Source organism: Ambystoma mexicanum, chromosome 8, assembly GCF_040938575.1.
Source record: "Ambystoma mexicanum isolate Mex_15411 chromosome 8, UKY_AmexF1_1, whole genome shotgun sequence".
Taxonomy (NCBI): Eukaryota; Metazoa; Chordata; class Amphibia; order Caudata; family Ambystomatidae; genus Ambystoma; species Ambystoma mexicanum.
In genome coordinates this window covers 1,680,551,016-1,680,622,903 of record NC_090929.1, presented here as the reverse complement: position 1 = coordinate 1,680,622,903, position 71,888 = coordinate 1,680,551,016, and the positions used below count along the sequence as shown (strand labels likewise).

General features: G+C 50.7%; 1 protein-coding gene across 1 annotated transcript; it reads right to left on the bottom strand.

Annotated features, from left to right (window-relative positions):
* Positions 1-15,265: 15,265 nt before the first annotated feature.
* LOC138473314 (prostate stem cell antigen-like) lies at positions 15,266-57,729 on the bottom strand. Its single transcript, XM_069611978.1, has 3 exons — positions 57,577-57,729; positions 47,792-47,908; positions 15,266-17,170 (listed from the first exon to the last, which is right to left on the bottom strand). The coding sequence occupies exons 1-3, from the start codon at positions 57,626-57,628 to the stop codon at positions 16,959-16,961; spliced, it is 381 nt and encodes a 126-aa protein (XP_069468079.1). The 5' UTR covers positions 57,629-57,729; the 3' UTR covers positions 15,266-16,958.
* Between the last annotated feature and the right edge of the window lie 14,159 nt (positions 57,730-71,888).

Below are 71,888 nucleotides of genomic sequence, written 5' to 3'. Positions count from 1 at the left end.
CCGGCTGCAGTGGTAGGCCCCGTGAGGGACGGATTACGGGCCCAGCTGCAGTAGTAGGCCCAGTTAAGGACGGATGATGGGCCCCGCTGCAGTGGTAGGCCCAGTGAGGGACGGATTATGGGCCCCGCTGCCATAATAGGCCCAGTGAGGGACGGATTATGGGCCCCGCTGCCATGATAGGCCCAGTGAGGGACGTATTACGGGCCTCGCTGCCATGGTAGGCCCAGTGAGGGACAGATTACTGGCCTGCTGCCATGGTAGGCCCAGTGAGGGATGGATTACGGGTCCCGCTGCCATGGTAGGCCCAGTGAGGGACGGATTACGGGCCCCGCTGCCATGGTAGGCCCAGTGAGTGACGGATTACGGGCCCCACTGCCATGGTAGGCCCAGTGAGGGACGGATTATGGGCCCAGTAACAGTCGTAGGCCCAGTGAGGGATGGATTACGGGGATTACGGGCCCCGCTGCCGTGGTAGGCCCAGTGAGGGACGTATTATGGGCCCTGCTGCCATGGTAGAGCCAGTGAGGGACGGATTACGGGCCAGGCTGCCATGGTAGGCCCAGTGAGGGATGGATTACGGGCCCCGCTGCCATGGTAGGCCCAGTGAGGGACAGATTACGGGCCCAGTGGCAGTCGTAGGCCAAGTGAGGGATAGATTACGGGGATTACGGGCCCCGCTGCCATGGTAGGCCCAGTGAGGGACAGATTATGGGCCCTGCTGCCATGGTAGACGCAGTGAGGGACGGATTTTTGGCCCTGCTGCCATGATAGGCCCAGTGAGGGACGGATTACGGGCCCCGCTGCCCTGGTAGGCCCAGTGAAGGACGGATTACGGGCCCGTTGCCATGGTAGACCAAGTGAGGGACGGATTATGGGTCCTGCTGCTGTGGTAGGCCCAGTGAGGGATGGATTACGGGCCCCATTGCTGTGATAGGCCCAGTGAGGGATGGATTACGGGCCCAGCTGCCTTGGTAGGCCTAGTGAGGGATGGATTACGGGTCCAGCTGCCATGGTAGGCGAAGTGAGGGACGGATTACGGGCCCAGCTGCCATGGTAGGCCCAGTGAGGGACGGATTACGGGCCCGCTGCCATGGTAGGCCCAGCGAGGGACCGATTATGGGCCCCGCAGCAGTCGTAGGCCCAGTAAGGGACGGATTACGGGCAGCGCTGCAATGGTAGGCCCAGTGAGGGACGGATTACGGGTTGCGCTGCAGTGGTAGGCCCAGTGAGGGACGGATTATGGGCCACGCTGCTGTGATAGGCCCAGTGAGGGACGGATTACGGGCCCCGCTGCCATGGTAGGCCCAGTGATGGATGGATTATGAGCCCCGCTGCCATGGTAAACCCAGTGAGGGACGGATTACAGGCCCCGCTGCTGTGGCAGGCCCAGTGAGGGAAGGATTACGGGCCCTGCTTCATTGGTAGCCCAGTGAGGGACAGATTACGGGCTCCGCTGCAGTGGTAGGCCCAGTGAGGGACGGATTACAGGCCCAGCTGCCATGGTAGGCCCAGTGAGGGAAAGATTACGGGCCCCGCTGCCATGGTAGGCCCAGTGGGGGATGGATTATGGGCCCTGCTGCTGTGGTAGGCCCAGTGAGGGACAGATTACGGGCCCCGCTGCTGTGGTAGGCTGAGTGATCGACGGGTTATGGGCACTGCTGCCGTGATAAACCCAGTGAGGGACGGATTACGGGCCCTGCTGCCATGATAGGCCCAGTGAGGGACGGATTACAGGCCCAGCTGCCATGGTAGGCCCAGTGAGGGATGGATTATGGGCCCCCGCTGCCATGGCAGGCCAGTGAGGGACGGATTATGGACCCTGCTGCTGTGGTAGGCCCAGTGAGGGACAGATTACCGGCCCCGCTGCTGTGGTAGGCTGAGTGAGGGACGGGTTACGGGCCCTGCTGCCGTGATAGGCCCAGTGAGGGACGGATTACGGGCCCCGCTGCAGTGGTATGCCCAGTGAGGGACAGATTACGGTCCCCGCTGCTGTGATAGGCCCAGTGAGGGACAGATTATGGGCACTGCTGCCATGATAGGCCCAGTGAGGGACGGATTACGGGCCCTGCTGCCATGGTAGGCCCAGTGATGGACGGATTATGAGCCCCGCTGCCGTGGTAAACCCAGTGAGGGACGGATTAAAGGCCCCGCTGGCGTGGCAGGCCCAGCGAGGGACGGATTACGGGCCCTGCTTCAGTGGTAGGCCCAGTGAGGGATGGATTACGGGCCACTCTGCCATGGTAGGCCCAGTGAGGGACGGATTATGGGCCTTGCTGCGGTGGTAGGCCCAGTGAGGGACGGATTACGGGCCCCGCTGCCGTGATAGGCCCAGTGACGGACGGATTACAGGCCCTGCTGCCATGGTAGGCCCAGTGAGGGATGGATTACGGGCCTCGCTGCCATGGCAGGCCCAGTGAGGGACAGATTAGAGGCCCTGCTTCCGTGGTAGGCCCTGTGAGGGACGGATTATGGGCCCTGCTGCCTTGGTAGGCCCAGTGAGGGATGGATTACGGGCCCAGCTGCCATGGTAGGCCCAGTGAGGGACGGATTACGTGCCCCGCTGCAATGGTAGGCCCAGTGAGGGATGGATTACGGGCCCTGCTGCTGTGGTAGGGCCAGTGAGGGACGGATTACTGGCTACGCTGCCATGGTATGCCCAGTGAGGGACGGATTATGGGCCTTGCTGCTGTGGTAGGCCCAGTGAGGGACGGTTTATGGGCCCTGCTGCCGTGATAGGCCCAGTGAGGGATGGATTACGGGCCCCGCTGCCATGGCAGGCCTAGTGAGGGACAGATTACGGGCCCCACTGCCGTGTTAGGCCCAGTTAGGAACGGATTACGGGCCCAGCTGCCATGGTAGGCCCAGTGAGGGACGGATTACATGCCCCACTGCCAGGGTAGGCCCATTGAGGGACTGATTAGAGGCCCCGCTTCCGTGGTAGGCCCTGTGAGGGACGGATTATGGGCCCTGCTGCCTTCGTAGGCCCAGTGAGGGATGGATTACGGGCCCAGCTGCCATGGTAGGCCCAGTGAGGGACGGATTACGTGCCCCGCTGCCATGGTAGGCCCAGTGAGGGACGGATTACGGGCCCTGCTGCTGTGGTAGGCCCAATGAGGGACGGATTACGGGCCCCACTGCCGTGATAGGCCCAGTGAGGGGCCGATTACGGGCCTGCTCCCATGGTAGGCCCAGTGACGGACAGATTATGGGCCCCGCTGCAGTGGTAGGCCCAGTGAGGGACGGGGTAGGGGCCCCGCTGCCATGGTAGGCTCGTGAGGGACGGATTACAGACCCAACTGCCGAGGTAGGCCCAGTGAGGGGCATTTTACAGGCCCCGCTGCCGTGATAGGCCCAGTGAGGGACGGATTACGGGCCCCGCTGCCATGGTAGGCCCAGTGAGGGACGGATTACAGGCCCCGTTGCTGTGGCAGGCCCCGTGAGGGACGGATTACGGGCCCCGCTTCAGTGGTAGGCCCAGTGAGAGATGGATTACGGGCCCCGCTGCCGTGATGGGCCCAGTGAGGGAATGATTACAGGCCCTGCTGCCATGGTAGGCCCAGTGAGGCATGGATTATGTGCCCCGCTGCAGTGGTAGGCCCAGTGAGGGGCGGATTACGGGCCCAGCTGTCATGGTAGGCCCAGTGAGGGACGGATTAAGGGCCCCGCTGCCATGATAGGCCCAGTGAGGGATGGATTACGGGCCCTGCTGCCATGGTAGGCCCAGTGAGTAACGGATTATGGGCCCTGCTGCTGTGGTAGGCCGACTGAGGGACGGATTGCGGGCCCCACTGCCATGATAGGCCCAGTTAGGGACGGATTATGGGCCCCGCTGCCATGGTAGGCCCAGTGAGGGATGGATTACGGGCCCCGCTGCCGTGTGTTCGGGAGAATTCTCATTTTATGGCTAATTTCCCTTACCTATAGAGTCCCCCAGCAGCTTTGCTGGATTTGAAAGGTTTTTTTTTTCTCCTGTTAAGAATGAGACTCTTTTTCCCACTCTTAGGCATTTTTGCTATGTGTGTTCTAGGCTGTTTTTGTGTTTAATTTCTATGGGGTTTTTCTCACCTCCATAAGAACCATCTTTGTTCACATGTGTTACACACCACCCTCCGTGCAGTGACACAGGGGTGTCGTAGCGACCCCCCAACATAGACTCCATACCCTGGGACTAACTACTGTCTCCCAGGGCATGTAAAGTCCCCATTGACTTTACTAGTCAATTTTTATGAACTAACCCAGTACAACCCATCTTACTATGGAGGTACTAGGAAGGGTTCATAGTTTTTTCCTTATGTTCATTTTTGGGAGGGTACAGTCCCTCTCTCCACAGTTTCTGGCTGGTGGCAGTGGTTACTACTGTAAATATTCGACCGTGAATATTTCCCTATGGGATTTTCCCATTGTTCGAGGCTACCACATTTTCTGACAGCCTCTAACATACCACCGGTTTATTTTAATATTAACTTTACTCCGGTAGGTTTTATTTGCCATAACTTTAATATAAATTCTTTTCTCGTGTCTTTCTCTAAACTCCTAAACCAGGTCGGGGATCCTGTGTTCGTCCTTTTGGCGGGCTTCTGCCAAGAAGCCCTCCTTTCGGCTCCATTGAGTCTGGGGTGGGTCCATTGTGTGGGAGGGGGAGTAGGACCCCTGGACAGGGTTGCCTCAGCAGCCCATGACGCACTCTATCCTGATAGGCCGGAGGGTCTCCCGCCAAGGTGACCACTCCACTGTGTGAGTGACAGCTAGGCTTTATGAATGGGGATCTTTTTGCATAAAAGCCGGGTCCTGAGGACTGGAAGAGCAAGACGTCACCACTGGAACTAAGAAGCGGAAGAGGAGAGAAGCCAAAGACATCTGCAACGACTGAATCACCGGTGAAGCCCTGCTGCAGCGTCTCACCACTTTTCTCCACACAACGAGAGAAGACCTTCATCTACAAGAGCCTTCTTCCCTGGAGCTGGTGGGGCCAACCAGTTTGCCAATCGCCTTCCCGGACCTGCCTTGGTCGAATCGACTGTATCCTGTACTCGGAGACTGGATAGTCAGGCACCAGTCCACCCGGACCGCGATTTAAAGGAGCGTACCTTTCATTCGTCGGGCAGCACCGCGCTGGTTTCATCCCTGGGTAGTACAGTAACTCGAACCTTCCTCCACGACGAGAGCCTCTCTTCCTCTGCTGGATCCCCCGAACTGCAGGAACTACCAGGAACAACCGCCACTGCAGGAGCCACTTCTTCATTTATAAGGTATAGTGTTCCGCCAGGACGCCCTTTCTGCGTGGTAGTGCTAAAGGTGTTTTAAATCCTTTACCTACCTGTTGGGTTGGCCACCCCTCTCTGTTAACATTGTCTTTCACCTTCTGCATCCACCTTTTCAAATCGTTAACCAAAGACTTGACTGCAGCTACAAGAACATTTTGCTCCTGGGTCCTTTGCCCTGTACCACTGACCCTTGCACAGGCCTATTGACTCTGGCTAAATGTGTTAGAACTGCCTTCTCTAGATTGCTTCTCAACTAGAACTGTGTTTGTGCACCTACTTCTTATAACCACCTTTTCCTTCCCACTTTTATAACTTGTGAAGTGCCATTTTGCTCAGTTTTCATTTCAGTATTCTTTATGCTAAAGTACTGCCTTGCCTAAACGGGTTCACAAACTTATGGGAAGTGTTGCTAGGGTGTGTAAGAAGATGTTTCTATCTAACTTGTGTTTTCCCTCCCTTGTGAGAAATTGTTAGAGTGCCATTTGTGTTTGGTTTTCACTGTGCCGTTTTGCTCAGTTTTCGCTCTTGCGCAAACTTGTCTACAATTTAACTAGGGAGTTGTGTATACTTTCTTTGACTGAATTTAACTTGCTTAATACTTGTGATAAATGTATTTAATTAGAAGTGTGTAAAATAAATATATATTCTTTTTTAATACAAAGCTTTGGTCAGTGTTTCCTTGTGCCATAGTACTAAAGGCCTATTGTATAAACCCTGAATACTGGTCATCTCCCTCTTGAGATAAGTCTAACTGCTCAGCCACAGCTACCAACTAAATCTTTGTGGTACGGACTGATACCAAAGGGGATTTATTGCTCTCACCTGTAGTCCTAATCTTCTATAGTGCTCCCTAAGGGAACTGTACAGGATTCTGCCTAACAACGTGGTAGGCCCAGTGAGGGACGGATTACGGGCCCGCTTCCATGGTGAGCTCTGTGACGGATGGATTATGGGCCCCGCTGCCGTGGTAGGCCCAGTGAGGGACGGATTACGGGCCCTGCTGCCGTGGTAGGCTCAGTGAGGGATGGATTATGGGCCCCGCTGCCGTGGTAGGCCCATTGAGGGACGGATTACGGGCCCCGCTGCCCTGGTAGGCCCAGTGAGGGATGGATTACGGGCCCCGCTTCCATGGTAGGCCCAGTGAGGGACGGATTACGGGCCCCGCTGCCTTGGTAGGCCCAGTGAGGGACGGATTACGGGCCCCGCTGCCGTGGTAGGCCCAGTGACGGATGGATTATGGGCCTGCTGCCGTGGTAGGCTCAGTGAGGGGTGGATTACGGGCCCCACTGCCATGATAGGCCCAGTGAGGGATGGATTATGGGCCCCGCTGCCGTGGTAGGCCCAGTGAGGGACGGATTACGGGCCCGCTTCCATGGTAGGCTCTGTGACGGATGGATTATGGGCCCCGCTGCCATGGTAGGCCCAGTGAGGGACGGATTATGGGCCCCGCTGCCGTGGTAGACTCAGTGAGGGGTGGATTACGGGCCCCACTGCCATGATAGGCTCTGTGACGGATGGATTATGGGCCCCGCTGCCATGGTAGGCCCAGTGAGGGACGGATTATGGGCCCCGCTGCCGTGGTAGGCCCAGTGAGGGATGGATTACAGGCCCCGCTGCCGTGGTAGGCCCAGTGAGGGATGGATTACGGGCCCAGCTGCCATGGTAGGCCCAGTGAGGGACGGATTACGGGCCCCGCTGCCGTGGTAGGCCCAGTGAGGGATGGATTACAGGCCCCGCTTCCATGGTAGGCCCAGTGAGGGATGGATTATGGGCCCCACTGCCATGGTAGGCCCAGTGAGGGATGGATTACGGGCCCCGCTGCATTGGTAGGCCCAGTGAGGGACGGATTACGGGCCCCGCTGCCGTGGTAGGCCCAGTGAGGGATGCCGTTTTGAAGTGGATCACCTTTTTTTCCATCTGTGCCAGTGAAGTGTGCAGAGTGCTGGGTTTGTGTGTGTGTATCTTCTTAGCAATCTGGCTGCCCCTTATTGAGGTGTTGGTAGTCTGGTAAGCAGGTATTCTGGAACTCCAAGGGAGCGGCCATTGCTGATAACCGACGTGATCCTGTGCACGAAGGTCGGGTAGGGCATGACACCTCCGATGGCGCGGAGTGAGAAAAAGCATGTGGTTCTAGTGTGAGATTGCTGGTTATTGTGATTCCAAAGCCCTGCACTGTTGAAGTGGGCAGTGGGAAAGAGCCTATTACATCGAGAGGATAGGTTTGGGTTTTGGTGGATTAGCGCCTCAGATCATAGCCTGTGTTTTGGCTGGGCTGAGTTTAAGTCTGTTTGAAGTTATCCAGTAGCCTACATGAGCCAGGCATGTGCTGAGGTCTGGTGTGTTTGTAAATGATTTTCATGTTATCTGGGCAGGTGAACCTTACGAGGCCTGAGTTGTTAGTAAGATCCAGAAGCCGAGTCCTGTATATATTGAAGAGGCGAGAGGCTGGCTCTTTGACATACTCCACCTGTTAGTTTGCGCGTACATGACCTGGAAGGGGACACAGGGAGGTTCCTCGTTGGGTCAGGTGGATCCTCATGGCACTCGTGGGGAATGGCGGTAAGGTGCTGTTTCATGATGTAAGGTAGAATCATTGATGACCCCTGCAGGGAGACGCGTCTGGGAGTTGGTCTTTTTCGATGTGCAGGTCTAGCGGTTGAGGATGAGGTTATTTGAAGGCTGACAAGCTTTCGTGTAGTACTTCTCCCTTCGTTGGGTTTCTGGTTTGAGGCAATATATGATCGTTCTGTACCAGTTCATGAAGTTTTCTTTCCAGGTTTCTGAAGTTAAAGACCCCTGTCCAGGGTTTTTTGGGCAAGGTGATAGGGCCACCTCCAATGTCTCACATCGAATGACTTGTGGCCATTTTGAAAGTGGACTTGCTTGCATTTCTGCTTCTCCCGTCTGCTCAACTTCTGCTCTAATCATGTGTTCAAGGCCCCAACTCACCAAATAGTAGTCGGCGACCTGCCAGACACACCTCTTAGGACAGGCATGCATTATACATGAAGTACAAGACTCTCCACGTAACATTTATTTCTCACATGTACGTGTATTGTATCCTATGATCCAATGATGTCTTTGGGGGAGAAACGTGTTTAAAGTTCTGGCAACTCTAGTCAAGTTCTGTTTGTTTCGTACCATGGCCAACAGCCCCCTGGCATCAAAGCAATTCAATGGTAAAACACTTTCCAATGGGCCGCTGAAGAAATGGCACTCTTGTTCAGAAGGGAATTGCCATAGCATTTCGGTGCTGGACAGCCCATGTGGGCGGGACAAAGACTGCTATGCAAACGGTTATTTCCCATCTGTGAAATGTTCAGGGAGCAAAAGCGATGGCTGCAGACTCTCATAGGGGGCTAAAACCACAGAACAGGTTATCATGCCATGTTCTTTTTGGAGAGAGGCGCCTGCTACCATTTTTGAAAAATGTTTTGCAAGGAACTTGGGGTTGGTCACCCAGAGTTACCTGGGGGAACCCAGACGTGGACCCCCTGCTCACTGTGCTCAGAGAGGCACAGCTCCACCTCACTTGTGAGGCCCAACAAGGCTGAAACATGTGTATGGAGTTGCTGTTGATACTCTTGTTCAGAGCCGAATTGCCATAGCATTTCGGTGCTGGACTGCCCAGGTGGCGGGACAAAGACTGATATGCAAATGGATATTTCCCACTGTGAAAGGTACAGTGATCTAAAGTGTGGCTGCTGACTCTCATAGTGGGAAATAACCCCAGAACAGGTTATCATGCCATGTTCTTTCTGGAGAGGGGCGCCTGCTACCTTTTTTGAAAAACTGTCTTGATTGGTTCACTGTCTCAGCTGTTTCTATTTCACTATTGCGGGTCTCCTGGACTGACTGTAAAGGGCCAGTTTGCCATTCTCCCTGCCTCCACCTACCCTCACTCTACTCCCTCCATTCCCTTTGATTCCCCCCTCCCTCACCTTGCCAGCCCCTTTTGTGCTCCTCCATATCCTTTGGCACCACAGACCATTAATGAACTGCCCCGGACCCCCCTTACATGCACCTACCACCCTCTGTCTTGCGGGACATGCCCAGTCACCTCTAAAGTAGCTGCTATCAAATCCCTCTTGAGAAAACCTAGAGCGGCACCCATCAACTCTGCCAAGCGCTGACCTGCAGTTGCGGTCTGCAGTTAGCCATGGCAAAATCCTAGAGTGTGTGGTGTTCAACCACATCACAACCTACCTGGAAACCCGTGGACTCCGCAACCATCTTCAGTTAGGATTCAGCAGCGCCCTTGCAACGGAAACAGTGCTTACTGTGCCTTTAACCTTTTCAGTGCTGCTGCACACTTTCACCTAGCCACGTGACTAAGCATCTCCCTGCTGACTCACATGCTCACCTTGGCTTCCAGGGCACTGCCCTTCCCTGACTGCCTCCTGTGCAGCTGGCCTGTCCTTCTCTAGCTCATGCAATGCTGGGACTTCCTTGGTCAGGTGTCTACTGGTCAGTGCTCCTCACGGGTCTGTCCCTGGCCATCTTCTCGTTACTCCCTATTGCTCATGCCTTGGTAACCTCTTCTCCTCTCTGGGTACTTGTCTCACCTTTTTAAAGAATTCTCTGTCTCCTTTATGTATTGCTGTCTGCCTGGCCACCACATGCCTCTGGGTGGCGCTACACAGCTTGGTACTTGACTCCTTTAGAACTGAACTTACCTACCACTTACCTTCTAGTGACCACCCCCTTCTTCCCCTCTTCTCTGCCCTTTCCCATTGACACCCTCACCTCACTCCCCCTGACACACCCTCGGGAGGGGGTCTTTTATAGAGCGATCTGAAACTGGAGCAGTTCATCACCTCCACCGCTACGGCTGCCGCGACCAACCTCCTGCACATCAGTACAATCGCCACCTATCTCACCGTGCTCTGCTAAGACCCCCATCTCCACTCGTGCCATCAGTGGGCTGGATTACTGCTCTAGCCGCCACGTGGGCCTGCACTAGCTGGTGCTTCATCTAGTAGGGTGAGCAGCAGAAGGCAGGGATAGGGATCGGCGGGCAGAAGCTGGTGTGCCCTCATGGACGTAGCCAGTATGATGGGGCTTACCCCATTTGACAAAGTACTTACCTTTGCCATCCACACACTCCTTAACCTTCCTCGATCCTCACCCACCTCTGTGCATCACGGTCAAGTGGAGTGGAAGCCTAGGCTCCATCGCTTCCTCTTTTCGCTTCCAGTTTATAAACCCATCCATAGGCTGCCCCCCTCCTCCCCCGTCCTGGCTCACTCCATTTCTCACTATGCTATCACTCGCACTCTGTGATCACAAGCCCTCCTCAATCTCTCGCTTTCACTCTTCTACGCTACTCGCTCCTCACCATGGAAGCTCCTTCCCCTTGACATCAAGTCCACCCACACTGTGCCAGGCTTGAAGACTACCCTGACGCAGCACCCGAGCTGTGTGCTGGCATTATCCTGCCATCGCCTCCTCTAGATGCATGTAAATACTGCAAGTTCATGTTACTGCAGTGCACCCACATATATGGTCATCGGTAACCGCCCTCATTGCTGCCCCGTTCCTGTCCTGATGCCTTCCTCCTGCATCTGCTGAATGCATCTGACCTTGCATCTCATTTACTGCCATCAGACACCCACCCAATCTTGAGATTGTCCAACCAAGCCATACATGCTTCTGTATGTTCCTTGTCAGAGTTCTCTGTCTGTCCTAATGATTATAAACACAACACAATACAATGTAGACTCTTCAGGCCACTAATGGCGTCTATTCCTTTTACCTCTGGGTTCGGCTACACGTCTAGGGAGGAGACCAGAGATTGCTAATTGGTTGAAGCAGAATAGTGTGGTCCACTAATACTTCATAGTGCTTGGGTCAAGTGTGAAAATCAAATCACAAGCGTAACCACGAAGGCGGGTTGAGCCTGTCACCCATTCAAAGACCCAGGTTGGCCCTGTTTGTGATGAGGTTGGGTGTGGCTGTGCTGGTAGTGTTGTCGGTGCACATATTGTAGGCTCAGAGTGTTGGGTGTTGGTGTGTAGGGTCTAGGGTTTTAAACATGAACTCTAGCCAATCCCCCAGGAAGAAACTATTGAACCCTTGGGAGTAGTGGAATGGGACTACTGTCACGGAGAAGTCCTCGCTAAGTCTGCCTCTGACCTCCAAGTCCTGAAAGGATTGATGGGCAGAGAGGAAGGTCGGGCCATCGGATAGACTCAGGGCGGATAAGGGCAACTCTTCAGCCCAGTTCGTAACCTAAGGTTTCGTGGTGGGCCATGTAGCCCTCTAGAAGTAGTAAGTAACGGAGATGGTGGAGTAATCAGTGATCCGAGATTGTTATTAAGGACCGCCCTTTCACTAAACCTGCCTTTTTGTTATTTATGGCTGTTTACTCATTGGGCAACCACGTGATACTTGGCTAGCGGGGTGCGAATGGGACCTGCTAGTACTGGCAGGGGGTAGCCCCCTCGGGGCATTAGTGGGGAGGACACGAGCTAGTGAACTCATTAGTTGTTTTGCTAGAGGATAAGACAGATAAATTGGGGTTGCCAGAAGCCAGCAGGAGTAGGCAGGAAGGTGAGGTGTGCAGTGCTCAAAGTGCAGGTGGACCACTTCTCCCAGGGGTTGTCTTCCTAAGGAGTCTGATATGATATGATATGATAATTTATTTATATCGCGCTCATACACAAGTGTTTCAGAGCGCGACATGGGACATGACTGCTCAACACCCTTAACTCATTTACCGTTCTTTTGCTGCAAAGGCTCAGAGTGAACATCCCCTAAGTGAGGGTCCCCCAAGCAATGATGAGTTGTTCTGCTCCTTGGATAGGATTGGCAGTGTTCATTGAGCAAACCTTCATGGGCGCTTTTCTCCAGGAGCGATGAGGATCAGTATGAATAAGGCGGGAACAGAGAAGGTGCTCTTTCAATCCCTTCCTGGCCTGGGGAATCGTGGGGTCCCAGGTAGGAAGCCCCCCCCCCCCCGAGACAGGCTTGATGTCAAATGTGTGTAGGGTAGCAGCAGGATGGAGGAGCTGAGGACCAAGCGGGCTGTGGCGACCTACTTAATGGGACCCAAAGAACCATTTGAGGAGCAGGAATTCAAAGCAGCTTCTGGGTATCCGGCATTTAAGTATGAGCTGCCGCTGGGCAACGAGGAGGAGCTACAGGCAACTGTTTGTCAATTATACACAGACATACAGCGTGCTTTACATTTCTTCTCGATTTATCCTCCTGCTTCTTTACACACATTCCCAAACACACTGAGCTAATGTCACATAAGTATGTGCTTATGGCACTAGATAAAGTAGCTCATGGCAGCTGTTGGTGTCAGGCTAAGCAGGCGCTACACTGCTAAATACCGCAGCGGAATTGCTCCCTCTGGAGGAGAGGAAAAAAGGTAAAAGGTTTCCTTGGGATCTCCTTCAAGGGTCATGTGATCCAAGAAGAGGCTTTCAACTTGTTACATGCAAAAAGCGCGTCGCCGTGCTAGTCCAGATTTTAAAAAACGAATATAAAATGTTTGAGATTTGATCATTTGTATTTGATGAACTGTAAACATTGTGATGCGATTGAATAATGTGATATCTTTCAAAGTCACAAAGATCTTGGTCGGATGGGGAAAAGTAAAGTGAGGGGAAGGAACACTAAAGCAGGTTTCACATGCAAGGCTGGCAGTGCAAGGAATGCAGTGCTGTAGCCATCTTATCTAACAGCTGTACATCTACATAACAAAACCAAGGAAAATTGCACTCCTTAAAAGACGCTTGCATTTACATTGTTAAAACAGTCCAGTCTTTTGTGCCTTTGCAAACGCGAGAAGTGCTTTCTAAGGCAGTGCCCGGTGAATTTGAAGATACGTGATAAGTGAGCGAGCATTCCTCTCACGGGTGGGTGACGAGGGGCAGTGGCATGGATTGGGTTCAGTCGGGACAGGGCGCCCCGGATTACACTGAGGTTGGCAGACAGACGCTTGTCACATCGGTCCGAAGGCCTGCATCAGCTACCATGATATTGGCTTTCTATGATGCAGGACATAGGACATGAACACACTCTGTGACTTACTCTCAGATGGGGGGCGGGGGTAAAGAGGATCTCTCAACATTTAGAATGTGTGCTCAAGACCCGTGAACAGCCATAAAGCTAGGTGATGCCCTTTTCCAATCACCCGTTTCAGGGCCACCCAGGTGAGGCCGTCCTATTTCAGTTGACATGGGTGACCGCCAACCAGTCCAGGACTGCCTTTCTTAAGGACAGGGGTAGTTCGCTCCACAGTCCAAAGCCACGTGTATTGGGTGAAGTTGGGGTGGGGGGGGGATGCACCAATGGTGGGGAGCTAGATCAGGGAACATGGGATCAAGCTCAGCGAAGCCATGCAGGGGTTGTGATTGGAGCGTGTGGATGTGGATATAGAGTGGATATCGGCTGGGAAGGGTAGGGGTGAGACAGTGGGCCAGCCAACACCCCTCACCATAGGGGGTGCTAGCTGGGGATCCCAGGAGCTTGTACCAGGGGCTGATGAGGAAGCTGAGAACTCTGCTGGGGGGGGGGGGGTGATTACCAAAGGACAGGAGGGCAGAGCTAGGAGTAGACCTTTAGCCGAGCACCAGCGCATTGGTTTGTGCTGCGGCTGCAAAGATGGTGGCGTCACGGTGGACCTTGAGGGAGCCCAGTAGTTGATAACAAATGCAGGTGGCGGCTGAGGTCACACAGGTGGAAAGGTTTTAAATGTATCTTTGTTACTTTTTAAATTGCAGAATACCTAAATAGTACCTGGACGCGGGAACCTTCCCTTCAACTAAGAAGTGCAAGTCACCCAATGGGTGCACCTTCATGCCCCCCCCACGCACTCCCCACCTGTATGGACATTGCTGAGCCCACCTTGCACGTACAGGTGAAGAGCTCGAAAATGGCTACTTGAAAAGGAGGGCATGCAGCATGGAGTAGCGGCAGGGGTCGATTAAAGGGCAGTTGTTTGCCTCATAGTTTTCCTGAGCATGAGGCAGTGTGTAGTCATACCTCGATGGAAGGCGACACACATGTGTGTGTTGTTTACATACATGTGACAGAGTCCAGCCGTACCCCCATAGGAAAGGAGGCACAGGACTGTGTGAGTGCCAAGGCACAGTGAACAAGTGTCCTGAGAGACTGGAGGAGATCCAGAAGGCAGCAGTGCCAGAGGCACCAGGCGTGGGTGGCATAGGCTGGAGGCCTCTACGTGATAATGCCAGCCTGTGACTAGCCATGGCAATACATGCTGGCCGTGGCGTTCACTTTGCATTAATGTTGTCTTTCCCAGTGGAATACCAGCCTCGGTTACACTTACGTCTCCCACCTCCACCATCATACCTCATTTGCCTCGCATAGGGAGGTGAAAGAGAGTGCTGGCGCTAGGGTTTTAATAGCGGCCTTCGCCTGGCATCACAGTAACTTCACATGGGGCAAGAGTTTAGGATAGCCAAATGGCCCCTGGTCACCTCACCATGGGTCAGCTGACTGCTCCCGGCGGCGGTGCCTCGCGCGCTCCCCGGCCCCTGCCTCCTCCTACTCCGGGTGCTCTACTAGCTCCTGTGGTTCCCGCCATGCCACAGGCCTCCGCCAATGCCCGCCTGCTTACCCCTGCGTCACTTCCTGGCTAGCACATGTCCTGTCTCCTTGGAGGGGTCAACATTGGCTCCTGGGTCAATCTCCGTGTCTCTTGGTCAAGGGACGCTCCTTGATCAAGAATCATAGCGCTCTGCAAGAGGCGGAAGGGTTAATAGGGGTCAGGATGTATGGCTGGAAGTGAATGTGTACAGATGTGATGACGTTTTGTTTTTGAAAATGGGGAGTAAATCTCATCCAAAGGATTTTTCAATAAAGTGTCATTGATTGTGTGTTCAACCGATAAAAAGAAATGATTTTCTTTCTAAGGTGCCTAAGAAATAACCACAAAGTAGCCTTAAAAAAAAGTCCATTAACCCCTTCCTGAAATGTCCCCCACCTTCACTGTGCCCCTCCACACAACACGATCCTTACAAATGTGCTGTTATTTGTGAAGTTTCTTTAATGTGTACAATTGGAATTACAACATCACAAAATAAATTAACCAATCTGCTCTAAACATCTGCCGTTTCCAGAATCTCTCAACGGTGAACTCTTTAATATTTAGCTTCCCTATTGGAAAAGCATGCCATACATTGTGCCACGTGGTGACACCCAAGAGAAAAATGCCAAACCCTAGAGTGGCTCACACAGCCGGATGCAAAGGGCGCCATGAGGACCCCTTTGATGGACCTTCTTGCCTGAGGCGCTGCTCGTGGGGGGACAGATCACATCCGGGCTCTTGGCTCTCAGGGCGTCGAAGCAAAATCCTGTACTTTTTCTGAACAGTTGGCAATGGATACAGTGACCTTACCTGTATTAAAGTGATTTATTCTAGACAAACACTGAAAAAGACGTGTACAGTTCAAGAACACTTTAAACTTTTATTTTCATTTTCCCAGAACAAAATGCAAGATCTAGTTTCACGCCATGAAATGAATTATGTCACTCAAGGTCGTTAATTGGAGCTAAAGCCTAAACCGTGAACATATACAGTTCTACTGCTACCTGCGTGTGTTTACAAAGCATTGGCCCAAATGCAAACGAAAATACAATGTAAAGAGCAGGAGCATAAAACGAACCAGAGACTAAATAATACATTAGACAACAGTCTATGTATGGATCGACCTTGAATTCGTGGGTTCCCCGCGGGGTCCGCCTAACTGACTGGGGCCTTGTGCAGCAAAGGAGGGGGCTTGACTGTCAGGCGACCTCTCTAGGGTTATTCTCTGAATGGTCAGAGCAGGTTTCTTTCAGGGTTTCAAGCTCTGACATGCACATACTCTCGCCTGGTTGAAGACAGATCTGCAGCCATCTTTCTTCTGAAACCTCCAGTCCTGTTTCTTCTTCCCACTTGATCACGCGGGCTAGTTTAGTTTCAGCCGCCTCCAGTAGGAAGGCCTTGTAGATCCAGGATTTCTGAAAGCTTTGACAGGGTGAAGCGACACACTCTGCCGCAGCCGTGAAAGCTCTGAGGTTCACACACTAACCATGACATCCAGATAAGGGGCGTGTCTGGTCATGAAAGCGGATGTCGTCTACCATTCGAACCCATGTCTTCATCAATCTACTGTTTCACAGTGGACTTCTTACCGTGCATTTTCAATTTTATGTTAATTTTGTTGTAGATTTTTTTTTTTTTTAAACTGGGGGTGCACCCCATTATCCTCTATTTCCTCTGCAGACTAGCTTCCTCACCCCCTTGACCTAGCTTTTTCTTTTTTGTTTATTTTAAGTAACTTCGTTGAATGTGCACAGCATGAAAGGCCACTGAAAGGGTCCCACCAATGAAAAGGCGTCTCACTGATCAGCAAATTTCTTTTCAGTCAATTAGGAGCCATTGTACTCTACAAAAGGGGAAACTACCACCCGCTGAAGTTGGCGGACCCCCTCAGGGAAGAAAAAGGAAAAGGTTGGGATCATTTGTGGTTATATCACATGAGCGCAGTTACCCCCCCCCCACCCCTCTTTTTGGATTGATAGACCTGCCATGTGTGCATTGTATGTGTTCATGGTCCATGCAGCCCTACGGCTGCTGACCGGGCCTAGAGTTGGCATGTGCTCCTACACCGGTCCATAAACTGCTGGAAACTAGGAGCTGCCCAGACTGGTGAGGAAGACGATGGCTTTTTATCTTCAGATGTTCAGCCGGTAGAGCAGGAGGGCCAGAACCAGGGCAGAGGACAGGAACACTGCAAGGTTGGCGGTGACGTGGTGGCTGCTGCCCACACTTTGGGCGTTGCAGTTGTTGGAGAAACAGCAGCGGACGCTGACGCCGGGGACTTTGGATCCGTCCGCTGCCGCCCGGTCACAGAAGGACTTGAAGGAGCATGACTTCATGACGCCATCTGCAAGAGAGGGAGCCCAGGAAAGTGTTACCATTTAGAACAGACTGTCCCCACGCTGCTTTATCCAGGGATCCACCACAGCATTTGCACGATGGGGACAGGCTAAAGACTGCTGTACACCTTAGACTTACAGAATTCACACTTTGCGTTAAACAAAATTCAATTATGTACATTTTCATAACCCTCTACTTACATTTTTACCATAACCCACTGCCCACAGCGCATCATTTTCCAAATCCTGTAGTGCAAACAGAGGTCATAAAAGCAGGTGTAAATGTGTGATGGATGGGGGATGGGATGGAATATAAATGTACTCCGTCCATTCCTGCTACGTGTGAAGAAACGGCCTGGTTTCATTCCAGCATGACCTACACATCCTGGTTTAAAACCAATGGATTCCTACAGAATCCGCCTGTCTTTGCACTTGCTAAAAGCAGGCGGATTCCATAGGAATCCATGGTACATTCTGTCTGGCATGAGTAAGCAAGGCAAAAAAGGTGTAAACACGAATTCGCCTGTTGGAATAATGTTTGCACCATATCTTACAAATGTGGACACTTCCACGGCAGGGACGCAAGTGTACGTAAGGGCAATCCTACACATCTTGGTTTAAAACCAATAGATTCCTACAGAATCCGCCTGTCTTTGCACTTGCTAAAATCAGGCGGATTCCGTAGGAATCCATTGTAAATTCTGTCTGGCATGAGTAATCAAGGCAAAAAAGGGTTAAACATGATTTCGCCTGTTGTAACATTTTTTGCACTATATCTTACAAATGGAGACACTTCCACGACAGCGACGCAGGTGTACGTAAGGGCAATCGATGGTAGGCCCCTCCAGAGCATTGCCACTATTTGGAAAAGTATCCCATCATAGACCTTTTCCACCAGATATTTTGGTGTTAGACACATTTTACACAGTGGGGCTCATTTGCCTTAAAGTGTGCATTGCAGGGACGGGGTTGACAACGTGTGCATTTACTTGCACTACATTTCCTCCTGTGAACATTTTCGAGGTTTGCAATATGAAGAGCAAAACATGCATATAAATCCGGGTGGACGCCTGTTCACATGAATTTCCTATACTTTGCAGTGTAAATGCCTCCGGTCGTGCATGTGCATGGCAGGAAGAATTAAACACGGATTCTTATGGAATCCTCCAGCTATTAAAAGGTGTACTGTGCCCCGGTGGTGTTTTGTGGAGAAGTGTGCCCTAGCCTCCCTTTCTCTCCTGTCTTCCCCTGCTCCTCCCGGGGTTTGGCTTAGACTCTGCGCTGTCTCCTCTCGGACCCTCCTTCCTGTTGCCTGCATAGCCATGCCCTCTCGTTCCTCCGCGCACCTGTTCGCTCTCCCTTGATTCAACGTGGTCCTCCCTGGTCTCTCCTTCCCCATCTTCTCTTTGAGGGTCCAAGTCTCTCCATCTCTCTAGGCTTTCAACCCTTCCATTTCTCTGTCTATGTTACTTTTTTCCATCTGCCAACTCTATTACAACTTCCTGTTAGCCTCTTTCCCCACCTCACAACAACCCTCCTTGCTTTTAATATCTTGACGTGTCTTCCCTCAGATGGTGCTCTCATCTCAGAACCCTCCTCTACGTTCTCGTGTACGTCTCACCTCTCTATCGGCTGCCAACACCTCCTCTTTAACACTATCACTCTCCTCTCTTTCTTTGTGATTTTCCCTTTGTACTACTGTTGTCTCTTCCACTCGCCAGGTGACTCCCCTCATCTCTCTCACTGTCTCTCTAGCTCTGGCTCTCTCTTCCTCACATGTGGTATCCCTCTGTCGTTGCACTCAGCCCCCCCTATATATCTCTCTCTCTCTCTCTCTCTCTCTCTCTCTCTCTTTTGATTCTAACTCCTCAGTGTCCCCCTTCCAAACCGGTATCTAGTATATCCATCAAATGCCTTTCCATCGAATTCCTTTGCATCGAGGGGTTTGCAACGAGAATATATGCATCAAATGCGTATTTTTGAGGGGTAAAGGGTACATTTGTTTAGATGAGTTTTAAAGGGTATAAAGCGCGTGGTTCGGGGGGCCCAATTAAAAAACAAAAAAATGCATTTGATGCAAATTTTATCGCCGCAAAAAATTCAATGGAAATGTCCCTCGATGCAAAAAATTCGATGGAAAGACCATAAACCTTCCAAACCAGATCTATTCCTTCCGGCTTACAACGTTTCCCCTCAAACTCAAATGCACTTCCCCTGAAAGCTACCAACGTATTCCACACTTCTCAACCTTCCCAACTCATCAGAACATTTTTCAAGGGCTGCTTCATTGGCCCCTCCTCATGCAAAGCCTTCCTGCTTGGGGTCTCCCAGGATCTGCAGCCTTCCTGCCTGGGGTCTCCCAGGATCTGAGCCTTCCTGCTTGGGGACTCCCAGGATCTGCAGCCTTCCTGCCTGGGGTCTCCCAGGATCTGCAGCCTTCCTGCTTGGGGTCTCCCATGATATGCAGCCTTCCTGCTTGGGGTCTCCCAGGATCTGCAGCCTTCCTGCCTGGGGTCTCCCAGGATCTGAGCCTTCCTGCTTGGGGTCTCCCAGGATCTGCAGCCTTCCTGCTTGGGGTCTCCCAGGACCTGAGCCTTCCTGCTTGGGGTCTCCCAGAATCTGCAACCTTCCTGCTTGGGGTCTCCCAGAATCTGCAACCTTCCTGCTTGGGATCTCCCATGATCTGCAGCCTTCCTGCTTGGGGGTCTCCCAGGATCTGCAGCCTTCCTGCCTGGGGTCTCCAAGGATCTGCAGCCTTCCTGCTTGGGGTCTCCCAGGATCTGCAGCCTTCCTGCCTGGGGTCTCCCAGGATCTGCAGCCTTCCTGCTTGGGGTCTCCCAGGATCGGCAGCCTTCCTGCTTGGGGTCTCCCAGGATCTGCAGGCTTCCTGCCTGAGGTGTCCCAGGACCTGCAGCCTTCCTGCCTGGGGTCTCCCAGGATCTGAGCCTTCCTGCTTGGGGTCTCCCAGGATATGCAGCCTTCCTGCTTGGGGTCTCCCAGGATCTACAGCCTTCCTGCTTGGGGTCTCCCAGGATCTGCAGCCTTCCTGCCTGGGGTCTCCCAGGATCTGCAGCCTTCCTGCCTGAGGTGTCCCAGGATCTGCAGCCTTCCTGCCTGGGGTCTCCCAGGACCTGAGCCTTCCTGCTTGGGGTCTCCCAGAATCTGCAACCTTCCTGCTGGAAGTTGTACACTGTCTGACAAAATGTGACTGTGCTGGCTGGCCTTTAATGGCCAGTTTCCCCTCTCCTTGCAGGCTGTCCAAACACATTGTTTGTACCTGTGCTGCAGGGGCTGTTCATCCTCCTGATTCAGCTATGTGCCCAGGATCATGTGGTGCCTCAGTGGGCCAGCCTAGGGCCATAAAGAGGCTGGTAGCCATGTTGAATCAACCTTTTCATCTTTGACTTGTGGGGCTGGCTGCCTACTTGCCTACACTCCTTGCAGGCTGCTAGTGAGGCCGTGAATAATTGGGATGGGTGTCTAGTGGTGTTGTTATTGTTTGTACCAAGGGTTTTAGGTATTTTTATACCTTTTGACTTTTATCTGCAGACCTGAAAAGGTTTGAACCCGGATCTGCAAACCCTGCGAACGCCTTTAAACGGGCATGGTAGTTATTCCACAAAATGGGGACCCCAAAAGGGGTGGTCCTGGATGACACCCTGTGGCGTTCCCAGCACACGGGGAATGGGAACATGCCACAAAACAAGAAACTCTTAAAAGCAACATTTGACCATTTTCTCCCCAACAGTACCATGTGTTTCTACAAAATGGCTGCCATGCACACAAAGCTTTCACCATGATGGACTCATTCTGCTTCATGAACTAGCTGATTGCCACCAACTAAGACTCTCTCTAGCCAGACCTAAAAAGACTTGCTAAGAATGTAATTGTTAAAGGTAGCACTGCCTGTAGCCAAATCACAGCAGCAATGAAGGGAGGGAGGGATAGAAACGGTGCTAGAAGGAGGGACAAAAGGTCCACTTTCAAAATGTGAGTGCGGATGGCCATTAACCCCTACTGTGCATGAGCCTATGTCTTATTGCCAGTAACACGAAACCTAGTGTGTAGCCTTCAATCGGTTTGTTGGTGTCCATCCGCTTCGCAGGCTGTTATTATGGTGGCCCCGTCACAACGTGGAGGTACCCCACCCCTGAGGAAGACTCTAGACAGGCCCGGAGGTACCCCACCCCTGAGGAAGACTCTAGACAGGCATGGAGGTAACCCACCCCTGAGGAAGACTCTAGACAGGCCCGGAGGTACCCCACCACTGAGGAAGACTCTAGACAGGCCCGGAGGTACCCCACCCCTGAGGAAGACTCTAGATAGGCATGGAGGTAACCCACCCCTGAGGAAGACTCTAGACAGGCCTGGAGGTAACCCACCCCTGAGGAAGACTCTAGACAGGCCCGGAGGTAACCCACCCCTGAGGAAGACTCTAGACAGGCCCGGAGGTACCCCACCCCTGAGGAAGACTCTAGACAGGCCCGGAGGTAACCCACCCCTGAGGAAGACTCTAGACAGGCCTGGAGGTAACCCACCCCTGAGGAAGACTCTAGACAGGCCTGGAGGTACCCCATCCCTGAGGAAGACTCTAGACAGGCCCGGAGGTAACCCACCCCTGAGGAAGACTCTAGACAGGCCTGTAGGTAACCAACCCCTGAGGAAGACTCTAGACAGGCCCGGAGGTAACCCACCCCTGAGGAAGACTCTAGACAGGCCTGGAGGTAACCCACCCCTGAGGAAGACTCTAGACAGGCCCGGAGGTACCTGTGAAAGATGGGTGGGGCTTGGGCAAGAGGGAGCCGCCTGTTTAGAGGTTACCCTGCATTTCCAAAACACTGACCTGTAAAGTAACCCATCCCTTCTAGTCACTATTCTCCAAAGAGACATCTCCAAGTGTAGCAGTCCGGAAATAAGGGTGCCGGTTGCACCATACCGGCATCCTTTCCGGACGGCCACACTACAACTCTGTGGGTGGGTGCCATTGCGTCTGACAGGACTGACCTGCTGGGCCCAATGGCACCCGCCCACAGAGTTTTCACAGAAGCACCGGGACTGTCAGCAACGGTGCTGGTGCTCCCGTGTCCCCATTCCCGTGATAGGGCTCCATGGGAATGGGGACTAACATTTTCTGGGGCCTGACTTCCCCATCCGCCAGGAAGTGTAATGTCCCAGTGGCACCGGAAAGTCAGGCGCTGGAAAAATGTTACGAGTCCGGCGGTAACCCGCCAGTCGCACCGGCGGGTCACCGCCGGATTCGTAATGATGTTCATTTTCTTGTTGTCTGACATGTGACTGACTTTGTTATCTGCCCTAGCCCTACTGGCGGCCTTGCAGACAGGACTGCAGTCCAACTCGTGACTGACCCTGTCCCAGCCCTACTGCCCTTTATTATCTGTACGCTATGTCAATGTCTGTTCCAGCCCTACTGTGCTGGCTGCCGCCACCTTCCTATAGGACTTTCAGGTACAGTGGTCGGTAACCTGACATGCGACCTAACTCTATTGGCCTTTCACTGGCCTTGTCATGTTTCCTGGAGTGTGAACAACACTTTCTAAGATCCTCCAACGTCTCATGGAAAGAGTCTGTCTTCTGACATGTGACTTACTCTGCATCACCCCTGCCATCCTTTCAGTGTTAGTACCCCGTGAATGACTACGCCCTGCCTGGAGTGTGAACAACTCTTTCTAAGGTCCTCCAACATCTCATTGGAAGAGTCTGTCTTCTGACATGTGACTTACTCTGCCCCCCCACCATCCTTTCAGTGTGACTACCCCGCGAATGACTCCGCCCGCCCCATGGTCCTCCAGTGGCACCAGCCCATGACTTGGCATGTTCCTGGTTCTGTGCCGCAGCCATTTCTTTCACAAATGAAATCCGGGTGGACACTGCTTGGAGCCCTGCTTGGCTTTGGGATCCCGACTGCCATCTGGCCTGCAAGTCTCCACAGATAATCCCACTGACAAATAAGGTGGCTTTAGCTGTAATCTCCCCTGACCCAATTCTGCATTCAAGGAAAATGCAAAAACATGCCTCCAACTTAGAAGATGTGGTAGCAGCGTGAAGCCTGGTCCTGATCCAAAGCGGGGAACTCAAGCGCTTGGTAACCAGAAGGGTGGTAGGCAATGGTCTCTCTGTTTTTCTCTAACCGCTGAAGTGGTAGGCTTGTGTGTGCGCATTATTCTCCCATGTGTGCAACTGACTAACGAGGGAAGCCATTTTGTGAGCATGCGTGGATAGTGAACCATGACATCTGAAGAGAGTTTGGACTGGCATTTCCACCCCCTCAACCTCTGCAACTCTTTACAAATCAATGTAAAAGGTACACCTTACGGTATTTCTTACAAAGATATAGGGCAACAAAGGTTTTATGTGATCATAAAGAGAGCTCATCAACAAGTCCAAGACTTGTAGATCTGCCACCGTAGCTACAAAACTACTCCTATGCACAGAAGCATATGTGTATAGACCAGAATAAAGAACAGTCTGTGCTCACAATAAACAATAGTTTGACTTGTGGCTATTATTTTGTTGGCACTGCTCAGAGATAATGCAGAACGTGGTTTATGCCATCGAAAAAAAAACAATTGCATGTATTACAACTAATATTGCTGATCACAACTGATGTGGCAGGCAAACAATTCAGACATAATACATTAATCGCCAGATGAAACAATGGCTGCTGAAACGAGTGCCAGAAAACATGCCAATAAGAGATCACGTGCCCCTTTAATGAACTAATTCAGAGGCCAGGAGAACAACCCTCTCATAATGTGTGTCAGGAGGATAATTGCATCAGAATACCTGCACCACAGAGTGTGATCATTACTGTTGCATTTTCTAAGGTCTATGCCCAATGGAACTCTGGAAAGCTGGAAAGCAAGCAGGCCCCGTGAAAAGCATTGTATCTGTTTGAATATTCATTGCCCTAATGCTATGTATGGGTAGTGCCAGGTATATTCCATACCCGTAATCCCTACTAGACCAATTAGATGATATTGCATTGGTGCTCTACACTGGAAGGGTAACCTTATCAATGCTCACGTAGAAGAGGCTGAGCATGATAGTATTAAGCTACTCTGGCCCTGACACTAGCACAAAAAACAACAAAACAGCAGGAGAATGACTCCCTTCTCCTAGGGTGCTTTTCAGCACAGTTCCTTTAAATAAGGTTTCTTCCGCTAGTCTCTGGCTATTCCTTTTAATAGTGTTTTCAGTTGCTTCAAGGGACTTCCCCAGCACTGTAGGCCTCATCTCTGCACTCTTCAGACTCTTTCTCTTCACCTTGAGAAATGTAGATGAAGTCTCTGTTTGACTCTTGTTTATTCTGTACTCTTTATCTTCTCCAAGACAAATATGACATACTTCTGTATGACTCACACACGTTTGGTACTCTTTACAGCTGCTGGGACGAGTATGCATGGTCCATGAGTGACCTTCACTCTTCTTATATCTTTGCCCCTCACTGGGACGAGTATGCAGGGTTTCAAAGTAACCTTTACTCTTCTGATGTCTTTGCCACTCACTGGGACAAGTATGCAAGGTTTCGGAGTGATTCTCTACGCCCCGCTCCATGGGTCTCCCGCTCTCCCCTTTTTCTGTAGTGTCAGGGGCCTGCGTCACAGGGTCAGCATTTCTTTCTTCTTTCGCGTATTGGTTCAGGGTGGTTCTTTGCTTTCTCTTTCTCATGGGTTCCAACACGTTTTGCTGTGTCTCGGTGGTATCAGCTACCACCTTCTTACTTCGGTTCTCTGATTTCGGTCTTCTTCCATGTACAGACTGCCTTGGGTCTGATCCTGGCTTGTGGCTTCTTTGGCACGTCGACAGGAGGGCTTTCCTTCGGCCCGCTTAGATGTCTCACCAGGAACATTTACTAACTCGGCCCTCTTGACAGTGTACCGCTGTTACTACTTCTCCATGGCTGCTTTGAAACGCATGAAGCAGCATCTCCCTTGGTTTCCCAGCCTTCTTGATCCAGCGAGTTCAAAACTCCTGGCCTTCACTTCCTTCTTCTCAGAGTTCACCTGTTTTTGTGACGCACAGCTGCGGCATCCCCAGCTTCTCAGGAAAGTCCTTCCTTTGTTTCTGTGATGTAGTCATCATACCTCTTGTCAGCTTCTTCGTCGCAGTGCTTATTAGGCAAGCACTCTTTATCCTCCTACATTCTGGTTCATCACAGTAGCAGGTTTTTCTTCTGGTAGAACGTTACAATAGTACATGTAAGAGGAGTCTGGATATTTGTTAATTAGAAGTGTAGTGTGGGAATGTGGTTGATAATACGAAGGAAGTTCCTTATGTGAAAGGAAGTCAATGTCCCCAAGAGGGGAGGCTCTCCCTGTGAGGTCCCACTGACTGCCACTCCTAGGGAGATTGTGGCTTTGCAGGCTCACCACCCTATAATCACAGGAAGGGCACCCGGAGGAAGCTGGGCAAGCGCACATGCGAAGATTGGTGATAAGAGCACCATAAAATTTGTTGATTGCACTGGACGGTCAAAAGTGCAAAAGGTCCACTCCGTGCAATTGTTTTAGTTCCAGAAAAGAGTGGAAATGAACAGAGTAAAACACAGGCGGATTCACCTTTACTTTCCACTTTTCAACTTCATTTTGGAAAAAGTGTGAATGCCTCGCGTAATTAACGATTGCGGAAGGCATTTACAATGGATTCCAATGGAATCCACCTGCCTTTACCAGGTAGTTTCAGTTTGATTCCATAGGAATCCATTGGTCTTCCACCAGCATGCATTTCATGCTGTTGGAAAACGATATGGTATTTGAAGGTGGTGTGGGTATGCGCAGCGGAAACGTATAGCCCGTTCAATGCCTTCACTAGGGCCCCATAAAGAATGAAAATTCCCTACCGCGTAAAAGCAAAAAGCTCATGTTACGTAGGGACGTAACGTTAATGGATGGCGTAAAATCCTTGCATAAGGCTTTTGAGCCTTCCATTAACGTCATGCCCTATTTTCATTCATTTGTATGGCGGGGAGGAGGGGTGGAACGAAACTTGCATTTCCGCCAGCCTCCCTTCCTCTCCACCATTCAAATGCTGCAGCATTTGCGCCTGCATGGATTTTCATGCCGGCACAAATGCTGGAGATTCCTATGAGGTCCGTCGGTTTTATGCACCAGCATAAAGCAGGCTGACCCCCATATGGATTCCCTAAACATGTCAGGCAGTGTTTAATTGTAATTGTGAACACATGGTAAGCAGCGTTCACAATTACATGTAAAGGCAGCCTGCCATGAGATCATGCCAGGCAGTGTTTACTCACTTTGCACGGCAGAGTGCAAAAGTGCAGGGCAGAAGCAGCGTTCATGCGGCGCATGTACACTGCCGTTTGCCATGCACATTTGCACAGCTGCGTGCAACTGTCAAAAAGTTGGTGGCCGGGAGCTGCCTACGTGTATGTCAACATGTAACGGCTCCTCGCCGCCAAAGCACATCATTGAGGAACAGAAGCTCGCAAGTGCAAACAGGTTGTGCTTTAGTTTTACTCGTTACATTTACTTGCTTGCGGGTTTAGAAAATCACCCCCAGTAGAATTAATATACATAGTTCGCTGGCTACCTTGGTTTCTGACAGGTTCATAATAGCGCAGTAAATAGTGAGCGTTATTTTCCCCACCTAAGTGCTGCTCCGTTTATAAACCATGGAAAGTTGAAAGATTGACGTAGGTGTGTCTACATTTTCAATGGAGACCGTCAGATTACTCACAGATGCATGCAGAAGATACGTTAACCTCCTGAGCTACCTCGCTGGCTTATCAAACTGAGCTACACAGAAGCAGTCAAGGTAAACTCTGGTTCTGTGCAAAGGGGGTCGTGTTCTATAGAAGAATATTTTGCTTGGAGGAGACTGCATATGTTTAAGTGCAAAAGGTCCCCTTCGTGCAGTATTTCGCTTTTCCACCAGACAGCGGAAAAGTGAAGAGAGAGTGGAGGTGGCAAGACAGCTGCGTTTGTCTGGCAGAGCGGGAAACCGAGGTGGGCCTGTCCGCCTGCCCAACTCTGCCTGACGTATGTACAAACATGAGACGGATCGGAAAAAGTGTTTCCCCGCCTCATTTTTCATCTGCTTCCCCAGAAACACTTGCTGTATAAGAGCATAATGAATAAACAATCAATCGAAATGAGCCACATGGACTGGACTGGAGCGCATAGAACTGTGTGATGTATATAGTATGGTTGAATACAGAGAACGCTTGAAAGACCATACAACACACCATATCACATCACCACGCTTACTCTCTCCCTTACACCACCACTCAACTAGAACACAGAGATACTATGACACCATTCGGTATAACTGTTCTCATACCAACATCAGCCACTCACTCCACATCATTCTAAGTAAACACTGCTGGTTACTGACCTCCCAGCGAGGCGTTCGCCTCAGGCCTAACGCAGCCACCTCCGCTCTGGATAAATCCTGCCAGAACGAACACATACTCCTGATCTCGTAACCACCACACCTACCGCTAGGAAGCAGCTACTACACTGATACCGCACGAGCTGCACACATACCCGGTGCCCACACGCACCTTTTTGACTCTCTCTACTCTCTCCACTGATCTGAACTTCGGTTCCCAAGGGCGTTCAACCTACCAGCGCCTTCAGACCATACCAATGGTATATAAGGCACTATATAAATGCAAAGTAACAATAACAACAATAACATGGTGGCATCAATAGGAAACCTCCACCCCTGCAGACTCATTTCATTGCAGGCTCCATGCAGCACACACTTTCGCACTCCCCCATCGTACGGCTCATTCCGCAAGTCCCCAGAGCTCAACATCCACATAGATTTACTATCACCCAACACACGCCTTGAAAAAGAACCAGGAGGGGTGAACACGTGTCGGCTGGACTGTGTAATAAAATCACCACAATACTATGCGACAAGAGTCGCTGAAATTCTTTCAGAAACGGACAATATTATCCATTAAATATCTTCACTGACCCAGCGCCTGTGTGAGCCAGGTCCTTACCCAATTCTGTCCAAACCAATTTCTAGACAGAAGAGCAGCCTCTCCCAAGAACCCTTTCGCCGGCAGCAGGGTCCCCTTGGATCCCTCCCATATGGGACGCCCCCATGTTCAGCGTTGTGATCTACTCGCTCTAGTGCTCTGCTTCACTTTAAACAAGGATGTGTTTTAGCTCCGACCGTTGTTTAATCTCTATTTGGCTGACTTGGGTATTGGTTTGGGTAATTTCACTTCCTGTGATATTGTGCGGCTCCGAAGTTTGGGCCATAGATATGATCCGTGAAGTGAAAACCTGGCGCGTAGTATTTTAAGGGGGCCCCTGCGGCTTTATGGGAGCGTCCCTGTAAAATATATTTATTTGGAAGTTGACAAAAGCACTTGGTACGATGCTTTTCCTTATATGGGAAATCAGTCAGTTCTACCGAGGGTAGTGTGCTGGGGTCTTAATATCGCGCTCACACACAAGTGTTTCAGAGCGCGAGTTTTTGGAGGAGACCGATAGCGCCTTTTTGAATAAAAGTACCATTGTAAAATTACAAAAAGACTTCAATGTCCGTGTTTTATATCTGCCACGGAATATTTTGGCACTACATTAAAAATCTTTAACAATTGCACACATGAATTGAGGTCCTCCCATTGCAGAGAGCAGGCGCTTGTTGAGCTAGCCCCCCCTACAAGTCTCTCTGAAGGTGGTATCAGTCATATTGTGGAACGAACAGCTAGTCCCTATTCTATCAAGGCTTTCCTGGGCAGCTCTGCAGTGTGGGAATATTTGAGAGTGAAATGTAGTGCCATCTCCACTATGGAAGTTCCAGGTGCCCGTATGGCATCCCCGAGTCAGAGGGACGTTGCAGGCTCTGCGGGGAGCAGCGGATGGAAAGAGTCAACCCTTCAGATCAATATATCTTGCTGCTATTGGTTGTGGCCCGGATCAATTTGAAGCTATTTATAAGATCTGGACCCTTTTTATGAGCGGAAACAATGAGGTATATATTTATCACTGGACGCGGCTTCGGAGGTTCATTATTTATTCATGTATGTATAGTTCTTATATAGCGCTACTCGCCCGTAGGCCTCAAAGCGCACAAGACATATTACGCACCCTTTCACCTATTGCGCTTTTATTGTCTTCTCGATTCACATATTTGATGTTCTTGTGATGTGTTAGGGTGCTCAATGTCTTTTATATTGTTGAAATGCGGTTGAGTGCATTAAAAGGAAACAAATACACATGGCATTTCTCAGTGCCAGAAAGGAAACGGGACTATGCACCAGACTGCAATCGAAGGCAAGTTGTTGGCCTCTGATGGAGCAGCAAAGATGACTCCAGTCATAGAAGAGACTGGTGGCTTGGGAGCAGCTTCTGACGCATCAGGGGAAGCAGCCACTACTAAAATGTGGACTCAAAAAGACAGTGGCCCTCATTAGGACCCTGGCAGAAAGTAACTGACATGACCGCCATAGCGTAAATAGCGTTTCCGCCATTGCACGATGGAGCAAAGTGCGGCCAATTCCGACCCATCGGGCACGAGCACCACGCCATGGCGGAAGTGCAAAGTCCGCGATGGCGGAAATGACCCCAAAACGGCCCATTCCGCCGTCGTACGGCGCCCTAGGTGCAATTCCGCCACTCATTTTAGCGGTCACCGTAATGAGCGGTCAGCGCAAATTACGGTCACCGTAAATATACGGAAACGGAAGTAAAAACATGGGGCCGGAACGGGAAACAGGACGCCGTACACCTATAAAATCAGAATCCCAACACAACCATAAAAAACCGACCCTGAGACACATCCCAACCCGTTAGCCACCCCATAATAAAAAAGAAAAATGGGAAAAATTGCTAAAAAAGCGTGCGATCGCAAGCGGCAGGTCCACTTCTCCCATGAGGAACTCACTGTGCTCACAGAGACCCTCCAGGAGAACGCTGCCGTCGTCTTCTCGACGCAAATGACCAGGACGGCACTTGCGAACAAGAGGGACATATGGGCCCTGGTGGCACAGCGGGTAAGTGCGGTGGGGACCGCACCCCGCAACCCACAGCAATGCAGGAAGCGATGGGACGACTTGCGGATACGCGTCCGGAGCATACTTTCAGCCAACCGCAACATTGCCACAGCTACCGGGGGAGGATCTGATTCACCCATCAAGTTGACCCCCTGGGAAGAAATCTGTGCCTCCACCATTGGAATGGAGAGCATAGAGGGAGTCGGAGGGATGGAGAAAGGAGTGCAGACATCCGAAGAATCAGGTAGGTGGCCCAAATAAAACCATGCCAAATCCACAATTACCAACCATGTGAAGTACCATGTGTCCCCATAGTGCAATAGAAACACATGTCCAGGAGAACGTCCACATACATTGCCATGATAGCGCCCTGTAAAAGTCAGATTAAATACATAAATAAGTAAAAATCCTAAAAACACCCTCTGCATGTGCAGCATGCACACCCTAACTGCAGGCTGCAAAATAACTGCACCCTCAATCCACACGAAAATGAGACCTCCCCCAAGGCCCTGACCCAAATCACCCTCAGGTACCACCCCAATGCATGTGATACATTGCCATTCCAATTACAACAGACCCATAAATAACGCTTGCCCTCCTTTACTCCACCACAGGGTCCGAATCAAACGACGAGCTTCAGGACACCCCTACCAGCACACCTGCAAAGAGGGCCAAGACCAACGGCCAAAGACCCTCCACCTCAGCTGCACGGATCAAGACACGTCAGCAGCACAAATCGAGTGGCAGCACACTGGAGGGGACATCAACAGGCACCCCCAGCAGCCAGCATGTCCACAACAGCAGCACCACAGGTCCCCCCAATGGATGCCACAGAAGGCACTGCTTCTGGTGGCAGCAGCACCATAGGTGACACTGCTTTCATGCCAGCATGCTCCGACACAGAAAACGGTGCTGTAGATGTAGGATCCATCCATGACCTGTCCATGCTGATGAATGTGGGGGTTCTAAGGCAGCCATTGAAACATCTACTGAGACACTTAGGGCAGAAATGGAGCGAAGTACAGAGACACTAAGGGCACAAATTGAGGGAAGCACCGAGAGCCTGAGGGGACAAATGGAGAGAAGCACCGAGAGCCTGAGGGGGGAACTGCATGCGACGTCCAAAGATGTATGTGGTGAACTTGCCGCTGTGCGCCGTGTGCTCACTGAGCTCTCACAAACCCTTAGGGACATGCATGGACGTGAGCAGGCAGAGACATCATCCGTTGCAAGTTCTGTCCAGGGCAGCCCCCAACGCAGATCTGCCCCTGATACCCGGAGAGGGGGCTTGCAATAGCGTCTGACCAATGACAATGAGCATCTCTGGACACTGGTGTTCTGGGGGGAGGTATGAGGGTGGAGGGGTGTGTAGGGTTCTTCCGGGTGGCGGGTCGATTGGGTGTGTAATACCATTTCACATTTGCAATACATATATACACATTAATCCAATGAGATGTGTGGACATTGATCTTTGTGTACGAGGCCTTTCTTGGCGTACAGGCCACATTGTGCATGTTCCCGACACACACAGTGCCACAAGTCCCGTGTCCAAGCCACCAGGCGTGAGTACTAGAAGCATGCATCTATGATATTCTGACGAATCTCACGGGCCTCCTGTGCCTCGCGGACTCCTTGAGGTGCTGCCACATCCCCACCCTCATCATGACCATCTTCAGGTGCTTGCAGTTCTGCGTCAGGGGGCATGGCCACATTTCTACGTACGCACATGTTGTGTAGCATTACACATGCCATGACCATCTTTGCAACCTTCTCATGGCGGTATAGGAGTGCCCCGCCAGACCTGCTGAGGCAGCGGAAACGAGCCTTCAGTAGGCCGAATGCCTGTTCTATGACTACACGGGTACGTGAGTGGGCATGGTTGTAGTCCTCCTCATGCTGGTTCTGTGGGTTCCGGATTGGTGTAAGGAGCCATCTCTTCAGTGGATACCCGGCATCACCTGTATGTGGACAAAGAAGGATGTTTGTGGAATAACATTGCTACGTACGCATCCCCCCCCTTCCTGCCACGTCATTGACGCATCACCTACCCCACATTCACATGCATTAAATGAGACTCACCGAGTAGCCAGGATCGGTGCCCTGCGTGTCGCTCCATGTAGCGTGGTACTGTAGAGTTCCTCAAGACCATAGAGTCATGGGTTGATCCTGGAAATCGGGCACAACAATGTGTAAAGATCCTGTTGGAGTCACACACCATTTGTACATTGATAGAATGATATTGTTTCCGGTTGCGGTGCTGGACCTCCATGGCATGTGGGACAACCAATTCCACATGGGTGCAGTCGATGGCACCAATGCAACCCGGTATGCCGCCAAGTGCATGGAATCCCACTTTTGCGTTTGTGAGCTCCTGCTCCGAGCGTGGTAAACAGATGTAGTCGTCTGCGTGCTTCAGGAGGGCATCAAGCACTTGGAATAGTGTCCGTGACAATAGTGGCTGTGAAATGCCATGCAACTGTCCGACTGTGTGCTGGTAGGTGTCTGTGGCCAGGAAGTGGAGTACAGACACCACCTTCAGTAGGGGTGGGATGGCGGTTGGGCTTTCTATCATGCTGACAAGGTCAGCGTGTGTCATGTCGACAATGGCGGTTATGGTGTCCCGGTCCAAACGGTAGAGGGTGTGGATCTGCTCAGCAGTGAGGTTGAACGGATTGGCACGGAGGCGTGGGATTGCGGGCTGCCTGCGTGGTGGTAGTGGCTGTGCTGGTGGGCCTTGCTGCCCCTGCCTTGCCCTCCTCCTCCTCCTCCTCCTGCGTCTCCTCTGTGCGGCCGGTTGTTGCAGTCGTTAGTGTTCGTCTTCTTCTTGAAGTTGGAGTACTTGCAGTGCTATCAGGTCCCCCAGGCCCAACATCGCTAGTCCTGTCGGTAGCATTTGGGAGTGGGTGTGGTTGTGGGAGGGGTTTGGGTATGCAATTTATGTGTTTTCAGGCTGTATAGCCTCCACCTGTGGTGATTCATTTCACCTGTGCCAGCTGCAATTACTTTTGGGCGAGCACGTCCCGCACACAACGCTGCTATTTGACGCATGGCATCTTGCAATTACAATCATGTATGTGATCCCGATGGCAGTGAAATATTGGTTAATATGTTGATTCTGCTATGGTCCCATTGTTTCACATACTATTTTTGCAGTCGCGGACAAACTTGTGAAGGGTCAGTGGAATGTAGTACTCGATCAACGGTGGACCCTCATGCAGCACTGTACCGACGTTCACCGACGGGCGGGGAGTCCCATTAGTGATTGAAGCCAGTTGCCATTTTCACACACAGCCGCACTACATAGATGTATTTGTGAATCCAAGCGTTCACAGATGCCTTTTCGACGTGATGTTGCAAAAGAGGAATTCGAAGGACAGCGCTTTTGCTTTTCAACTAGCGGCGAGGAGACGCCCACAGGTCTGACTGGAAATGTAACGTTCTATTGTTGAATGTCCTTGGGACAGGGCCCATGACGAGAATGCAATGATTGATGTGAATTGAATGGGATGCGCAATAGCGTAGTGGACGATGAGGCAGGACGTCCCCAAATACATGTTACTTCACTACACTAGTGAACCGGGCAGGAGCACAGTGGATTTTGCAGACTGCATTACGCACAGACTCAATGGAAATTTCAAATGTAATGTGAGTAAATATTCAGGCGTTTCTATTCCGGGATGAGGGAATGATGAATGGATGCATGGACAGATGATTTAATTGAGAGTTTGTCATGTGCATGGCTTTTTGATATCTATCCCCTTCCCCTGCGCTATGTGATGCAAAGCTGCCATAGTGGGTCCATCATCTGTCTGCCCTTGTTGAACCCTCCCTGTCTCGACGCGCCTTCAAACACTTGTGTCTGTGCACGTTACTAATCACATCTAATGGATTCTGTTTTGACAGACGCATGCACACATACACTCGTTAGTAATAGTGTATTGAGCTCGATTCATGTCGTTATGATTCGCAAGTGATTTTTTGGTGACATTAATCCTTTTGAGTGTGCTAGCATGCATATGGTTGTATATTTAGTGTGTTGAATGAACTGAGTAATTCATATGAAGTTCGGATGCCCATGCTATTATTTTTTTCTTTTGGGTGACAGGTATCTCCTCCCCTTTTGCCGCTGCCATCTGTACGCCACTCCTGCAGATGGCTTTTTCACTCGACACCTGCAGCTTCGAGTTAATCAGTGGAGCACCATTACGATCTTATGGGACGATCGCCAATGGGCCACATGCCCTTACGCAGTACTAGTGGCTAGGATCAACATCTGTACCTTTCAGCTGGACTAGTGCCTACTTCATGGGACTGCCCTGCGGTTCTAGGCGCTTCCGTGTTGCCTTTTTGGTCGTAAATGTAGGCTCTGTGTACCATGAATGAACAGGGCGTCACACAAGTAGAAGCTGGTCATTCATTGCGGATGCAGCCCACAGTGATGGAAATCATTTGGGAGTTAGTTTGCGAATAGCTGTATGGGCTTGGTGATTTGGATGTGCATTAAAATTATGTTCAGATATTGACCGTGTGGCCTTATTCTTTACTAGTGATGTTGCATATTCCGATTTGTGGCGCGATGTATTGTGAGATGATCTGCATTGGGTTCCGGCTTCTGAGTGGAGTTGTGTGGTACTGTACTGGCCGCGTTTGCCTACGAGGAGTTGTGCAATGTGGGCAGGGAGTGGAGTACAGGCACTCAGTAGGGCCATGTACGGTTGGTTCGCGATGCCGTAATTCTCACCATGGCGGAAAGGTACTTTCCGCCATGCTTGATGGTGTTGAGTACATGTCCGCTAGGGTCAGAATTCGCGTACCGTTGCGCCATGGCGGAAATTACGGTTTTGCAAGGCGCGCGTGCGAGTGCTTGGTGCAGTTAGCATTGGCGTTCACTACGGTGTCGCTAATGGCATCGTACTTTACGGTGACGGGTCATGATCGCAACGAGCGGTATTCGATGGCGGTATTTCATTTCCGCCTTCGTTTTTGGAATTCCGCCAGGGTCGTAATGAGGGCCAGTGAAAGTGACAACTGTAGGCGTTGAAACCAGAGACGTAAAAGAACTTCAAAGCACCCCCTGATGGGAGACCTTTTACAAGTGTAAGGCCCCGCTGGAAGGGGCCGCTATGGGGACAATCCGGCCCCTGGGCCCTACCATTTTTGAAAAACGGAACGGGAAATGATTGGGAGACTGCCTCCAGTTTTGGCAAATGGCCATGCGTTACCCTTTGACTTGAGCAAGTCCCTACTTAACCAGCCTCTGTCTCATCTCTTTCCGCCATGTAACTCTTTTGGGCACATACGTGGCGCCAGGAGGTTCAGAAATGTAGACTTGCATTCATATGTCAAAGAAACACATGTTTAGCACCCCTATTTGCTTCTGGCCCCACTCCTTAGCACCGCTCCCGCTACCCGAGCACACTGGAGTAAGCAATTTTAGGTGTTTAAATAACCAGTAAAATAAATGAAAAATGGAGAGTCTGCATAGCACACTTGTAATGAATCTGTAGAGGAAAGGAACCCAGCACAGAATCCTCGCATGCCCAGACACAGAAATGAGATTCATTTCCATGATAGCATCTGTGCATGATGGAACCGCTCCGGGGCAAGGGGCCTGGGAGGGCCGCAGATGCATGCACCGAATGTGGGAGGGGCCTGGGAGCGCAGCAGATGCATGCACCAAATGTGGGAGGGGCCTGGGAGCGCAGCAGATGCATGCGCCGAATGTGGGAGGGGTCTGGGAGCGCAGCAGATGCATGCACCAAATGTGGGAGGGGCCTGGGAGCGCAGCATACACATGCACCGAATATAGGAGGGGTCTGGGAGCGCAGCAGATGCATGCACCAAATGTGGGAGGGGCCTGGGAGCGCAGCAGATGCATGCGCCGAATGTGGGAGGGGTCTGGGAGCGCAGCAGATGCATGCGCCGAATGTGGGAGGGGTCTGGGAGCGCAGCAGATGCATGCACCAAATGTGGGAGGGGCCTGGAAGCGCAGCAGATGCATGCACCAAATGTGGGTGGGGCCTGGGAGCGCAGCAGATGCATGCACCAAATGTTGGAGGGGCCTGCGGGCGCAGCATATGCATGCACCGAATGTGGGAGGGGCCTGGGAGTGCAGCAGATGCATGCGCCGAATGTGGGAGGGGTGTGGGAGCGCAGCAGATGCATGAACCGGTTGTGGGAGGGACCTGGGAGCTCAGCAAATGCATGCACCGAATGTGGGAAAAGCTCGTGTTCAATTCACACCATGCTGACATTGACGAATGTACCAGGCACACAGTTCCAACAAAGGAGGAGTGAAGGGGGAATGACTGTGGGAACAGGGCAGATGAGGAGCGGAAGCTGCCCATCCTCTGCTGCTTTCATCGCAGACTATCCCATCATGCCCTGGCTCAGAAATGAGGCTTAATATGGGCACCTAGAGGACACAAGCGTGCAGGCCACCTTCGGGGACATCCAGGGCCATCTTAAGCAATTTTGGGGCGCTGGGCATGGACATCTTTGGGGCCCCCTCCACCAAACAAAAGGAATTAAGTGATCAAGAATATCTGGTGGTACCGCCTCTCTCTCACCCACCGTGAGCATAACCCATAGGTAGATATGCCACCTCGCAACATTAAAAATAAGCATGTTTACTCCCTTTTATGACCCCTTACCCTCTTCATTCTGGCTTTAATCAGAATGATAAACAAGTAGCATTTGAAGGCCAACATTAGCAGTCTACCAAGAGGTTACTTCTCTTCTAGTATAGAAACAGGAAGGTGTGCAGCCTGTAGTATTAATGCGGGACTGTATGTAAAAGGTACATGTAACCCAGAATAGGCAGAGAACTGACATTAGCCGCCTCACAGAATGCAAACGTGCTCTAGCATGGGTAGAGTAGAGCAATTGTAAGGGAGGAGAAAGCTGCACATAGCATAGTATAGCATAGCATGGGTAGTGGAGAGGAGCTGGAAGGAAGGAGAAAGCTGCACATAGCATAGTATAGCATAGCATGGATAGTGGAGGCAGATTAGAAGCTACCAGGAAGGTGTCTCTATCAAGACAGACTGAGATTAGAAGTGGGACATGGTTTTCAAATAGTGTTGTCATTAGAGATCAAGGGAACAAGTCCCTGTGGTGTGCAGTATATCAATGCTCACTATTATAGTCGAAGCAACCCTATAGCCAGTGAAGCCATGAGTGAGGCTTTTATGAAGATCATACCCTGAGAAGGAAATCACTCTGAAGGGCTGACACGTTTGAAAGGTTTAGGGACTGGCAATTCTGAGAGGTTAGGCAATACAAGATTAAATGAGATGCCCAGGATCTCACATTGCTTAAGGGGTGAAGCTGGGATCCGTGCCAACTCTGCAATTTGTGCATTTGAACACTTCCTTTTCCAGCTCTTACCACTGACTTGCAAAGTACACAAATCACATTTCCAGACCTGACACTTTTTAAAACCAAGATATTACAGAAGGGTGTTATGCAAAATGGGAATGATTTACCAATCAATGTGATTTAACAGATTTAATCTAGGTATGTCTTTTGTACTTTTAAGCTTGAAGTACTTCCAAAACAATGGCTTGTGAAATTGTCATTCATAAACGTGCAAAAAACCTTTGACTTTTATACAAAAAGCAAAATGTTTTTTGTGTCAAACGAGCAGACCTTACAATATGCTTGCCCAAGGCCTACAACATCTGGTCCACTCTCTCCTGTCTACCACCCCCTCCCACTCAAATGACCTACAGAAGAAGAAAGATCAAGTAATGAGCTAAACAATGCCACCAGCATGCAAGAAGGAAAACCGCACAGAAGACAGCACAGTAATGCAAGAGATATTATATGATTTGACCAGGATCACTGCATCGTCTGCTGGCAAAGCCAGGATACACGCATGAACACTTTGGTTCCACAGTCTTTTATTCACCTCTTGGACTAATGGTTTATGCTCATCTTTGGAGGGGATTGCCTAGCGTTTAGAACGCCCTATCTGAATAAACCAATTTCTAGACCTTCACCATACGAAAGGCATGTTAGTTTTTATAGCATCCCCTATCTGGTGCAGGAACATTGCTGATAATAGCACCTCTTATGCTGCAAAACCAAGTACATATGCAGGTAGGTTTATAAACTTCAGACATCGGAAAGCTTCAGCCAGCCTTGCTGGAGTGCTCTTCTAATCTTTCATATGAACGCATATCTCTGCAATGAGTGCTTAACACACTGTGCTAACTTCTGAACCATTGTGCCACTCAATGTATCAATATGGATTTCAACTTTGGCTATTGCACATGATCAACAGAATTCCCGCACGAATGAAAGAATGCCACAGAAGCTGCGCCATACGGAACACACAAACTATGTATTCCACAGTGAACACAGAAAGCTGGTCAGATAGCACAGCGAGTAGAGCGCTCGCTTTGACATCTGTGAAGAGCCGGCTGACGCAGGTTCGAATCCCGGCAGGGCAAAACTCAGCCTTTCATCCTTCCAAGGTCGATAAATGAGCACCACACACTGTGGGAAATAAGCAGCGCTTAGATACCCGAGGGTTCGTAGCACTATATAAATGCCCAAACAAACAAAGCAAAGATTAAAACAATTATAAAACACGAATTAAAAAGTACTGAGTCCCAATCCATTTACTTCTAATATATGACAAACATAACTACACCTGCCAATATCGTAGAAGTGGTTTCTTTTTCAGACTTAGGATAACCCCCTGCAGTGGATTTAAAAGAGAAAAGGATCCCAGATGAGGCTTCTCTTGCCAGAGATCCTTGAAAAAGAACAAAAAAATATTGGAGTAAAGGACCCTCGTGCATGATCACGCAAGGGATCCTTTACTTTAAAACAAAAGAAAAACTGTCACCAGTGCAAGCAGAGTGCCATTAGAGTGATAACCCTAAAAACCCTCTAAGGGTTTGAGGCGCTTCGCTCTGTGCCCATTCAGCACCGCTGCCTCGGCCAGCAGTGAGACACTCCCCTGACAAGCAGGGGAGCGGCGTGAGTCACCGCCGCTGGCCCCGGGCACTCATAACTACTGGCAATCCCCACAGCTGGGAGCACCCAATGTTTTCAGTCTGTCTGGGCTGCATAAAATTGAAGGGGCCGCCCCCATGTCAGGTGGCCCACCAGGACTCCCAAAGCTGGCAGACATGGCCCAGGTGGAGAAGAGTTGTGCTGGGCACCACACGCTGCATCGGATTGCTGGGCTGCCCCTTGCATACGCAACCCAGCCCAAGTAAAGACTTTGATACCCACACATTGCTGCTGCCGTTTGCCTGCTGCTGCCTGCCAGAGAACCATCACAAGAGAGCTCAAGACAAAAGAACATCCAGAAAGAGCAGCACTAAAGACCTTGAGACATCCCTAGCCAAGCTGTCTCCCAAGTAACGTGTGTTTATATATATATATCTTTTAGTACAGTACACTGTATGGACTTTGTATATATGTTTTAAAGACTTTTTGTAATTTTTAAGATTGAAAAAGACTTCATATTTTAGTTTTTAAGGTTTGGATAAGCGGCGGCTTAGGTTAAGTTAGTTGTATATAGTGTCTCCTTAGTTTGCTTTCTTTCTTTAAACAAAACTCTCAAAAAACCCTGCCAGTGTACCTGAACAGAAAAGTATATATGAGCATATAACAACTAAAAGAACCGTACACCAGGGTTCCCTGGTTCCAGTGTGGGGTGCCTGAGATTCAGGGTACTTGGTAGCAACCGGTGGCCTGCCCGCCTAAATCATGGCTTGACAAATGCATATAGCAGGCCAAGGCTATCCTCAGGGTCAAGGATAATTCAAAGGGGGGGAGATTGTAACCCCCTGCGGGGGATTTAAAAAAATGAAAGGATCCCGATGCGGCTTTATGCGCCGGCGATCCCTGAAAAAGAAACAACAAGATCGGAGTAAAGAACCTTTGTGCATGATCACGTGAGGGATCCTTTACTCTAAAACAAAACAAAAAAACGTGCACCTGCACGAGCGGAGTGCCATTAGAGGGATAAGGGAGAAAACCCTCTAAGTATTTAGAGGCTCTTTGCTCTGCAGCTGTTCACCTCAGCTGCCCAGGCCTGCACTGAGTTGCTCCCCTGACAAGCAGATGAGTGCCTGTCAGCAATGCTACCACCAGGTGACTCACAGTCACCTCTGCTGGCCAGAGGTTCTCATTATTACTCGCACTCCCCACAGCGGGGAGAGCCCAACATTTTCAGCCCTCTTGGACTGCATAAAATTGAAGACTCCCTGGGCCACTCCTTGCAGATTTGGGCCAGGTGGAGAAGAGTTGTGTAAAGACCTTGGGCCCCCTACACATTGCTGCTACTTTTGCCTGCTGCTGCCTTCCTGCCAGAGAACCATCACAAGAGAGCGCCCAGGCTATCTCCACAGCAAGGTGTTTTTATATATAGTTTTTTGTACAATGCACTGTATGGACTTTCCATCCAAGAGCACAGAACTAGAAGAAGACGGAGACAACACTGACACACTGCCTTATCATTGCCCGGGCCCTGGGCTTGGATCATGTTCGATCTCTGACCTCCAATGTTTCAAAACCTATGCAGATAGGAGCAGGAAAAGGGGTCTGTGTGTGTGTGCTGCACATCTAGAGAACACCCAGTGTGGCACTGTGCTCTAGAAGGTTTCCTCCCGTTCTCAAGAGGACCTGAGGGACGGGGAGGCCCAGGGGTGTTGCTAGGTCTGGAAAAGACCCGGGGCTACGCTAGTGTCGGAACTGTTGGGACTGGGGGCTAGCTAGCCTTTTGGTTGTAGCTCCTGAGATTCTATCCGGGGCTACAGCCAAAAGACCCGGGGCTATAGCCCCCTTAGCCACCCCCTAGCAACGCCTCTGCGGGGAGCAGCAAGGGTCCAGCCCAGAGATGCTTCATCACCCAGAGCGGTGCCGATGCCCGGAGTTTGGTATTACTCACTGAACTCACCTGTGAATCATGGAAGAGTTGGGAGATACCAGCTTTGGTGGTTTCTGAGTCGCAGGCCTATGAATAGGTAAGAGCCCCCAGATACAGAGGTTCCCTGAGGCTCAGCCTGTTGCTATAGGAGCTCATGGATGACGCTCCGAAAATAAAGCTGTACTTTACCTGAAGGTTGCAGTGTCCTGCATGTCATGCCATGAATGGAGCACGCGTGACATGAAATGATAGGTTATTTATAACACACTTAATAGCCAGAGGTTTTTAAGTGCGGACTCAGGGATCCAACCTGTGTTGCTCCATGTTGTCTTGCTTCCAAGGCGACCACGTTACCCCTAAACTATCCTCCCAAGACATGTGCAACACAGCAATTTACAAGTTAAAGTGCAGCTTTCTCATGTTTTTTACTGAGCGCCATGTATTCCTTCAGTATACTCTCATCCTAACCACTAGATTTATTAGTGATTAGGATGACAGTATATTTAGGGACAATACAGCGCTAGTAGGTCCCTGTTCCCTGCTGAACACAGCCAACAGTGCCTGCCAAAAGACCAGTGCGGCCAACGCACCGTGCCAAAATGGCAGGCGCCAAAGGGCCGCACCACATTGTCCTGCTCCGAGCTGGGAGATGCAAAGGGGAGATCCCACCTACACTAGTGTAGAACCTGGGGCCAGGAAACCGTTTCGCGATTATTGCTGAATGGACTGTTTCTCCTTCCATAAGGGCAAGGATGTTAGGATTGTGGCGCGTGCCGAGAGTCACCACAATCCGTTGGTGTTTGTATGGATATTGGAGCATCACCACGAACCCAAACAACAAAAGCAAAGTGGTACTTCACCCCAATGCAGAAGGTGGACAAGGAAAGGTGGCACGCATACTTGGCGATGCTGAAGCCCTGCATCTATGGGACGCGCTCTGTGGTAGCTATGTCCCTAGGGAGGGGGGGGGGTTCAAACAAGGCTGTCCACTAGTGCCGTTAATATTTATTCTGTTTTATTTAGAATTGAACCTGCCTAACTCTTCAGCTAGGCTCATCCCACCTTTATTAAATGGGACTAAATTCAGTTCTCTGCTGTATGCAGACAATGCTGTTCTACTAGCTCTTTCTCCTGGCGGTCTACGGCACAGTCTACTGGATGCCTTGCTGTCTACGGCAGAGTCTACTGGATGCCTTGCTGTCTACGGCAGAGTCTACTGGATGCCTTGCTGTCTACGGCAGAGTCTACTGGATGCCTTGCGGTCTACTGCAGAGTGTACTGGATGCCTTGCTGTCTACGGCACAGTCGCAGAGTCTACTGGATGCCTTGCTGTCTACGGCACAGTCGCAGAGTCTACTGGATGCCTTGCGGTCTACGGCAGAGTCTACTGGATGCTTTGCGGTCTACGGCAGAGTCTACTGGATGCCTTGCGGTCTACGGCAGAGTCTACTGGATGCCTTGCTGTCTACGGCACAGTCGCAGAGTCTACTGGATGCCTTGCGGTCTACGGCAGAGTCTACTGGATGCTTTGCGGTCTACGGCAGAGTCTACTGGATGCCTTGCTGTCTACAGCAGAGTCTACTGGATGCCTTGCTGTCTACGGCAGAGTCTACTGGATGCCTTGCGGTCTACGGCAGAGTCTACTGGATGCTTTGCGGTCTACGGCAGAGTCTACTGGATGCCTTGCTGTCTACGACAGAGTCTACTGGATGCCTTGCCGTCTACGGCAGAGCCTACTGGATGCCTTGCTGTCTACAGCAGAGTCTACTGGATGCCTTGCGGTCTACGGCAGAGTCTACTGGATGCCTTGCGGTCTACGGCAGAGTCTACTGGATGCTTTGCTGTCTACGGCAGAGTCTACTGGATGCCTTGCGATCTACGGCACAGTCTACTGGATGCCTTGCTGTCTACGGCAGAGTCTACTGAATGTCTTGCGGTCTACGACAGAGTCTACTGGATGCCTTGCGGTCTACGGCAGAGTCTACTGGATGCTTTGCGGTCTACGGCAGAGTCTACTGGATGCCTTGCGATCTACGGCACAGTCTACTGGATGCCTTGCTGTCTACGGTAGAGTCTACTGAATGTCTTGCGGTCTACGACAGAGTCTACTGGATGCCTTGCGGTCTACGGCACAGTCTACTGGATGCCTTGCTGTCTATGGCAGAGTCTACTGGATGCCTTGCGGTCTACGGCACAGTCTACTGGATGCCTTGCTGTCTACGGCAGAGTCTACTGGATGCCTTGTGGTCTACGGCACAGTCTACTGGATGCCTTGCGGTCTACGGCAGAGTCTACTGGATGCCTTGCGGTCTACAGCACAGTCTACTGGATGCCTTGCTGTCTACGGCAGAGTCTACTGGATGCCTTGCGGTCTACGGCAGAGTCTACTGGATGCCTTGCGGTGTACGGCAGAGTCTACTGGATGCCTTGCGGTCTACGGCACAGTCTACTGGATGCCTTGCTGTCTACGGCAGAGTCTACTGGATGTCTTGCGGTCTACGGCACAGTCTACTGGATGCCTTGCGGTCTACGGCACAGTCTACTGGATGCCTTGCTGTCTACGGCAGAGTCTACTGGATGCCTTGCGGTCTACGGCAGAGTCTACTGGATGCCTTGCTGTCTACGGCAGAGTCTACTGGATGCCTTGCGGTCTACGGCAGAGTCTACTGGATGCCTTGCTGTCTACAGCAGAGTCTACTGGATTCCTTGCGGTCTACGGCAGAGTCTACTGGATGCCTTGCGGTCTACGGCACAGTCTACTGGATGTCTTGCGGTCTACGGCAGAGTCTACTGGATGCCCTGCTGTCTACGGCACAGTCTACTGGATGCCTTGCGGTCTAAGGCACAGTCTACTGGATGCCTTGCGGTCTATGGCAGAGTCTACTGGATGCCTTGCTGTCTACGGCACAGTCTACTGGATGCCTTGCGGTCTACTGCACAGTCTACTGGATGCCTTGCGGTCTACGGCACAGTCTACTGGATGCATTGCGGTCTATGGCAGAGTCTACTGGATGCCTTGCTGTCTACGGCAGAGTCTACTGGAGCCTTGCGGTCTACGGCACAGTCTACTGGATGCCTTGCTGTCTACGGCAGAGTCTACTGGATGCCTTGCGGTCTACGGCAGAGTCTACTGGATGCCTTGCGGTCTACGGCACAGTCTACTGGATGCCTTGCGGTCTACGGGACAGTCTACTGGATGCCTTGCTGTCTAAGGCAGAGTCTACTGGATGCCTTGCTGTCTACAGCAGAGTCTACTGGATGCCTTGCGTTCTACGGCAGAGTCTACTGGATGCCTTGTGGTCTACGGCACAGTCTACTGGATGCCTTGCGGCCTACGACAGAGTCTACTGGATGCCTTGCGGTCTATGGCAGAGTCCACTGAATGCCTTGCTGTCTACGGCACAGTCTACTGGATGCCTTGCGGCCTACGGCAGAGTCTACTGGATGCCTTGCTGTCTACGGCACAGTCTACTGGATGCCTTGCGGTCTACGGCAGAGTCTACTGGATGTCTTGCGGTCTACGGCACAGTCTACTGGATGCCTTGCGGTCTACGGCAGAGTCTACTGGATGCCTTGCGGTCTACGGCAGAGTCTACTGGATGCCTTGCGGTCTACGGCACATTCTACTGGATGCCTTGCGGTCTACGGCAGAGTCTACTGGATGCCTTGCGGTCTACGGGACAGTCTACTGGATGCCTTGCGGTCTACGGGACAGTCTACTGGATGCCTTGCTGTCTACGGCAGAGTCTACTGGATGCCTTGCAGTCTACATCAGAGTCTACTGGATGCCTTGTGGTCTACGGCAGAGTCCACTGGATGCCTTGTGGTCTACGGCACAGTCTACTGGATGCCTTTCTGTCTATTGCAGAGTCTACTGGATGCCTTGCAGTCTACGGCAGAGTCTACTGGATGCCTTGCGGTCTACGGCAAAGTCTACTGGATACCTTGCAGTCTACGGCAGAGTCTACTCGAAGCCTTGCGGTCTACGGCACAGTCTACTGGATTCCTTGCGGTCTACGGCAGAGTCTACTGGATGCAAATCTATATTTCAATGGTCATGGATTGAAATTAAATCATGATTATGATCTTTGGAAATGGAGGCGCAAAGAGTAGTTGGCTTATCAGTAAGGACAATATGGAGACTGTTAGTTCTTAGAGATATTTAGGGTTGGAGTCTGCGAATAATGGTAGTTGGGGTATACAGGTAAAGAAGGTTGCGAAGCAGGCTGCGTTAAGTGATTAGGGGCTAGTTCATCTCTTTTATTGACATGGGGGTTAAAGATTGGACCTAGGCCTATTAGTGTTGGAGGCTAAACCGCAGATGTCAGCTGTGTATGGATCTGAGATCTGGGCCATTTGCCCTGCGTACCTCTGGAGGTTGTGCAGAATACATTCTTGAGGAAAGTGGCAGGGTTATTGCCTAGAACCCCATGCAACGCTCTGTGCCTCGAGTTAGGTGTTCTTAGCGTGACCTCCCAAGTACAAAGGAGGTTTCTTGAATTCCTTCTGAATGTTCAGTTCGACCCCTGCATAAACCGCAATATAAGCAATGCCCTCATAGAGGCCGGGTCTTTGCCTGCACAGCAAATGTTTTGCTGGTATTCAAGGCTAAGTGTTTTGGGGATGTTGCTGTATCCAGTAACATGTCTAATTTGCAACGCAAGGCCCTTCTTAAAAAAAAGGTGCTGTACAAGTGGAACACGGTAGAATTCTGTCTAGAATGAAAATGCTACAGTCATTAGAGTTGTACAATAAAGGATGTGAGGGTTTTGGGGTAATTAATGCTAAACCAACCAATATGAGTAAAATTAAGTCCCCAAGTGCAGAAGAACAGATCTGATGATTAGATCAAACATGCTCCCCCTAAAGGCTGAATGAGTTGGTTGGGCACTGACAAATTGGATTCACGTGTTACAGGCAAAGAAGAGGATATTGTGCATTTTTTATTATTTTGTCTGTTTTTTAATAGATTTTAGAAGAAGATGGCTGTGACCTCATTTTATTGAAAATAATATGAGGTCATATAGTGAGGCTGCCCCTGTTAATGAACCATAACAATGAAGATTTTATGTATGATGTTTTGAATTGAAACTAAAAGCTGTCTTTTTGCTCGAGATCTATAACTGCCACTAGGGGAGCACTCTTGTTCTTTCTAGATTACTATGTTGCCTGTGTAGCTGTGTAAATTTGTCATGTAAATTTCTGATTTACAATAATGTTAAAAATGTCCTAATTGCTTCATCATGTATCTGTTTTTAATTGACTTGTAAAATGTAATTATAAGCAACCTGTAACGCGCCCCCCAGATGCCTCTGGGTTTGGAGCGCTATATAAATAAATAAACAAACAAACAAACAAACAATTGTAAGAGCGGCGTTTAGTAGGATATCTGGAGCATGCTGGTGTTTTATATTGATTGCGATCCTGTATGTTTGTGAATGTTTTAGATAATGAGTGCTCTTTATGTTCATGGCTATTTTCTGACTAAAGTTTCTACCTACCTACCAAGCTGCTGGCTGGCCTCTCTCTCCCTGGCGCCCCCTCTCTCACTTCCCACTCCCTTCTGCCACCCTCACCGCTCCACTCCTCCTGCCTACCCACCGCTACTGTGCTCAGCCCTCATCATGCCTGCGGCATTGCGTGCTAAGCCTTTGCCCATGACGTCGCCGGCCATGGCATCATAGAGGGCTACACTCTGAGCCCCCGCTTTCTGTCGCCATGATGGCCTTTTTTTATACACATTGTGTTTTTTTATTTTTGTTATTGCTCTAGGTACCCTGGGTTTTGCCCCGTGATGCTAAAAGTGGTAACACCCTGTACTAAAGGCTGTACCATGTGACAATGGGGTCCTTGCTAATGGCCGCTGCTCCACTGAGGCCTATTAAGGTGGGCAATTACGACACAATACAGCCCTTAACACAGGGTATTATTGCTGAGTAGGCCTGTGGTCTTTGCATTGGTGTAAAGGCCTCATTTTAAGTTGTTCTTCATTTTGCCAGTCTGGGGGCAACCCCCATACCGTCTCCTGTTTTTAAAATTGTTCTAGTCCCCCTTTTTCAATTTTTAGTTTTTAGGTTTTCAAATTAAAAACTATACTACAGTTAGAAGGGGCCAATGTCTTCTCATCGCTCTGAAAAGGCCCAATATAGGTGTAGAAGCATCATTTTAAGAAGCAATTTATTTCACAGAGCTGAAGGAAGCCTCATAGACCCCACTTTTTAAATTATTCTACTCCCCCTTTTCAGTGTATCTGATTTTTGGATTTCAAGTAAAAAGGATGCTTTTATACCGCTGCAAAGACATGTCCCGGGTAGGATATGAAGGGAGGGGATATATAGTATCTTGCCCCTAGCAAGATCTGCCTGGATGAGTGATAACATGGAGCAGGAACCAGGCTCATCCAGGTAAGTACAAACAGAAGATGCTTTACTGTTCTTGGTTACATAGAAGTAGATCATGAAAGGTAGGAGATAAGGTCACAAGCAGTCCTGGTTCCCTTCCATACTCCAAGTCCCAACCATCACTCTGTGGAACTCCCAAGCCTTCAACACTCCAGGCTCCACCTCACCATTCTATGAGGCCCTGCTTTCCCTCAGACAATACACAGATCAATCAAGCTACAACAGGATACATAAGGTTCCAGGTAAGGGTATACAGGTCGTGGATAGGGAGGGTGGTCTCAACTGTTGCATAGATTATCTGTGGGCGAGATGTACTTTGACGTGGTGCACAGATACTCACTGGCTTGGCCTCGCAGCGTCACGCAGGCGTCCGAGTAGCTGGGGCACTGCTGGGGGCCCTGGCGGTTGCAGTCCTCATCATTGGAGCCAGCACATGTGAAGCACTGCAGGGCATCTCCTGAAGGCGGGGAAAGGCAACACGTTATACAGGCAAGGTCACCGTTGCCGTAGCACTGCCACCACACAGCCACATGTCAGTGGTGGGTGGCCAGTGTACCACCACACATGGGGAGTTTGGGGGACCATCACAAGAAGACTAGGCCACTGCCAGGAGCAAACATTTCAAAGGTGAGAGACCACCATATGCTGCCACATTTCAGAATGTGAGACACACGCGCACACACACACACACACTTCTTCTGCATTCACTTCACCATACATTCACTTTGTCATTTTGACCTCTTTTTAGTTCTTCTGTCTTTCACTTTGTCATTAAAAAGGGAGCCCCCCAGTTAATCACATTTTTCTGTCCCATATTCTTAGCCCTCCCACACCCTTCCCTCAACCCTAACCTTGCAGTTAACTTTACCCATACGCATTGCCACCGTGACAATGTGAAGATGCAGACAAGGAAAAAGCAAGGCGTAAAAGCAAGGAGTAAAAGCAAGGAGTAATTGCAAGAAGAGGCGAATGTTTGAAGAAGCAAATGTAAAAGTGTTGAGTGTGGAAGAAGTTTTCTCGATGGAGTAAAGCGGGATACCCACACAGCCATGTTTCAGAGGTAACAGCCCATCCCCCAGGGGCACTTGTCATGGCGAGAGACCCTTACGCACATCCATATAGCAAGAGATAACAGACTGAGACACACAGCCTTGCTTCATAAGTGAGATACTGTGGCGCACATTCACACTTTAAAAAAGAGAGAGTGCAAGGCACACAGCCATGTTTCAGGGGTGAGACCTCACTATGTATTGCTACATTTCTGAAGTCAGCGTTCATAACATATCACACAAGCACTGGCAATGCCAATAGTTTTGAGGTTTACTGTTCTTTGCGTTTTGCATTTAAAGGTACCAGGGTGCAAGGAGGAGAGTGCAAAGTTTCTAAAGAGTGTACGGTGAAGGGTGAAGCTGTGCAATGGAATAAGAAGGGGAATGTAGCAATGGAGGAATCATTTGAATGGCGTGCGCCATCGATGATGAGCAATAGAATGTGAAGGGCAACAGAGCAAGGGAGGAAGCCATTGATAGAGGGCACCATCGATGAGCAATAGAATGAGAGGGGGAATAGAGCAAGGGGGGAAGCCATTGATGGAGGGCGCCATCAATGAGCAATAGAATGAGAGGGGGAATAGAGCAACAGAGGAAGCCATTGATTAAGGGCACCATCGATGAGCAATAGAATGAGAGGGGGAATAGAGCAACAGAGGAAGCCATTGATTAAGGGCACCATCGTTGAGCAATAGAATGAGAGGGGGAATAGAGCAAGGGAGGAAGCCATTGATAGAGGACGCCATCAATGATGAGCACAAGAATGAGAGGGGGAATAAAGCAAGGGACGAAGCCATTGGGGGAGGGTGCCATCGATGAGCAATAGTATGAGAGGGGGAATCGAGCAAAGGAGGAAGCCATTGAGGAAGGGTGCCATCGATGATGAGCAATGGAATGAGAGAGGGACTAGAGCAAGGGAGGAAGCCATTGAGGAAGGGTGCCATCAATGAGCAATAGAATGAGAGGGGGAATAGAGCAACGGAGGAAGCCATTGATAGAGGGCACCATCGATGAGCAATAGAATGAGAGGGGGAATAGAGCAAGGGAGGAAGCCATTGATAGAGGACACCATCAATGATGAGCACAAGAATGAGAGGGGGAATAGAGCAAGGGAGGAAGCCATTGAGGAAGGGTGCCAGCGATGAGCAATAGAATAAGAGGGGGAATAGAGCAAGGGAGGAAGCCATTGAGGAAGAGTGCCATCGATGAGCAATAGAATGAGAGGGGGAATAGAGCAAGGGAGGAAGCCATTGAGGAAGGGTGCCATCGATGAGCAATAGAATGAGATGGGGAATAGAGCAAGGGAGGAAGCCATTGAGGAAGGGTGCCATCGATGAGCAATAGAATGAGAAGGGGAATAGAGCAAAGGAGGAAGCCATTGATTGAGGGCGCCATCGATGAGCAATAGAATGAGAGTGGGAATAGAGAAAGGGAGGAATTCATTGAGAGAGGACGCCATCAATGATGTACAATAGAATGGGAGGGGGAATAGAGCAAAGGAGGAAGCCATTGAGGAAGGGTGCCATCGATGAGCAATAGAATGAGAGGGGGAATAGAGCAAGGGAGGAAGCCATTGAGGAAGGGTGCCATCGATGAGCAATAGAATGAAAGGGGGAATAGAGCAACGGAGGAAGCCATTCATAGAGGGCGCCATCGATGAGCAATAGAATGAGAAGGGAAATAGAGCAAGGGGGAGCCATTGATAGAGGACGCCATCAATGATGAGCACGAGAATGAGAGGGGGAATAGAGCAAGGGAGGAAGCCATTGAGGGAGGGTGCCATCGATGAGCAATAGAATGAGAGAGGGAATAGAGCAACGGAGGAAGCGATTGGTAGACAGTGCCATTGATGAGCAATAGAATGAGAAGGGGAATAGAGCAAGGGGGGAGCCATTGATAGAGGACACCATCGATGATGAGCATGAGAATGAGAGGGGCAATAGAGCAAGGGAGGAAGCCATTGAGGGAGGGTGCCATCGATGAGCAATAGAATGAGAGGGGGAATAGAGCAAGGGAGGAAGCCATTGAGGGAGGGCGCCATCAATGAGCAATAGAATGAGAGGGGGAATAGAGCAAGGGAGAAAGCCATTGAGAGAGGACGCCATCAATGATGTACAATAGAATGAGAAGGGGAATAGAGCATGGAAGGAAGCCACTGAGGGCGGGTGCCATTGATGAGGAATAGAATGAGAGGGGGAATAGAGCAAGGGAGGAAGCCATTGAGGGTGGGTGCCGTAGATGAGCAATAGAATGAGAGGGGGAATAGAGCAAGGGAGGAAGCCATTGAGGGCGGGTGCCATTGATGAGCAATAGAATGAGAGGGGGAATAGAATAAGGGAGGAAGCCATTGAGGAAGGGTGCCATCGATGAGCAATAGAAAAAGAAAGGGGGACTAGCGCAAGTGAGGAAGCCATTGATAGAGGGCGCCATCGATGAGCAATACAATGAGAGGGGAATAGAGCAATGGAGGAAGCCATTGAGGGAGGGTGCCATCGATGAGCAATAGAATGAGAGGGGGAATAGAATAAGGGAGGAAGCCATTGAGGGCGGGTGCCATCGATGAGCAATAGAATGAGAGTGGGAATAGAATAAGGGAGGAAGCCATTGAGGGCGGGTGCCATCGATGAGCAATAGAATGAGAGGGGGACTAGAGCAAGGGAGGAAGCCATTGAGGGAGGGTGCCATCGATGATGAGCATGAGGAAACATGAGCAAGAAAGGGTGAGAGTGAGTGGGCAAGAAATAAAGCGAGAGTGTGAGAGGAAGAATGAGGGGATAGGGAGAGGGGGTACACTGGGTGGTGGAATAGAACAGGTAGGGTGGGTGGGGCTAGAGAGAGGGGTAGGGTGTGTGGTGGAGTAAAGAGAGAGGGTAGGGTTGAGTAGAGAAAGAGAGGTTTGGATGGGTGGTGGAAGAGAGAGGGGGATAGGGCTGGCGGGGATAGAGGGAGTGCGAGTAGGGCGGGTGGATGGGGTAGAGCGAGAAGGGGTGCGGATAGAGAGAGGGGACAGGGTGGGTTGGGGTTAGAGAGGGTGAGGATTTTAGAGAGAGTTGGTAGGGTGGGTGGGGATAGAGAGAGTTGGTACGATGGATCGGGTAGAGAGAGTTGAAAGGCTGGGAGGGTGGGGCAGAGAGAGTGCGGGTGAGGGTAGAGAGAGTGGGCATGGGGTAGGTGAGTGGTACTAGAGAGGAAGCCTCGGGAGTAATACAAAAAAGATTGCATCTGAAAGCAGCCCAAAAATAGTCCAATAGGGAAACGTGCTATGCACCAATGACATGCTTCTTAGAAAGCTGCTGATTGGAGCACATCTTGTTAGGGAGCTCCTCACTGGGTAACACGGCGGAGGAGTTTGGAAAAATACATTTTAGTGAGTTGGCCATTCCATGCCGTGGCATTGTTGGTTGCTATGCCAACCAGATAGTATCAGTTCAGAACCCCATTCCCTTCCCTCTTTTGCAACAATGGTTTCGGCAATTCTGTGGCTTGCACCACAAAAATTCACCAAAAGCAAAAAGGAGGGGGCCACCACTCGTAGGCACATTTCAGAGTTGGCAGACCACTGTGCACAGCCATTGTTTCAGAGGAGAGCGGGGGCCACGTTCCAGAAGTGGGACCAGCATGCACAGCACGTGTCCGAGGTAAAAGACCACTGCACACATGTCTCCTGAGAGAACGGGCGGGCAAACTGGGCTTGTGCCCTGAGATCCTATCGGATGCCTGATGCAATGAAGCCAGCGCATCATCTCTACTAAACACAGATAGCACAGGTCACGTGCCAGGATGGTGTTACTGCGCAGCTTTCGAGGCTTTGGACCTGCATCCTGATCAATTCTTCCTGGCATGTGCTGTGTGTGCACGTAGTACATACACGTAGTGCGCTGTGTTATCATTTCCCGCTCTTTTTGGGAAATGTAATGATCCCATGGCAGATCTGGAGATGAAATGCACTTTGATAAGTTTGAGTGCCACGATGGTTAAGATAGCTTAGCGTGTTAGGCAAGAGTCGCAGGGATCTGCCTTCACATGCCAGACGACAGAATTAACTGCCAGCTAAGCCAGATCAGCTGTTCCTCTCTCTGAGGGAGATAAAGGTGAGCAGATACTCTTTGGGGATAGTAACACCTCCTGTGCTAGAAAACAATATTACTAGTTATAACAACTTACATGGCCTCAGCATGGGGCAGCTCTGGAGCTTAGTCCTTTACTTTGCTTTAATCATTTATACCGCGCAAACCATGGACCCGTAGGCTTAAGGGTGCCAGACAACACAAACAAACTAACAACAAACTCCTCCCAAAGGAAGGCTTTCAACAGTGGGCAGCAGGGCCCAGCATGGCCATGCATTTACTACCCACCCCAATGCAAAGCAGGGTGTGTGAGTCAGGAGACTGGCTTAAGCAGCCCAAGCCTCAGGGCCAGAATCCCAGCTTTGCCACTGGACGAACTTCGATCAGAACATTTACAGATGGCTGAGCCATTCCCCGGAAGGCTGCTTGCACAATAGTACACAGATAAGAACAAGTGGTGAGCCAGTTTATGAGGGGGAGGGACAACAACACAACAAACAAACAAAATAAGAAACAGGTGATTTACAAAGGTAACTTTAACCTAAAGAAGCCAGTGCTTTACACTAATGTGGAGTACTGTGCACATGTGCAACATTACATTATTACACAGCACCTGAGGGAGTGCTGGGGTCAGGTAGGGGGGATGGGAAGGAGGGGATTGCAAACTCGACTCTAGTCCCAGCCCTGCCACTTAACCAAACTGTGTGATCTTGGGTAATTTATTTAATCTCATATTGCACAACCTGTCAAATTTGCCAGTCCCTAAATATTTCATAATCATGGATTGATGGAGTGATTTAGTTCTTAGAGAATAATCTTCCAAAAAGCTTCACTCTTGGTGTTGCAAACTATATAGTACCAGTGACCCGTCACATATTGCACTCCACAAAATCATGTGTTCCTTGGCTCACGCATGGCAACACTACTTGAAGACCATGTTCCACTGCTAATCTCAGTCTATGTTTCTGGTATGTGCACCTTCCGGCTATGCTCTAGCCTGCACCCTCTGTCTTTGCTATGGTAAGTGTACCTTCCTTGTTGGGTTCAGTCTGTCTTCTGTTTCCATGCTTTGAGCATCTGGGCATTCTGTGAGGCTTCCAGTCTGGGTCCTGCATTTATGATAAACCCTTGTATCCTTTCCTGTATGTGTTCTAGAGAACATATACCATTCACATGGCCCCCAATCTATGCCCGGCATCCCCAGTAGGGCACACCCACCTTCCTTGCGGCTTCTAAACGCACAACTCAAAAAGTATGCTAGAGCGGGGTGCAAAATGTGCACTTGCCGCTAGCCAGTGGCTAGTGATAGCTGACTCTAGACTAGTAACACATGGTGTGCTCTGTGTGTGTAGAATTGAGGTGGCGAGTGGCTTTCTATGGCAGGCTAGTAACTTGCAACATGACTTCCTTGCCATGTCGCGCCTTGCAAAACTTGTGTGTTGGCGCGTTATAAATGCCATATCATATCATGTTTAATCTGATTTCGGTGTCAATGTGCGGGTTTGTGCAGCTTTTTAGATTTGGTTATTAGGTGGTGCTGTAAGCTGTAGCTATTGCACTGGAGTACAACGAGGTGGGAGTTAACATGTTATGTTACTGAACATGTGTTATGCGCTGGAGTGGTGTGAGGAGGGAAACACTGCTTGTGAGTGTTGTTTGGATATTTACCGACCCATGGACATGTAAATATCTATGGCCATTCCCCTGGCACTACTTGCCCCACCCAAAACACATCCTCCTCAGATCTTTTTCAGCTATCAAGCAGTAGCATCAAAGTGTGGCCTGCCAGTTTTATGGCTATGCCGTCTACTGAGAGCTACTGGCATAATTGCAGCTGTAAATGGTCTACTGGTGAAATAAACATGTCTGAACCAGGTTTGCCTTCAGCCACTTGATTTATGTCTGTTTCTTGCACTGAATTCCTTTTAAAAACAAGCATTGACAAAGCCAGTCGTTTTGGATTCTATACAGGTATTAGAAAGGCATTTGCCAGGCACTATTATTGCACAGACAATCACGCCATTGTCCAGCTAGTGTCCTCTTATTGCCAGGTAGTGCCAGTGTGGCAATGCCTGAGAAATGCGTATCCCAGGCCTACACAAAACACAAATGCCTATCCCATGCCAATGCTTGTTCAGACAGATCTTGATGGACCTGCGTCCTGCATCTATACTCCAGCTCAGTATGTTCTGGCGGAGGCTAATGTTGCCACTGAAAACCCACTGGTTCATGAAATTGATTCCAGTGAAGGTGGTGGGGTGGGGCGACAGGATAGGAGCCCCTAAGCCTCATTTCATCGCTGCTAAGGCTGCAAATAAAGCTATGGGTTGAGAGGAGGGACACACAGCCTGTGGGTGTTTTTTGGTTATGTGCCCACCCATTGACTGCCCACGACCATCTCGATCCCTATGGACATTCCTACCCAGTTACTGCCCCTCCCCGTCCAACACACATCCTCATGGGAACTCTTCGAGCTTGCTTGTTCAAGCCTCACCATCAAACTGTGCACTCGAAATGCCTGCCAGTGCGTTTTCTTCTGAAAGTTAATAAACCCGCTACTGGTGAAATAAAAATGTCTTAACCAGGTCTCCTTCAGTCACTCGATTTATAAGCAGTCTGGGTGTCCTTCAATGAAGTCGTGTTAAAAACAAGCATTGGCAAAGCCAATAGTTTTGGCTTGTGTATAAGTATTAGGCATTTGCCAGGCATTGCTATGAGATGCCCAGGTACTCGCACCATTTTGCACCCGCTACCATCAATGGCCAGTTAATACCACTTCGGCACAGCATGTCAAGTACCTTTCCCATGCCTACACAAAAGCCCAAACTGTTGGCATTGCCAATGCTTGTTTTGGTTTGGAGTGCAATTTTTTCTGTGACCTAAAGATCCATGAGATGCCACCTATATCAGCATGCACGAGCACACCGATAAAGAGAGAGAGGGCGAGCACCACCACAGCCGGGAGATGTGAGGGGACCAGCACGCACCGCCAAGTAACAGCCACAGAACAAGAACTCAGAAGTGCAGGCCTGGACTGATGCAACCCTAGAGGGGGCGGGCTCATCTGGGGTCAAAGGGAGGTCGAAGAGGATGGTGCAGACAAAGAAAGGTGCAGAGTCACCTGAGCCTATTCGGGAGAGGCGTAGACTCGCCTGGCCCTATGATGGAGGGGCAGACTCACCTGGTCCTATGATGGAGGGGGCAGACACTCCTGGCCCTATGATGGAGGGGGCAGACACTCCTGGCCCTATGATGGAGGGGGCAGACACTCCTGGCCCTATGATGGAGGGGGCAGGCTCACTTGGCCCTATGATGGAGGGGGCAGACACTCCTGGCCCTATGATGGAGGGGGCCGAATCGCCTGGCCCTATGATGGAGGGGGCCGACTCGCCTGGCCCTATGATGGAGGGTGCAGACACTCCTGGCCCTATGATGGGGGGGCAGGCACTCGTGGCCCTATGATGGAGGGGGCAGACACTCCTGGCCCTATGATGGAGGGGTCAGGCTCACCTGGCCCTATGATGGAGGGGCAGACTCACCTGGCCCTATGATGGAGGGGGCAGACTCGCCTGGTCCTTTGGCGGAGGGGGCAGACACTCCTGGCCCTATGATGGAGGGGCAGACTCACCTGGCCCTATGATGGAGGGGGCAGACACTCCTGGCCCTATGATGGAGGGGGCAGACTCGCCTGGCCCTATGTTGGAGGTGGCCCTATGATGGAGGGGGCAGGCTCACCTGGTCCTTTGGTGGAGGGGTGTAGACTCACCTGGCCCTATGATGGAATGATGGAGGGGGCAGGCTCACCTGGTCCTTTGGTGGAGGGGGAAGACTCACCTAGCCCTATGATGGAGGGGGCAGACACTCCTGGTCCTTTGGTGGAGGGGGCAAACTCACCTGGCCCTATGATGGAGGGGGCAGACACTCCTGGCCCTATGATGGAGGGGGCAGACTCGCCTGGCCCTATGTTGGAGGGGGCAGACACTCCTGTCCCTATGATGGAGGGGGCAGACACTCCTGGCCCTATGATGGAGGAGGCAGACACTCCTGGTCCTTTGGCGGAGGGGGCGGACTCGCCTGGTCCTTTGGTGGAGGGGGCAGACTCGCCTGGTCCTTTGGTGGAGGGGGCAGACACTCCTGGCCCTATGATGGAGGGGCAGACTCACCTGGCCCTATGATGGAAGGGGCAGACACTCCTGGCCCTATGATGGAGGGGGCAGACTCGCTTGGCCCTATGATGGAGGGGGCAGACACTCCTGGCACTATGTAGGAGGGGCAGACACTCCTGGCCCTATGATGGAGGTGGCAGACACTCCTGGCCCTATGATGGAGGGGGCAGGCTCAGCTGGTCCTTTGGTGGAGGGGTGTAGACTCACCTGGCCTATGATGGAGGGGGCAGGCTCACCTGATCCTTTGGTGGAGGGGTGTAGACTTACCTGGCCCTATGATGGAGGGGGTAGACTCACCTGGCCTATGATGGAGGGGGCAGGCTCACCTGGTCCTTTGGTGGAGGGGTGTAGACTCGCCTGGCCCTATGATGGAGGGGGCAGACACTCCTGGTCCTATGATGGAGGGGGCAGACTCGCCTGGCCCTATGATGGAGGAGGCAGACTCGCTTGGCCTTATGAGGGAGGGGACAGACTCACCTGCCCTATGATGGAGGGGGCAGGCTCACCTGGTCCTTTGGTGGAGGGGTGTAGACTCGCCTGGCCTATGATGGAGGGGGCAGGCACTCCTGGTCCTTTGGTGGAGGGGTGTAGACTCGCCTGGCCCTATGATGGAGGGGGCAGACACTCCTGGCCCTATGATGGAGGGGGCAGACACTGCTGGCCCTATGATGGAGGGGGCAGTCTCACTTGGCCCTATGATGGAGGGGGCAGACACTGCTGGCCCTATGATGGAGGGGGCATACACTGCTGGCCCTATGATGGAGGGGGCAGGCTCACCTGGCCCTTTGGTTGAGGGGTATAGACTCACCTGGCTCTATGATGTGGGGGGGCGGGTAGACTCACCTGGGCCCACGAGAAGGGTGCAGAGCAGCAGGACGCAGCCGGCGGTCTCCATGGCAGATACTGGACAGATGACCCATGGGCTGGAGGCCGCCGCCCGCTTCTCACTTCTCAAAAGCTTACAATATCTCCTAATTCCTTGGTGTGTGGGGGGGGGGGCAGGGGGGACTGGCAGAAGGCTACTTATGGGCTTACGGAAAATCTGCCGTCCAAACAGCGGGGTCAGCTCCTGGGTCGGGTGGGGGAGGGGGGCAGGTCCTGGGTCGGGTGGGGGAGGGGGGCAGGTCCTGGAGGATGAGGAGGATTGGTCTTCCTCTTTCTGAAGGCGCCCTAATAGTTACTGATTTCTCTAATTATATTATTATTATTATTTGCAGAGGGTCAGACAGGTGGCTGAAAGGCAGTTTAAAAAATAAATAAACGGTAGTCTGACAGCCGGGGCAGGTGGGCCTCAAATGGCAACGCCCCTTTCAACCACCTGTTACCCCCCGCCCTCACCCCCACATTCCGCAGTGTCTTCGCGGAATTGACTGGGCACCTGACATGGCAGGTGGTCGGGTCTCTGTGCCTGGGGAAGCTGGTTCACTGGGCATTGGCACGATACTGGGGTGTGATTTCATGTACTCAGGGTCTGGCACTTACAGTGAATTCCGCTGCAAAGTGTCTGAAAGTGCCATGAAAGGTTTATTGCATAATGTAGGCGCTACCACCCGGACTCCTTTGTTCCGAGTCAGAGTTTCCCAGGAACTAGGTGGATCAGCCTTCTTCAGGTGTTCAGTGCATTCATGGTGTGTTATGTCACGTGGGTAGCAGGAGTGAGGCGCATTGGCGGAGCGTGGCTGTGAGGGTGACAGATGGAGGGGCGCAGAGAGAAGGCGATAGAGATAGTCTGCTAAGAGGCCGTGACGAGGAGGAGATGGAGAAAAGAGAGAAAGAAGCTTAACCCGGGCCAATGGTGCCGGCTTTAAACACGAGCTGAGGGGTGCGGCCTGGCTGCAGCCGAACGCCGAACGCTTCCTTCAAGGGTGTTGTTATGCTGACTTCTTCCTGCTTTCAAGAAGAATGACATCTAAAAAGACAGCGCCACATTCCTCAATTTCGGTTCGCCCAATGGGCCACCGTCCTCCAGTAGATTGAAGCACCCCCTTATAAATGAGACTGCTGCAATAGGCCGAGCAGTCTTCTCTCCTCTCAGCAGCATGGGCCGCCACTCTGCTGCAATAGACCGAGCAGTCTTCTCTCCTCTCAGCAGCATGGGCCGCCACTCTGCTGCAATAGACCGAGCAGTCTTCTCTCCTCTCAGCAGCATGGGCCGCCACTCGGCTGCAATAGACCGAGCAGTCTTCTCTCCTCTCAGCAGCATGGGCCGCCACTCGGCTGCAATAGACCGAGCAGTCTTCTCTACTCTCAGCAGCATGGGCCGCCACTCTGCTGCAATAGACCGAGCAGTCTTCTCTCCTCTCAGCAGCATGGGCCGCCACTCGGCTGCAATAGACCGAGCAGTCTTCTCTACTCTCAGCAGCATGGGCCGCCACTCTGCAGCAATAGACCGAGCAGTTTTCTCTCCTCTCAGCAGCATGGGCCGCCACTCTGCTGCAATAGACCGAGCAGCCTTCTCTCCTCTCAGCAGAATGGGCTCCCACCGAGCAGCTTTCTCTCCTCTCAGCAACATGGGCCACCATTCTGCTGCAAAAGATTCTGCTGCAATAGACAGAGGGTCTTCTCTCCACTAAGCAGCATAGCCCACCACTCTGCTGCAATAGGCCGAGCAGTCTTCTCTCCTCTCAGCAGCATGGGCCACCACTCTGCTGCAATAGGCCAAGCAGTCTTCTATCCTCTCAGCAGCATGGGCCGCCACTCTGCTGCAATTGTCAGAGCAGTCTTCTCTCAGCAGCATGGACCGCCACTCTACATCAATAGACCAAGCAGTCTTCTCTCCACTCAGCAGCATGGGACACCACTCTGCTGCAATAGACTGAGCAGTCTTCTCTCCTCTCAGCAGCATGGGCCATGCAATAGACCGAACAGCCTTCTCTCCTCTCAGCAGCATGGGCCACCACTCTGCTGCAATAGACCGAGCAGTCTTCTCTCCTCTCAGCAGCATGGGCCGCCACTCTGTTGCAATAGATTCTGCTGCAATAGACAGAGCATCGTCTCTCCTCTCAGCAGCATGGGCCACCACTCTGCTGCAATAGACCGAACAGTATTCTCTCCTCTCAGCAGCATGGGCTGCCACTCTGCTGCAATAGACCGAGCAGCCTTCTCGCCTCTCAGCAGCCTGGGCCGCAACTCTGCTGCAATAGACAGAGTAGTATTCTCTCCTCTCAATAGCATGGGCTGCCACTCTGCAGCAATAGATTCTGCTGCAATAGACAGAGCGTCTTCTCTCCTCTCAGCAGTATGGGCCACCACTCTGCTGCAATAGGCCGAGCAGTCTTCTCTTCTCTCAGCAGCATGGGCCACCAATCTGCTGCAATAGACCGAGTAGTCTTCTCTCAGCAGCATGGGCTGCCGCTCTGCAGCAATAGACTGAGCAGTTTTCTCTCCTCTCAGCAGCATGGGCCACCACTCTGCTGCAATAGACAGAGTAGTCTTCTCTCAGCAGCATGGGCCGCCACTCTGCAGCAATAGACCGAGCAGTCTTCTCACCTCTCAGCAGCATGGGCTGCCACTCTGCAGCAATAGACCGAACAGTATTCTCTCCTCTCAGCAGCATGGGCTGCCACTCTGCTGCAATAGACCGAGCAGCCTTCTCGCCTCTCAGCAGCATGGGCCGCCACTCTGCTGCAATAGACAGAGTAGTCTTCTCTCCTCTCAATAGCATGGGCTGCCACTCTGCAGCAATAGATTCTGCTGCAATAGACAGAGCGTCTTCTCTCCTCTCAGCAGTATGGGCCACCACTCTGCTGCAATAGGCCGAGCAGTCTTCTCTTCTCTCAGCAGCATGGGCCACCAATCTGCTGCAATAGACCGAGTAGTCTTCTCTCAGCAGCATGGGCTGCCACTCTGCAGCAATAGACCGAGCAGTTTTCTCTCCTCTCAGCAGCATGGGCCGCCACTCTGCTGCAATAGACAGAGTAGTCTTCTCTCAGCAGCATGGGCCGCCACTCTGCAGCAATAGACCGAGCAGTCTTCTCACCTCTCAGCAGCATGGGCTGCCACTCTGCTGCAATAGACCGAGCAGCCTTCTCGCCTCTCAGCAGCATGGGCCGCCACTCTGCTGCAATAGACCGAGTAGTCTTCTCTCCTCTCAATAGCATGGGCTGCCACTCTGCAGCAATAGATTCTGCTGCAGTAGACAGAGCGTCTTCTCTCCTCTCAGCAGCATGGGCCACCACTCTGCTGCAATAGGCCGAGCAGTCTTCTCTTCTCTCAGCAGCATGGGCCGCCACTCTGCTGCAATAGACAGAATAGTCTTCTCTCAGCAGCATGGGCCACCACTCTGCAGCAATAGACCGAGCAGTTTTCTCTCCTCTCAGCAGCATGGGCCGCCACTCTGCTGCAATAGACCAAGCAGCCTTCTCTCCTCTCAGCAGAATGGGCTCCCACCGAGCAGCTTTCTCTCCTCTCAGCAACATGGGCCACCATTCTGCTGCAAAAGATTCTGCTGCAATAGACAAAGGGTCTTCTCTCCACTAAGCAGCATAGCCCACCACTCTGCTGCAATAGGCCGAGCAGTCTTCTCTCCTCTCAGCAGCATGGGCCACCACTCTGCTGCAATAGACAGAGCATCTTCTTTTTTCTCAGCAGCATGGGCCACTACTCTGCTGCAATAGGCCAAGCAGTCTTCTATCCTCTCAGCAGCATGGGCCGCCACTCTGCTGCAATAGACAGAGCAGTCTTCTCTCAGCAGCATGGACCGCTACTCTACAGCAATAGACCGAGCAATCTTCTCTCCACTCAGCAGCATGGGACACCACTCTGCTGCAATAGACTGAGCAGTCTTCTCTCCTCTCAGCAGCATGGGCCACCACTCTGCTGCAATAGACCGAACAGCCTTCTCTCCTCTCAGCAGCATGGGCCACCACTCTGCTGCAATAGACTGACCAGTCTTCTCTCCTCTCAGCAGCATGGGCCGCCACTCTGCTGCAATAGATTCTGCTGCAATAGACAGAGCGTTGTCTCTCCTCTCAGCAGCATGGCCCACCATTCTGCTGTAATAGGCCGAGCAGTCTTCTCTCCTCTCAGCAGCATGGGCCGCCACTCTGCTGTAATAGACCAAGCAGTCTTCTCTCCTCTCAGCAGCATGGGATACCACTCTACTGCAACAGACCAGGCAGTCTTCTCTCCACTCAGCAGCATGGGCTGCCACTCTGCTGCAATAGACCGAGCAGCCTTCTCGTCTCTCAGCAGCATGGGCCGCCACTCTGCTGCAATAGACAGAGTAGTCTTCTCTCCTCTCAATAGCATGGGCTGCCACTCTGCAGCAATAGATTCTGCTGCAATAGACAGAGCGTCTTCTTTCCTCTCAGCAGCATGGGCCACCACTCTGCTGCAATAGGCCGAGCAGTCTTCTCTTCTCTCAGCAGCATGGGCCACCAATCTGCTGCAATAGACAGAGTAGTCTTCTCTCAGCAGCATGGGCCGCCACTCTGTAGCAATAGACCGAGCAGTTTTCTCTCCTCTCAGCAGCATGGGCCGCCACTCTGCTGCAATAGACAGAGTAGTCTTCTCTCAGCAGCATGGGCCGCCACTCTGCAGCAATAGACCGAGCAGTCTTCTCATCTCTCAGCAGCATGGGCTGCCACTCTGCTGCAATAGACCGAGCAGCCTTCTCGCCTCTCAGCAGCATGGGCCGCCACTCTGCTGCAATAGACCGAGTAGTCTTCTCTCCTCTCAATAGCATGGGCTGCCACTCTGCAGCAATAGATTCTGCTGCAATAGACAGAGCGTCTTCTCTCCTCTCAGCAGCATGGGCCACCACTCTGCTGCAATAGGCCGAGCAGTCTTCTCTTCTCTCAGCAGCATGGGCCGCCACTCTGCTGCAATAGACAGAGTAGTCTTCTCTCAGCAGCATGGGCCACCACTCTGCAGCAATAGACCAAGCAGTTTTCTCTCCTCTCAGCAGCATGGGCCGCCACTCTGCTGCAATAGACTGAGTAGTCTTCTCTCAGCAGCATGGGCCACCACTCTGCAGCAATAGACCGAGCAGTCTTCTCTCCTCTCAGCAGCATGGGCCGCCACTCTGCTGCAATCGACCGAGTAGTCTTCTCTCCTCTCAGCAGCATGGGCCGCCACTCTGCTGCAATAGACCGAGCAGTCTTCTCTCCTCTCAGCAGCATGGGCCGCCACTCTGCTGCAATAGACCGATCTGTCTTCTCTCCTCTCAGCAGCATGGGCCGCCACTCTGCTGCAATAGACTGAGCAGCCTTCTCTCCTCTCAGCAGCATGGGCTCCCACCGAGCAGCCTTCTCTCCTCTCAGCAACATGGCCCACCATTCTGCTGCAAAAGATTCTGCTGCAATAGACAGAGGGTCTTCTCTCCACTAAGCAGCATAGCCCACCACTCTGCTGCAATAGGCCGAGCCCGAGCAGTCTTCTCTCCTCTCAGCAGCATGGGCCACCACTCTGCTGCAATAGACAGAGCATCTTCTTTTTTCTCAGCAGCATGGGCCACTACTCTTCTGCAATAGGCCAAGCAGTCTTCTATCCTCTCAGCAGCATGGGCCGCCACTCTGCTGCAATAGACAGAGCAGTCTTCTCTCAGCAGCATGGACCGCCACTCTACAGTAATAGACCGAGCAGTCTTCTCTCCACTCAGCAGCATGGGACACCACTCTGCTGCAATAGACCGAACAGCCTTCTCTCCTCTCAGCAGCATGGGCCGCCACTCTGATAATAATAATAATAATAATAATAATAATAATAATAATAATAATAATAATAATAATAATAGCAATGCAATGCAATAGATTCTGCTGCAATAGACAGAGCGTGGTCTCTCCTCTCAGCAGCATGGGCCACCATTCTGCTGCAATAGGCCGAGCAGTCTTCTCTCCTCTCAGCAGCATGGGCCGCCACTCTGCTGTAATAGACCAAGCAGTCTTCTCTCCTCTCAGCAGCATGGGATACCACTCTACTGCAACAGACCAGGCAGTCTTCTCTCCACTCAGCAGCATGGGCCACCACTCTGCTGCAATAGACCGAGCAGCCTTCTCGCCTCTCAGCAGCATGGGCCGCCACTCTGCTGCAATAGACAGAGTAGTCTTCTCTCCTCTCAATAGCATGGGCTGCCACTCTGCAGCAATAGATTCTGCTGCAATAGACAGAGCGTCTTCTCTCGTCTCAGCAGTATGGGCCACCACTCTGCTGCAATAGGCCGAGCAGTCTTCTCTCCTCTCAGCAGCATGGGCCGCCACTCTGCTGTAATAGACCAAGCAGTCTTCTCTCCTCTCAGCAGCATGGGATACCACTCTACTGCAAAAGACCAGGCAGTCTTCTCTCCACTCAGCAGCATGGGCCACCACTCTGCTGCAATAGACCAAACAGTATTCTCTCCTCTCAGCAGCATGGGCTGCCACTCTGCTGCAATAGACCGAGCAGCCTTCTCGCCTCTCAGCAGCATGGGCCGCCACTCTGCTGCAATAGACAGAGTAGTCTTCTCTCCTCTCAATAGCATGGGCTGCCACTCTGCAGCAATAGATTCTGCTGCAATAGACAACGTGTCTTCTCTCCTCTCAGCAGCATGGGCCACCACTCTGCTGCAATAGGCCGAGCAGTCTTCTCTCCTCTCAGCAGCATGGGCCAACACTCTGCTGTAATAGGCCGAGCAGTCTTCTCACCTCTCAGAAGCATGGGCCGCCACTCTGGTGCAATCAAACGAGCAGTCTTCTTGCCTCTCAGCAGCATGGGCCGCCACTCTGCTGCAATCGACCGAGCAGTCTTCTCTCCTCTCAGCAGCATGGGCCGCCACTCTGCTGCAATAGACCAAGCAGTCTTCTGTCCTCTTTGCAGCATGGGCTGCCACTCTGCTGCAACAGACTGAGCAGTCTTCTCTCCTCTCAGCAGCATGGGCCGCCACTCTGCTGCAATAGACCGAGCAGTCTTCTCTCCTCTCAGCAGCATGGGCCGCCACTCTGCTGCAATAGACCAAGCCGTCTTCTCTCCTCTCAGCAGCATGGGCCGCCACTCTGCTGCAATAGACCGAGCAGTCTTCTCTTCTCTCAGCAGCATGGGCCGCCACTCTGCTGCAGATATTGTTGCATAACTTTCCAAGAAGCACCCAAAGTGCCTTGTCCTAATCAAAGTTAAGGCTGTACATTCAGTAAACAAGTGGGGGAGATTTTCGACCAGGCCAGTGTTTTTCCAAAATCTGCAGGATGATCCAGTTGCGGCAATCCCAGCTCTAGCTGACAGACCTTCATTGCTCTTGAACAAGTTCAGGCTAATCCTCATGAAGTCAGCCCTAAAAAGGGGACCCAGGAACTTCTTCAGATATTCTGGGATGTTGCCCCTACACCTGGGTTCTTTTGCTAGGTTGTTATAGTTGTTAGCTTCGTCGTTTGTTGTTATCCAGTCCAGGGTCCAAAACTTCTTCTTGACCTTCCCTGATGTACGGCAAAGGTCTTCCACTGATACGCCGAGCCCTTCCAGTCTAGCTCTGCAATCTACTCCCCAGGTAGCGAGAGCGCCCCCCGTCTTCCTTCGGCAGCGCTGCTCTTATGATGGTCGAAATTGGGGCCGAGTTCTCATACATACGCTTGCCAAAACAATGCAAGATTTTCCAGTGAGCTGCTGCTTTCAGGGAGCCTAGCTAAACCCAGCCTGCCTCTGATACTTGGATGGGGGCTGATCTTGGTAGACCCACCACCCTTTTCCAAAAGCTCCCCTCCAGGAGGGCCCAGCGGTTTTCCAGTAACCAGATTAAAGCTGATGCTCCGTAAGGGGTGGCCGGGACCACCTTGGCCTTGTACATCTCTAATATGGACAGGATAGAGTAGCTGCAGTATCGTTGTTTTATAATCAACGCCTGGTTTGTTAGAGCAGTGAACCTTCCCCTTTAAGGTGGACCAAGTGTGCATTTCCACCGTGCTGCTAGAGATGTGAACCCCTCGGCATTTGAATGAGTTCACGATTCCAATCTCCTCAGAACCCAAAGACCCTCTGAACGGCTGTTTCTTCGTGGGCTTTCCCTTCTTTATCAGCAGCTTCTTTGTCTTTGCAATGTTCATTTGGAGGTTGTTTTCCACTGCCTACTCACTCACGGTCTTTAGTTGTCTCTGTAGGCCAATGGCAGTTTGGTCTAGGAGGACTAAGTAATCTGCATGCAGTAGGCAATGCACCAGAAGGATCTGTTTTTTCCATTGAGTTGACCAAGTCAGTGATAAACGGGCACGCACCTCCTGAGGCACAGGGTGCACAAGCATCCCGTCGTGTAAGATTACACAAACCCAACCGATTCAATCCAGGATAGAGATACCAACTAACCAATACCACTAACAATTTCCTTCTCTGCATACACCTCTCAAACTCCAAACCAAACACAACCACAAACCTCCAGCACAGCAAACCGCTCAAACTTCACTACACTGCAACAACAAAACAAAAAACACACATAGACTCGCACATAAGCACACGACGACTACCGGCCGCATACACCCCAGGCCCAGCCGACGGACCCACCGGGCTGAGGCTGCCAACAGCACATCACTGCAATCTTGCACTTTTCCAGCCTCCACCCACTAACCCACCTCTCCCTCCCTCTTTCAGAGCTGCCAGAGCGCCAGGGGACACTCCGGTGGTGATAGTGTGCGGTACAAATGACCTTTAACATTAACATTAACATATAGAGGTTGAAAAGGACTCGGGTCAGGGAGAAGCCCTGTTTTACTCCTCTCTAGGTTGGAACAGCCTCGCTTAGCCACCCCTTAGCGTTTAGGCATATTCTGATAGTAGTGTGAGCTTGGAGGGACCTTAATTGGGCCACACGGTCTTACGGACACCCCCAGGCAGCGAGTTTATTCCATAGGTGCTCTCTGTTGATATTCTCAAACACTTTTTGGAAGTCCACAAAGGCCAAGTAGAGCATGCCCCTTGTCCCGAAGATTTTGTCCTTCAGGATTGATAGTAAGCAGAGAGGGGGTGCAGTCTCCAGGCCTTCAACGAAGCCAATCTGGAAGATATTGTTACAGTCAGCCCTCCTCAACCACTTATTCAATTTCATTAGGAGTAGAGCTGCGTAGACTTTGCCCAACACATCCAAAAGGGCAGCAGGGTCCTGTCTGTTGCCACTCTTAAAGATTGGGACCACATTGGCCAACTTCCATGAATCCAGGACTTTTCGAGCCATCAACACATTCTTCAGAATCACTTCCACATTACGGTCCATTCCTCTGGGTTTTCTTTCAATATTGCGTTTGAGAGGCCATGTGGGCCTGGAGCGCGTGACGGGCTAGCACGCCTAATTACATGGGCCAGATCTTCCTGGTCGAATGCTAAAGTTCAGAGGCTTTGGGTGAGCTGTTGGGTGCTTTCCTCTGTGGCGGGTGCGGTATATAGTGATTTAAAGAAGTCGGTCCAGCCAGCCTCTGCCACTCCATTTATTTGTGTGAAGTTAGAATCTTGGCTTGACTGGTTTATAAGCCCCCACATTTCAGCCGTGTTCTTGGTGCTAATGATTTTCAACATCCGCTCTGCATCTTGCTGGACAATGGAGCTTTTATGTCCCTTGAGCCAGTTTTTATAGTTATTTTTAATCTTTCTCACCATCGTTTCCCAGCCCAGCGGGCAAGCTCTCTTAGCCGGTCGGACAGCACTCCTCATCTCTCGTTTTATTTAAGCTATCATCTGGTTGTATACATGTAGGTGACCAGCGGGTATTTTCCTGTCTTTCCCATTTTTGACCAGGAAGGGGGCCAAAGTTGGCACATAGTTGACAGCCTCCATGTGTTGAAGGAGGCCGTCTCCCTAAATTTAACATGGAAGTCGGAAGTTGCGTGTTCTACGTCTTTCTTCGTCATTCTCACACGGCACCCGTTATTTACTTTCTCTAGTTCCCAATTCATTGTTTGTGTCTGTGGCACTGCTTGAGTGAACCACATCTTGTGGTCATTGGATGTGGTGGGAAGTACTTCTAGGGTGTCCATGGTGTCGACCAGGGCCCTAGAGAAAAGGATATAGTTAATGACCGATCTTTGCGAACCTCGTTCCCAGGTATGATGGCAGTGCCCAGCTGTTTCGAAATGGCTAATTAAGATGTGCAGATTCCTGCTTTTCATTAGGGCCATCCACAGAATTCCTCTTTGGACATGAGGGGTACGTGGGTTTGAGTCTGCCTGGATCCCTTCACCGTTACATCAGTACAAAGTAGATTCAGGTCTCCGCGGAGGATTATTGATTGGTTGTCCTCTTCGTCAACTGCCTGACCAATGGCTGCAAGCATTTCCTTTGCACCAATTTGTGATGGTTTCCAGTAGATATGTATGATTGTCAAGTTTTTAGGCCTCCCTTCTTTGGGTTCTGACATCTCCCTCTGTCCAACAAGATGGTTTGCTGGATAAAGGGGCCCCTTCTGAGATGAGATCTCGTTTCGTAGCCTCATCCGTCCCTGAACAAGGTCAGTATGCCTGCCTGGGGCGGCCTGCCGTACTCAACGTAGCAGGATTCAGGAACGTAGTGTACCCGTCCAAAACTGGGTAATCCCGTAGCCATGTTTCTTGTAGGCATACAAAGTCAAGGTGACCCCAGTTTAGATCCCCTTTAGACAAAAGGTGAGAAAACCTGCGTGTGTTCCATGAAACCAGAAAGAGGGTCTTTTCCCCTTTCTCTTGGGGGTTACCCTAGTGGTTGGCCCCGTTTGCAGTTGCCGGTTTTGCATAATCAGGGAAGCATCCAAACAATAGCAAATAGTACATTGAGGTGCAGTGCCAATGAAGCAAGTGCAAGCGAAATAGGGGTCTGCGCAGAGTTTACAACAGCCCCAAAACACGAGAGCAAGAAAGAAAACAGACACAAGATGCAATGCACGTGTCAACACAATGCACACACCATCATCCAACTGTCCTCCGTAAACATCAACAATATGGCACAATGGATGCGCCATCATCGAACCGCCCCCCGTAGACATCGACAATAGGGTGCAATGCACATACCACCATCCAACTGTCCCCTGAAAACATTGACAATAAGGCGCAATGCATGTACTATCATCCAACTGTCCTCCATAAACATTGACAATAAAGCACAATGCACACCCCATCATCCAATTGTCCCCGTAAACATCGACAATAAAGCAAAGTGCATGCGCCATCATCCAACTGTCCCCCATAAACATCGACAATAGGGTGCAATGCACGTACCACCATCCAACTGTCCTCTGAAAACATTGACAATAAGGCGCAATGCATGCGCCATCATCCAACTGTCCCCTGTAAAAATCGACAATAAGGAGCAAGGCACGTGCCATCTGTCCCCTGTAAACATTTTCAAAAAGGCACAATGCACGTACCATCATCCAACTGTCCCCCGTAAACATTGACAATAAGGCACAATGCACACCCCATCATCCAATTGTCCCCCGTAAACATCGACAATAAAGCAAAGTGCATGCCCCATCATCCAACTGTCCCCCATAAACATCGACAATAGGGTGCAATGCACGTACCACCATCCAACTGTCCCCTGAAAACATTGACAATAAGGCGCAATGCATGTGCCATCATCCAACTGTCCCCTGTAAAAATCGACAATAAGGAGCAAGGCACGTGCCATCTGTCCCCTGTAAACATTTTCAAAAAGGCACAATGTACGTACCATCATCCAACTGTCCCCGGTAAACATTGACCATAAGGGGCAATGCACATGTCTTAATCCAACTGGCGCCCGTGAACATCGACAATAAGTTGTTACATTGCTTTATTCGAAATGTTTGCCTTCAGCACACACAATTCATATACATCAATATTCAATACAATTATAAAAAATAACAATGTTATACATTTGATCAATAAAAGATAGAAATGCAGTTTGAAAAAGTGCTAAGAATCCATACAAATAACTCCATTACAGGCCAGAAATTTCCTACGAAGCCACACACGATGAATGCACTTTGCTACAAAATAAAGGTCATTCATAGATTCCGTGGACTTACATAGTACCACGGCTTCTGCTACATTGTGAACACAGGCTTTCTTAAACAATGGAAACGGGCACACCTTTCTCAAATCAATAAAACTTGTACAAAACAATTAAAGGTGTGTTACTGTCTCAATACCAAGACCACACATTGGGCAGATTTCAGAAGGATCAGTTTTCCAACTGGAGGTAAAAGACGCGACCTTAAGAACGCCAGACCAAAATTCCAGAATTAAAGGTCGCGCATATGCTGGAGTCATCAGGTCCAGATATCTCTCTGCACCTTGGTCAATTTTCAAAGTCTGATAATCCAGCCCTGTCTTCAAACACAGGCAGCAACTTAAAAGATTTTCTTGGATATTACGTTTAGCAATCAATGTATTTTAATTTTTAGAACGTTTTGTCAAATTCTGCGGGTTCTGCCACATGTCTCCTAAGCCCATATTCATTAACAGATGCCTCGCGGGAGTCACCCAATGTAAGGAGCGGCCTCCAGTAGGATTGAGTAGATAACTCTCAGCATCGCGGTACTTCTGAAGCTCTGGGGTCTCCCACAGTCTAACCCAATACAGTACTGATTTCCAGGCTAATGTAAAAGCAATAGGTGCTAGGCCACACCTCCATCGGTAAGAGGGCACTGGGGGAGCTTCTTGGTAATCGAAGGAGATTTTTTAAAATTTGGTCTCGGCTATCCCTAGACTCCTGTAGTTAGTGGCCCTATGCTTCAGCTCCATACAATACAGTGATGTGGTCAGAATCGTATAAATGTTAGTTGCAGGTGATACAGCCCCCTGTCCATGGGCCACACATTATTTTTAAGGCCACCTGTATTTCTTTCCATAACCGTCTGATTTTTCCAACTGGGATACCCATGACCCTGCATCGCAGAACTGAACACCAAGATAAACATAATGGCTAACAGAATGGTTCCATTGATCTTCAGAGAACACACACACGGCTTCACTCTCATTGGTATAAATACCATTGTCTTGGTCTTATTAAGAGTTAGACCCGGTTCTGAGAATTTGGTGACAAAGTAGTCCAAGCAAAGCCCAATCCCTGTAGGTCTTGTAGCCAATAGGACTGCATCGTCGGTCAAAATATAATGACAGATAGACGTCAGTACCAAGCCTCCAGGGGTCGCGCCTACCCTCAGGACATAAGTTATTTTATCCACAACTTATGTAAGGATACTTTTGGCTTTGTTTTTGTTTAACAGTTTGATTAACCGCTCCTGATGAAGGGAGCCCACTCCCAAAACACGGTGAGCATTTGCTGACTACATTTGTATATCGACTATATTAATTCGCAATTGGAATCGCTTGTGAATTATGTATAAGCTTTTCGCAAATATTGTCTTAACAAATCTGCTCTCCTAAAATTGAATATATCTACTGTTGATTAAATTAACACTAGATGCCTTCATATTATTTGAAGTGAGTAAAAACTGTCTCTTCCCACTTATACGGTGCGTAGGGGACAGTGGTCTGACTAGATCTTTCTCCTTGTTTTTCAATTTTACAACTCTTGTGCCCGAGTTGTTTGGTTCCCCGGCACCCAAACACAAGGTTTGATATTATCCAATCACACCCTTTACACTTGTGGTGTGCGGATATCTTTGCACTTCTGCTCGTATAGTCAACTCAGCCCTCTGGATAAGCACTTAAAATCAAGCGGATGCTAGCCTTTTTCCACGGGGGGGAGGGGAGGTGGGATGTTTCGGCTCACAAAGATTTACTTTGGCTTCATAAACAAAAAATATTAAAATCTATAGACAAGTGCTAGTGCTGCCACACAGTCCACAAGTGGAATTCACTTATGCCAAATTCAATTTGATATCTTGGATTACTCAGGCTGAGACCAGAGCATTAGCTTTTTGAAATAAGGATCTTAACCACTGAGGTTTCTAATTTATTCCGGCTACTCGTGAAAATTCACTGATCAAAATGAGGAAAAACCAAACTGCTCTTGAGTTTTAAAAACGATTCCCTCGTGAAAATAGAATGGCTCTAGATCTGATTTTCTTTTCTTGTACAACTACAAGACGTCTTTCTTGAAATTCGTCAAATTCAATTTGAAAAATTAGAAGTAAGGCGGATCTAAAAATATTCTGCTATAAGCAGGGGTGGACTGTGAACCAAACAGGCCTTGGAAATAATTACTGGGAACCAAAAGAGGCCTTTGAAATAATTACTGGGACCCAAAAGAGGCCCTGGAAATAATTACTGGGAACCAAACGAGGC

What these genes read in the sequence shown, in the direction of transcription:
- LOC138473314 (XM_069611978.1), bottom strand. Translation starts at nt 57,628, where the DNA reads ATGGAGACCGCCGGCTGCGTCCTGCTGCTCTGCACCCTTCTCGTGGGC. An exon ending in CACCCTTCTCGTGGGCCCAG is followed by an intron (nt 47,909 to 57,576) that starts GTGAGTCTACCC and finishes CCCCGCCTTCAG; the next exon opens with GAGATGCCCTGCAGTGCTTC. An exon ending in GACGCTGCGAGGCCAAGCCA is followed by an intron (nt 17,171 to 47,791) that starts GTGAGTATCTGT and finishes CCTCTCTTGCAG; the next exon opens with ATGGCGTCATGAAGTCATGC.